Raw genomic sequence first — 72,089 nt, 5'->3', positions numbered from 1 at the left:
TGATGCTAAACAGAAAGTTGATTTAGTTAAAGTTGTTTCAGAATATGCTATCCTATTTCAAGAACCTAAAGGTCTGCCACCCAAAAGGGAAATAGTACATAATATTCATTTACAGCAAGATGCTCCATTGCCTAACATCGGAATGTACAGGTTATCCACTTTAGAGAGTGCGGAGATCAAGAAGCAGGTACATGAGCTGCTCAACAAAGGGTTCATAAGGCCAAGCACATCACCATGTGGATCTCCAATTGTCTTGGTGAGAAAGAAAGATGGCTCGTGGAGGATGTGCATTGATTACAAAGCACTGAATTAAATAACGATCAAGAATCGTTATCCTCTTCCTCGCATAGATGATCTATTGGATCATTTGAAAGAAGTTGTTTGCTTTTCCAAGTTGGACTTACATAGTGGCTACCATCAGGTCAAAGTAGTAGAACAAGACGCATGGAAGACTTCTTTCAAAACAATGCAAGGGTTGTATGAATGGCTAGTTATGCCTTTTGGCTTAACTAACGCTCCTGCCACTTTCATGAGAGTTATGAATGATCTACTCAGGCCTTTTATTGATGATTTTGTATTTGTATATTTAGATGACATTCTTGTTTTCAGTAAAATGTGGGAAGAACATTTAAAGCATATAAAGCAGACTCTAGATGTTTTGAAAAGAGAAAATCTCGATGTTAAGTTATTAAAATGTGAATTTGGCTAAACATCTTTGAATTATTTGGGTCATATTGTAGGGGGTGGTGAATTGAAGATAGATCCCTCTAAGGTTGAAGTCACTGTGAACTGGCCTAAACCCAAATCTGCTATAGAAGTTAGAAGATTCCTAGGAGCAGGACAATATTGGAGAAAGTTTATTGCTAACTTTTCCTTGATTGCAGCACCCTTACATGCTTTAACATGATTGAACAAGGTGTTTCAGTGGGGAGGAAAACAGTAGAAAGCCTTCGACATCTTGAAAGAAAAGATTAGTATAGCACCAGTACTAGCATTGTCAGATCTTCAAAGACCATTTGAGATTGAAACAAATTCCAGTGACTATGCCATGGGAGCAGTGTTGATGCAACATGGTAAACCCATATGTTATCATTTTGAGACATTTAATTCTGTAGTAGTTAATTATCCCACATATGATAAAGAACTGTATGCATTAGTACATAGTGTGAAAAAGTGGAAGCATTACCTAATGGGCAAAGAAACAGTTGTACATACTGATCATCAACCACTTCAATATTTACACTCACAAACTAAATTGCAGTAATCAAAACACTATAGATGGAAGGGTTTTCTACAACAGTTTCATCTTGTCATTAGATATAAGAAAGGCATACACAATAAGGTTGCAGATATGTTATCTAGACCAACCATAAATGCAACTACTATACTTAAGCATAACTCAGTATTGCATGAAAGCTACATTGAAAAATATGCTCAAGATGTAGATTTTAAAGACGTATATGCAACCTTATGTCATGGCAAACAAGTAGAAGAATTGGATTATCATGTTAAGGACCAACGCTTGTATCATTTGGGAAAGTTATGCATTCCTCAAACTAAAAGATTTAACGTAATCCGAGAAGCTCATAATTCTCTAATATCAGGTCATTTTGGTGTACGTAAAATAGTTTCACAACTGCAAAGATTCTGTTATTGGCCAATAATGCATGAAACAGTTTCTATATATATTAAAGGGTGTACCATGTGTGCTAGAAGCAAGCCCAACAATATTAAACTAGGCTTGTACACTCCACTTCTAGTTCCTTCTCATCCTTGGGAAAGTGTTTCCATGGACTTTGTTGGGGGATTGCCAAAGTTTAGAAAAGGCCATGACTATTTATATGTTATTGTGGACAGGTTCAACAAAATGTGTATTTTAATACCTTGTAACAAGTAGATTATAGCTAAACAAATAGCAAAGTTGTTATTTAGCATGTACGGGTTCATTTTGGGTTACCCACTTCTATTGTATCTAATTGAGATTCTCGATTTGTTGGGAAGTTTTGGTCAAGTCTATCGGAGTTGATGGACACCAGACTGAAGAAGAGCACAACCTTTCATCCACAAACAGATGGCCAAATAGAGGTGGTCAACGAGATAGTGCTCCAGTTGCTCAGAGGCTATTGCAGCAAGCATCCCAAACTTTGGGATGAAAATTTGTGTTATGTGCAACATGCTTACAACCGTGCTAAACATTCTTCTACACAAAGATCTCCTTTTGAGACTTGTTTTGGTTTTACACCAAGGTCTCCCTTGGATTTTGTCTTTAGTAAAGACATAGCAGTTGATGGACACAGTGATGTGGACAAAGCAACCAAGTTCATTGAACAAATCCAAGAAATTCACCAGGTAGTGCAGGAACAGCTGGAATAGAGCCAAGCCAAGTACAAGGCAAGGTATGATAAGCATCGAATTAAGCATAGCTTCCAAGTTGGTGATCAAGTCTGGCTGTACATCAACAAAGACAAAATGTAAGGTGAAGGTAAGAAGCTGAAGCCAATAAGGTATGGGCCTTTCAAGATACTTGAGAAAATTGGTGAGAATGCTTTTCACCTTGATTTGCCAGCTTACATGCACATCTATTCAGTATTTAATGCAGATAACTTGAGACTGTTTGAACCTTCATTGATTGGAGATCTCGAAGAGAAAAGTTAGTTGCCTTCTATTAATGATCTGTTGCATGGATATCTCAATGAGTTGCAGGAAGATACAGTTCTAGACAAGAAGGTGAGAACTACGCAGAGAGGGGATGTTGAGTACCTCAGAATCAGACTCAAAGGTTCAAAACCAAGCAATGCAAGATGGATAGAGATTGGACAAGTGAGGAAGTTGTATCCTCACTTGATTGATGCTTAAAAACCAACTTTTGGTGGTCCAAAATCCTTTTCAGTGGGAAGGCTTGATCCAAATGGATCCTAGAAAACCCTCTAAGTCTTCAAACACTCGAAACTATCGCATGAGAATAACTTTTCAAAAAGTTGGTATCAGGAGGAAAAAATTTGAAGAAACCTATGAAAACAGGCTTATCACTGGCTTAAAACAACTTTGTATTAGAGCCATCAGATTTGGCCAATCAATGGTCCAGATCCGATCTGAAAATCGCAATCGGTAGTGGAAAAGGGAGGCTATCGGTAGAGACCACATGGAATATGCGACAATGATCAGCGGGGTCAACGAGGACCGTCGATCAAGTGCGTAGATCGATGGCCCAAGTTGAATCATGATATTGCAATCAACGATTATAGAGGAGCGCTTACAAACACCTGGGGGGATGCACGATATGCGATTGCGATCAATCACATCACAACATCACATCGGAGCATTACAATGGAGCGAGGTCGATATAAACATAACTCATGATAGCCGAACCCGATAAAGTTATGAATGATATTTGATAATATTTCAAGTCCGGAAAAAGGCCTTTTTTAATGTAAATCACATTTTCGTTAAATAAACATAAAACAAAAGAAAATGCGCTGATGCTATGAAACTAGACCCAAAAGGGTTTGTTAATGCAAATATATATTGTTTCAAGTACGATATGAGTGGGATTTCATATTTTAATGTATTTTTAAATATAAAAGGGAAATCACGATACAAGCGGGATTTTGGGTGGGCCAAAGGCGGTAAGTGGTTTGGGTCGGGCTCCACCCGATCCCATACATTGGCTGCCACGTGTCCAGGCTGAGGAGAAAGAAGACCACCCTTATCGGGTGGCTAACCCCCGTACAAAAGAGCTTCCCAAAATGAACCACAACTGTTGGATCTAGATCTCCCAGATCAATGGTGGAGATGCGATAAGCAACATAAAGGTGGGCCCGATAGGAGTTATAAGGGGAATTTATAGTATTTCAAATATGATAAACGGAAGTTTGGTAATTTTTCACAGTTTTTAGTGTATTTCTCTGTGAACATAGAGAATACTATTTATGGGGATTTCAAAAGCCCGATGACGCATTCTATTATAGAACAGGTGGCCACCATGCCTGAAATCATTTAGCAATGGTTGCTAACGCTTAGAGGGGGCTCTCAGCGGACAGAGGTCGAGAAGCTAGAGAGCCCGAGAAGGAGAAATGAATAGACAATGCCGATTGGATTTAAAGCCACAAACTAACAGACACAGAGGTAGGAAGTGCTGAGATAGAGCAACAGAGACAGAGAGTCAGTGAGGAGAGTCTGTGTATTCAAAAGAGACTTGGGGGATCTAAGTAAAGCCTTATTGTTTTGTATATGTTGTGTGAGGCTCAATTTAAGCTCACTATTGTAAAGCCCTATTTTTGAAGACATAATAGAGAGGTCACCACTTAAGGCTGGACCAGGAGATGTAGCCCAGGAGTGTTGGGTGAACTACTTATTAAACTTGTTGAGTTTATATATGTTTTTTCTATTATGTTCTTTAACTGCTTCATTGTCTATGTATTTCGCAACCTTATCGATCCATTGTAGAAAGTTACATAGGCATATCCAAGCACATGAGTTTGTAATACCTTAATAATTGTCTAAGATCTCATTATCAGATCATCTGGACCCGAAATATATAAATTATGGTTTATAATGACGCTGGGTCCGGTGCCTCATGGTATGCATTGTGCGCCAATGTTGAATGCGATAAGTGAAAAGGAATGTTATGTGTATTTTGTGAAGTATTCCCATTATAAAGAGTTATAATGGGAATAAAGACACGATGGAAGATTTTGTGGGTTAAGCACACAAACAATTATAATAAGGGTGGGGGTGATTATATGTGCGGGCATAAATGTACCATGAATGCTTATGAAGATTGAAAAGTCTCGATGAAGGGAATGAATGAAGGGCTAGGCTGGGTCATGAATGAACCATGCAGCAAAGATTTATTCAAGGGGCTTAGCCATTAGGCATTGAAAATTTGACTCGGTAAAGAGTTAAAATCCCTGGGATAAAACAGATCATTCAGAAAGATGAAAGATCAAACTTCTAGGGGACCCATTCAAAATTTTCTATCAGAGCATGTTTTAATAGGGTGGTGGTTGTGGCCACAACACAGTGCAACATTCGCAAAGCTACCTAAAATTAGATAGTGGATTGTTATCACACAAATGTCTGCTCCAGTCAGTTCTAAAGCCACTATTTCTCAAGCGAAAGGCCTTGAAGTTGTATCTATGGAAGTTGTGCCCCCTGTGCCTACGACATCGTGTTCACCCAGGCCAAAGGAATCGACTGCTAAAGAGAAGTAGAAGATGCCTGTAGCGGTGACGTAGTCATTGAGGAAGAACCTAGAGGTTCAACAAAAGGAAAAGGAAGAGATAGAAGAATGAAGTCAGAGCCTCAAAGTATCAATTACATAGGCATGTAATTCCATCCCAGAGTTACATATTTCAGAAGATGCCACAGCTACAACGAAGATCAAGAAATTGGCTTCTGCAGTTCGCGAATCAAAAGATGAGATAGGAAGAGTCATATTTGACTTCTACATGAAGATATCATAATTATAGCTGAAGCTACAACTGACTACTCCGCTAGAGGTCAGGGAGCAGTGCGATGCATCCATTAAGGAGCATATGAATACTCTGGAGATTACAGTTAAAGGAAGTGATTTTCTTTTTAACCATGTCATGAAATTATGGGACACTTTACGGGAGGGCCCAAATCTGCAAAGGTTGAGTACGCAAATCGAAGAGGCCCAGTAGAAATATGATGAGATCAGGGTGAATGTGCGCACATTGGCGCTAGTCTAGTGCTTCAAGCGCCTACAAGAAGGGAAGATGATACAGACACAAGTACAAGAATTGAAGAAAAAATAATCAATGTTAAAGGCTCGACTTCAACCTTGGACAGAAGAGGCCAACTAGATTTCTCAAACCATTCAGGAGAAACTAAAAGCTCTACAACAGACTCATAGGACCATTTATCTTTCGGTAGAGGGACCAAATACAGAAAAGCTAGTCGAAGAGGTGAAGAAGGCTACACTACAAGGTACTGTGGAGCTGAACGCATTGAAGCAGCAGTTTAGTGAGCTCCACCACAAAGTCGAGAAGCCAATTGAGTGACGTGAGGGCAAGTCACCATATTTATGTTAGGGGCTTGTTGGGATAGGGTCCCTAGGGCCAATTTTGGGTTAGTTTAACAAATTTTTTAGTAGAATTTTGTAAAGAATGTAAAGTCTCCGCGAAATGTGGAAGTGGAGCATGCAACTAAGTATGAGTCAAAGGGGTTTTAGTCCCTTGTATGGGTAAGTGATAGGTCGGTTTTGAGACTCACCCATGGGCCGTGGGCCATGGTATTGTAATAGAAAGGCTATAAATATTTGAGTCATAGTGAGCAAAGAAGGATAAATTTTGAAGAAGAACAAGTGTAGGGGAAAGTGTTGAGGCAGGAAAGCTCTATTTTACTATACTTAGGTGAAAGGGGAAGGATTCGTCAGTTGTGCAGAGACCTTGGCAAGTCCGCAGTTGAGTGTGTGGGCCCCTGCAGTTGGGTGTGCAGGGTGGAAGAGTCTGTAAATTGAATGTTGAATCTAATCAAGACTGTTTTGGACCGAATATATTGCAGTTGTGCCTTACTCTTATTTCTGTTTCAATTTATGCATCGTCACTAATGATCTATTTTCTTTGAAATAAAGTGTATTCTCTGCATGAATCTGTTGAATCATTAATATTTATGCATGAAGTGGGTAATAAACTGTTTTCATGAAGATAGTAACTAGATTTGTTATTATAATTGTTTGGATGGGTAGATCTGCACGAAGGAAGATCTAAGGTTCTTATTATCTAAATGAAAGTTGTGAATCAGTCTCTTTTTGGTCTAATAAGCATGATCATATCCCTTCGAGAAGACCTGGAGGTCAGCTGAATAGAGTTACAGTAGTAGACTTTGGGAAGGTATAGATCTACGCGAAGGCAGATCTGAGATGCAAGGGAGTAGGAACACACATCACATGGTCTCTAGATGCAAAAACCTAGTTCTGGCATCCCCCAATACTACTTCGGGTGAGACTCCAGCCTACCTATGCAAGTTTTTCCCAAAAGGGCAAGCAGTTAGGATTTTGTTGGTTGGCATGAATAACTCTAAACTTGGGTTAGGCCTCCTTAAGCCAACATGTATATGTGGATTTTATGGCTGATATGTCTATGATATTTATGTTCTTATTATGTTGGTTATATGTATGTTTTATGACAACATGTATGGCTCTCAACATGTTTTTACTTGTATATGGATGGATAATGTGTCTATGGTCTAATAGATTATATTACAGAAAATGACACGAGGGAACAATGGTTCATAGCGATTCTTAGATAATTATGAGATCCCTACACTTAATTATGTTGTTTACACCTATAGGTTACATGTTGATGATATGTTTGATGGTATGCCTGTCATGGCTAGTAGGGGTCTAGTTAAGGTCTTGTTCAACTTATTACTTTTGCATCATTATTTCCTTGTAATTTTACTGATTTTAAGCTATCACTCCATTCTAGGCAATGACCTAGGCTTTGGGCCTGAAAAAGTGGCTTAAGTCCTGGATTCCCTGGCACAAAACTGGAAATTTTAGTCTCTGTTCACTGGCAAGCAAGCTTGTGAGAGAAAATTTAGGTTTCTGGATGCTCTCTTGCCTATAGCATGGGAAAAATGAGGCCTAAGGTGTCCAAAACATCAGTGGGACCTAAGAACAGGCTACCCAAGTGACTGACATGCCTCTTGAGGATTTTGAAGCTAATTTTCGATGAATGTGTGTGATGTTTTTGTTGATTCCACTTCCTTAAGGTCACATAGGAGGTTTAATCCAATCATAGTATCCTTTTGTATGATGTTTACCCCGGATGGTTAGTTACTTGGATAGATGTTGGAGGAGGGTGTTACATTGACAATGGTTTTATCCTTGCCTTTCCATTTCTTGGATAACCATGGTATGATGGGATTTATTTATTGAATGTCAGAAGGTTTTGGAAGTGGGTGAGGTAGTCTCAGTAAAATTCCCAAGTGTTGGGGGTGGGGGTGGTTTAATCTTCAAGAAGCCCTTAACAGGTGGGTGGAGATAGGAAAATTCCTTGAGGGATGATGAAGGAATTCTGAAGCATCCAATCTTGTTTTGGCTTTGTGATCTCTTGACTGGTTTTGATGAGATCACGATAGTTTGAGGGCGGAGGTGGTTAAACCTCTCCATTCCATTGTTTTTTTATGCCTTGATTTATCCCATGAGATCCCACATTCATGCTTGGAATATGACACGAGGGTAATTGGCTGAAAGAAATATTTGGTTCAACTGAATCTATGGGGTGGTGGTATATGGAAGTCCCTGACTTGGTTTGCTTTTGCATATGTTAATATGAATTATTTTTCTATGGTGATTTATGAGCACTTGTATTTGTTTTTATGTGGATTTAATGGTTGTTCTATCATGATTCTTATTATGGTTATATGCTGGTTATAATCATGGTTCTATAACATGTTCTAGCTATGGCTATTGTTATGTTTTGATTAGTTGATCAATGCATGGGATAACAAGTGTTATTGCAGCTATCAAGAGAGGGAATTAGACCTTCTTGATGATTCTTAGATGTGTTACTAACTCTTAAGATAAAATATGCATTCATGACCTATAACTCACATTTTCACTATATGTTTGACCAAACGAATGTCATGGTTAGGCTTGGTTAGGTCAAGTTATTATTCCAATTTTGTATGTTTAGCATTATCATTATGTCATTTATCACTCTCAGAAGTCTTAGGCAGTTCTAAGCAATGGTCTGGAAGATGGTCTAGAATTGTAGCTCAGATCTCAGGACCACATCCTCTGAACTAGACAAGTTGTGTCACAACTGCACTCAGGTAGTGTTGTGCATGCGATTAGAGGCCTTCAATTGCACCAAGGCCTTGTCATGCATGTGTTTGGGGGTTAAGTGTGGGATGAGTAGCCTAGCTCAGGGTTTGGTCACCTAGGGTGGTTTTTTAGCCTCTTAGTTACCTGTGGGTCGTGCAGGATGTTAATTTTTGGTAAGTAAGTGTCCGTTGTAGACCCCACCTCCTTAATTGGAGCTAGTAGGCTAGGTCAGGACATAGTGGAATTATGCCTCAAATTTACCCAGAGGGCTTTGGAAATAGTGTAAATGTGGGGAGGGGGTGTTACATATTGGTATTAGAGCATGGTTCAAATACTTGGAATGGCTGGGCTAGATGCATGTTGTTATGCATGCACTGTTGTGGTTATGGTTTTCGTGCATGAGGTCAATGTATGAAATTAGTTTTATCATGCATGATGTTGATATGTTTATATGAATATGTATATATATTTATCATGCTAATATGGACTGGTTGTGTAGATGAGATAGGCTTCCCTGAACTTCACTAAGGTACATTTGATTATGTTTATATTTGGTTTATCTTACATGGTATGTTTGTAGGAAGAAGAAGATCAAAGATGACTAGTAGAATGGTGGATTATAGTTCATGTGACTTTCCTTATAGATCAGATGAGAAAAATAGAGATGAGTACGCTTCATACATAGAAGATATCCTGAGAAGTTCAAAAGAAGAGATCAGAATTTGCAAGGTAGATAATGAAAGAATAATTCAATCATAGGAAAGGCTTTCCACGACATAGGAAAAGCAAGCAAAGTTCAATGTAGTGATCCTCTAGATTTTTTCATATTTGTAGAGACAGGGACAACCACAAATTAGTTATGGATAGGAGAGCAGAAGTAAGAGGGCATATAGAAACATGTCTCATGGTGGGAACATGTCAGACAGGGATGACATGGTCAGAGGTGGAAGATGAATGGATACATCTGATAAGATAGGTAGTGGCTATGGGTTCTATTCCAGTTCTAGCTCAAATAGACATCATGGTCATCATCGGTGTCATCCTTAAGGAGGAGTGAGAGGGGATACTTACTGAATGTTTTGAAGAAATCTAAGCCTCCTACATTCGATGGAGACATGAAGAAATCAAAATATGTAGAAGCATAGTTTCTTTGGATGAAAAAATTCTTTGAGTTGCATGACTATTGAGTATGATGAACCTCAGTCAGTGGAGGAAGTCATCAAAAAATTGAAGCACTATTATTGTTTGTGAAAAAGAAGGATGGTATTCTTAGGATGTGTATTAATTAGAGACAACTGAACAAGGTGACTACTAAGAAAAAGTATCATTTTTCATGTATTGATGACTAATTCAATCAGTTAAAGGGAGCAACAATGTTCTCAAAGATTGATTTGAGATAAGGATATCATCTGGTGTGCATCAAAGTAGAATATATTTACAAGGCCTCATGTTATGAAACTAGCTCACAAAAAGATAGAAAAGATAGATGAACGCCTTAGAAATAAGCCACTTCGAGGGGGAAACCTCCTTTACATTACACAAATGAACAATTCTTAGATTCTACAAATGACAAGACCTCCTTTATATATATAGGAGTCTAAGGGGTCATAATATAATCAAAGCTGACATAACAATAATAATGTACGGGCACAATAATAGCAATAATGGGCTTTTATGGGGCACAATAATAACAATATGGGGACTACATGGACACAACAATATAATAAGGGGGTTATATTAATAACAATAAGGGGTTACCCTAGTAGTATAGGGACCTAACATGCCCCTCTCCTTCAAAAAGTGTTGTCCTCAACGCTTGAGTAGTTCTTGATGCTTTTGTATAAAATTCTTGTTCTCCCATGGAATCTTCAGCGGGTAAGTTCTTCCACTTGATGAGATACTCTGAAATTTATTGATTTCATAGCTATCAGGTTCTTGTTTCTGTGACTGCTCCAGGCTCCAATATGATTTTCCCTTCCTCGTCAAGTTCTGGCAATATTGTTTGAACTGGGACCTTCTGCAACTTTTGAATGAGTGGCCACACTTCTTTATCCTTCTTCCATTCATCCCTTTCTTCGTTTATCCCATCTGGTTGGATAATAGAAATAACACAAAAAAATGTTTCCACATCCTTATCCTCTCTTGAGAGTGCATATCCGACAACATTTTGCTTCCCTTTTTGTAGATGATTTCAAAGTCATAACCCAACATGTTTATGACCCATTTCTTATGTTCTTCTAAAGATAATCTTTGTTCAAAAAAGTATTTAAGACTATCATGATCCATTATTACCTTGAAGTGTCTTCCCTTTAGGTAAGGTCTCCATTTCTTAAGTGCATGTAGTATTACCAACATTTCCTTCTCATAAATAGCTTTCTTGAGATGTAGTCATAAAAATACCCAATCACCTACATCAAAACTTCTTTCACTGCGATGTTGATCTGCCTGTTGTTTCATTTGATTCTGCACCAAAGTGGTGTTATCCTTTAAAAGTTGGAGAACTTGTTGTTGATGCTCGATGTGATCTTTCACTACTTGAATCTTTTTCTTATTGATATGTCCTTTTATCTTGAGAGTTTGAGGAGTCGTAATTTCTTCCAATTCATTACAAGATAAGGCTGGATTCATTTCTTGATGCTTGATGTGATCTTTCACTTCTTGAACATTTTTCGTCTTGATATGTCCTCCTATCTTGATAGTTTTAGGAGTGGTAATTCCTGCCAATGCATTACAAGATATGGTCAGATTCATTTCTTCTTTCTTGATGTGATCTTTCACTTCTTGAACCATTTTATTCTTGATATGTCCTTCTATCTTGCGAGTTTGAGTAGTAATTTTTTCCAACGCATTACAAGATATGGTCAGATTCATTTCTTGATGCTTGATGTGACCTTTCACTTCTTGAACAATTTTACTCTTGATATGTCCTTCTATCTTGATAGTTTGAGGAGTGGTAATTCCAGCCAATGCATTACAAGATATCCTAAGATTCATGTCTTCTTTCTTGATGTGATCTTTCACTTCTTGAACCTTTTTCTTCATGATATGTCCTTCTACCTTGAGAGTTTGAGGAGTGGTAATTATTTCCAATTCTTTACATCGGGTTGGTTCCTAGTGTATATCCTCTTCTTTTGATGTTTCTTGATCCTTTTCTTCCTCCTCTTCATAATCTATGTAAAATAATTTCTTCTCAGCACACTTATGACCTTTAGTGCATTTGCTATCAAAATTGTAACAAAGCCTTTTTTTCTCTTTTTTCTTCCAACTGTTGTGGTGTAAACCTTGTAGGTTGTGGAAGTCTAGGAGAAAAAACACTTCCATCATTATAGTTGTGAGTGGTGGGATTCCTTGTTTCCATAATTTCTCTTTTAATTTTTCTTGCCCACCTGAATGCCTTCTCTAATGAATCAGGTTCCCAAAGACGAACCTCATGTTGAATTTTATCCTTTAAAGTACCTATGAAGACATCAATCCTTTGCTTCTCTAGAATATCATTTACCGTTATATTCAATTTTTGAAAGTCCTCAATGTGCTCTGCCATTGAACACTTTTGTTTGAAATTTATCAATTAGCTAAAGAAGGTGTTTCTCCTTGTATCCTCATAATGTGATATCGTTTCCTCTGTGAAAATTGACCACGTAACAAGTGGTTTATGAAAACAAAGCCATTTATACCATAAAAATTGATCTGGCTCTAAATATGAAGATGCAATACATACCTTTTGTAATAGTGGTACACCATGTAGATCAAAATATTTCTCCATCTATAGTATCCAATTTATCGGATCCTTGCCATCAAACTTCCTCATATTGCCTTTTCTTGATTTTAGGAGCTCAATATTGAAACGACTGTAACTCTGTAGTTTCGTATCTTCCAGTTCTGAAATCACGACTTGCAGTAGTCCTTTGCGTCCTCTTTCCAATGCCACCATTCTGATCGAAATTTCATTCTCCAAGAAAGAGTTATGCACAATCTCCCAAGATGACCTGATTATATACCTTTTCAGAAGAGTGAACTTGTATGAAGTGCCACGTGTCATTGTTTTGACCTTCGGATATGAAAACTATACACGAGAAACTACAATACGTCCTCTTTTAGTAACTTCTTATGAAATTTCAATCTAATGCTCAAAGAGATAGTTATGATTATTTTCCCCAGGACACCTGTTTGGAATGTAATTCAGGAGTCTGCAAAAACCCTAACTTCCTCAAATCATATATCCACAAATATAGCGATACAAGCTTTGAAATTTGGACCCGAGGTTCAGTGCGATTTCATACCAAATCAGTTTTATTTTTAGCATATGAAATGGCACAAAAAAATAGTTATAGTGAAAATGCCACGATTACCTCTTTGGAGCAGCGAAAACCTAGAATCCAAAGCTTTGATACCAAATGTTATGAAACCAGCTCACAAAAAGATAGAAAAGATAGATGAACACCTTAGAAATAAGCCTCTTCGAGGGGGAAACCTCCTTTACATTACACAAATGAACAATTCTTAGATGCTACAAATGACAAGACCTCCTTTATACATATAGGAGTCTAAGGGGTCATAATATAATCAAAGCCGACATAACAATAATAATGTAAGGGAAAAATAATAGCAATAGTGGGCTTCTATGGGGAACAATAATAACAATATGGGGATTACATGGACACAACAATATAATAAGGGGGTTGTACTAATAACAATAAGGGGTTACCCTAGTAGTATAGGGACCTAACACCGCATTCCAAACTAGGTATGGGCATTGTGAGTTTGTTGTGGTTCCTTTTGGTTTGACTAATGCTCCAACTACTTTCATGTGTTTGATGGATATTGTATTGTGTCCTTATCTGTACAAGTTTTTGATAATATTCATTGATGATATATTGATATATTCTAAGAATGAGGAGGAGCATGCAAAGCACTTGGAAATAGTATTGAGATTATTGAGAGAGCACTAACTGTATGCCAAGATTAGTAAGTGTAGTTTATTTCGGAAATAGGTTAATTACTTGGGACATTCTTTTTCCAAGGAATGCATAACAGTGGATCCAGAAAATATCAGAGCTATCATGGAGTGGGAAACCACTAAGAATATGGACGAGATCATATCATTCATGGGACTAGCAGGTTACTATAGGAGGCTCATCAAGAACTTCTCACGAATTTCCTATCCTATTACGTCCTTACAGTGAAAAGGGAAGAAGTTTGAATGGACGGAGGAATGTGCAGCTAATTTTGAGCAGTTGAAGCCATTCCTTACAAATGATCCAATATTGAAGATTTTAGGTCTAGATAAATAGTTCATGGTATGTACAAATTCTTGTAAGAGAGGACTTGGTGGAGTCTTGATGTAGGAAGGATTGGTCTCCTATGAGTCACAAAAGTTGAATGAGAATGAGCATAACTATGTGATGCATGATCTTGAGTTGGAAACTATTATTCTTGCCTTGAAGATGTGGAGACATTATATTCATCACAAGATATTTATTTTGATGAGTGATCAAAGTGGACTGAGGTACTTGTTTGACCAAACTAATCTGAATGCAAAACAATCTAAATGGTTGGATACTCTTAGTGAGTTCAATTTCAAAATTAGGTACATTAAGGGTAAGGATAACAAGGTTGCATATGCTCTTAGAAGGAGAGTGTAGGTGAATCACATAACAACTATGAGTTCATATGAGATAGATTTTACATGAATGTATCTTGCAGGTAGGGCAACAGGATGATAGGTACCATCAACTTAAGCACATGTTACAATAGTAGGATATTGGTGAACATGTTGTGGATTATCATCTTACGATGTATAACTTAGTGATATTTAGGGATAGGATCTATGTGTTTGACAAAAGTGAGCTCAATAAGCTTATATTGAGGGAATTTCATGTTAATCCATATTCAAGTCACCCAGGATATCAAAAGATTCTAACAGTTGTGAAGAAGTTCTACTATTGGCCGAATTTGAAGAAAGAGGTGGCTGAGTTTGTTGCAAGTTGTTTGGAATATCAACAAGTGAAGGTAGAGTGTAAGAATCTAGCTGGTTTGTTGCAGCCTATTCTAATTTTGGAATGGAAATGGGAGGTCATTTCCATGGATTTCATCACAGGTTTTCCAAAGAGATCTAGACAACATGATTCCATCATGGTTGTGGTTGACATGTTGACCAAGGTAGCTCACTTCATTCCAGTGAAGTATACTAATTTAGCTAGTGAGATAGCTTATGCATTCATTAGGGAGATAGTGAGGTTGCATGGTGTTCCTAAGAAGATCATATAAAAAAAATATGCCAAGTTCACTTTTACGTTTTGGAATAATTTATTTATAGGTTTGGGGATAGGGTTTGCTTTCAGTACAACTTATCATTCATAGAAAAATGGACAGACAATGAGGGTAAACAAGATTCTTGAAGATATGTTGAGGATGTATGTCATGCATTAGCAGAGGAAGTGGGAATATTATCTTCCACTTGTATAATTTGTGTATAGCAATGGGTATCAGGATTCCTTGAAGATGAGTTCTTTACGGGCAGAGTTGTAACACTCCTATCAGTTGGAGAGATCCAATGAACAAGGTATTTATTGGAATAAACATGTTGGTGGAGATGGAACATGAAATTCAAGTTATTAAAAGGAATTTTGAAGGCAACACAAGATAGGAAAAATAGTTATGCAGATCAACATAGGGAAATTTAAGTAGTTTCAGGTTGGGGAGCATGTGTATTTGTGCATCAAGACCAAGAGGACCTCCTTGAGGAATAGGCCATGATCCAAGATGGAACCTTGGCATTGTGGGCCTTTTTAGATCCTTGAGAGGATTGAACAAGTGACCCATAGACTTGCACTTTCGCCAACAATGAAAGTCCATGACATTTTCCATGTTTCATTACCTAAAAGATATGCAAAGGATGTTGATCATGTGATTGACTAATTTGTATTGTAGGTGGAACCTGAAGGACAATTCGAGCTAGAACCTCAGTGCATATTGCAACAGAAATAACTCATGATCCGGAACAAAGCAATTGAGAAAGTTCAAGTAAAGTGGAAGCACTTGGGGTCCGATGAAGCTACATGAGAGATGGATATCAGATGTAGGCTATGTATCCTTCATTATTTTCTGGCTCAAGCACATGAGTTTTGGTATATATACATATCTATGTATGGCTGTTCTTGTAGATAATGTGAAGATATGTTATAAAGCTCCAATAAGAAGTATGTCTTTCATGTTGTCATGTTTGTCATATTGGTCATGGTTTTGAGTAATTGTTTATTGTAAATTCTGCATTGAGTTGTGTTATAAATCTCCATAGGTAGTATGTTTTGTTTTCAGTGGTTTTCTAGTAATAGGTTTCATAGAACACTGATGACAGTGTTCCCATAATGGGGAGGGGTTTGTAATAGCCCTGGGTTATAAGTTCATGTAATAAAGGATAATAAAGGAAAAATCAGACCAAGGTCATGGGACATGTACTCCAAGCTGAATTTCGGGAAAAGCACTATAGTGGGAATCACTTTCAGTTTATTTATGGCTAAGGAAATTGGAAAAGGCATTGGAAAAGGAAAAGAGGCATTAATTAGCATTTAATTATGAAAATAAAGGAAAATATTAGAAAAGGAGACCAAGATCATAGATTTGCATGAGAGGGAAAGTTAGGAAAAATAAAGGAAAATCAAGAAAATAGAGGCCTCAATGATAAAAAGGCTTCTAAGGATTAGTTCACAACTTTTGTTAGTTCTAGTTTTGGATCTCATTCACTATTCCACACTAAGGGAATTCTTGGAGAACTATAGCATTGGGAAAAGGAAAAAAAAGGGAGGACAAGGAAAGTAAAGGACAAGAAAGGAAGGTTGGATTAAGCAACTTCAAAACAAATTTTTGCAGGTAACAAGTTGCATGTGTGATTTCCTAGCTGAGGTGTGAATTCATGGTACATGAATTTTCTTTTCTGATTCATTTTTTGTCATGGGAATGGGGTTTTCTTGATTTTGACAAGGTTTCAACCTTTCCTTTCCATTTCCTAGATAGCCATGGTATGATGGGATTTATTTATTGGTTGAGCTTTGGAAGAAGGTTTTGGAACTGAGTGAGGTGGTCTTACAAAAATTCCCAAGGGTTGTGGGTGGAGGTGGTTTAATCTCTGGGAAGGCCTCAACGTGTGGGAGGAGATAGGAAAATTCCTCAAGGGATGGTGAAGGAATTCTGAGGCATCCAAGCTTGTTTTTTCTTTGTGATCTCTTGACCAGTTTTGGCTAGATCCCGATGGTTTGAGGGTGGAGGTGGTTAAACCTATCAATTCCCTTGGTTGTTTATGTCTTGTTTTATCCCATTAGATCCCATATTCATGCTTGGAATATGGCACTTGGGTGATTGGATGAGGGAAATATTTAGTTTTTCCCAATCTATGATCGGGTGGTACGTGGAATCCCTTAACTTGGTTGGAATTGTCATATGCTAATAATATATATTTTTCTATGGTGATTTATGAGAACTTGTACTTGTTTTTATGTGGTTTTAATGATTGTTCTATCATGATACTTATACTGGTTATATGTTGGTTATAAGCATGGTTGTATAACATGTTCTAGCTATGGCACTTGTTATGTTTTAATTAGTTGATGAATGATTTATGAATGCATGGGATAACAAGTGTTGTTGCAACTATCAAGAGAGGGCATTAGACCTTCTTGATGATTCTCAAATGAGGTCCTAACTCTTAAGATCAAATATGCATTCGTGACCTATAACTCACATGTTCACTATATGTTTGACCAAATGACTGCCATGGTTAGACTTGGTTAGAGTTGGTTAGGTCATGATCTTGTTCCATTTTTGTATGTTTAGCATTATCATTATGTCATTTATCACTCTAAGAAGTCTTAATTAGTTCTAGGAAGTGGTCGGGAGGCTTTCCTGGAATTGTGGCTAGGATCTCAAGACTTCACCCTATGAACTTGACAAGCTAGGTCACAACCACACTCATGCATTGTTGTGCATGTCGTTTGAGGTCTTCAACCACACCTAGGCCTTATCATGCATCTGACTGCGGGTTAAGTATTGGGAAGAGAAACCAAACTCAGGGTTTGGTCACTTGTGTTGGCATTATGGCACAGGTTTGGAGCTATGGCACAGGTGTTGTCCTTGATGGCAACTCTCTTTGGTAACAGATCTCAGTTCAGGCTTTCAGAATGAAAGAAAAGACATATACGCAGGTTCATCTAGACTAAGACGCGTATACACGCGGGTTAGACGTTACAAAGGCGCGTATGCGTATACACGCACTTTCACGCAAGGAAAAGCGCGTATATGTTGGAAAATTTACTTTTGGTCCGTGGTAGTTAGTCCTTGGTATTTGAACCTATGGTTTTGGACCATGGCATCTCGTCAGAAGTGTTGATCCCAAGTATTGGGTCCTTGGTATTGTTTATTATGGTTTTGGACCGTGGTATTGTGAAAGGCCTAAGACTATAAAAGGGGAAGGAGATCATTTGGCAAAGGATCATCTGAATTAATTGAATATCTAACAAGTGCTAGATCTGAAATATTGGTGATTGGGGTTATGGTGCAGATCTAGATCTGAATGAAGGAGGAACTTTAGCGCATAAAGAAGGATAAGTTCTATTGACGGGTCATAATATTAAGGCTTGAATGATTGTATCTTTGTATGATTTTGATCTGTTATATGTGGCGCAGGTTTGATCTATAAATCTGGGTTAATTATTGTCTGAATATTTGAAAGAGTCAATTATCCTTTATAGATCTGTAAGCAGGTTCAGTGAAGTGAAGGCGCATATACATGCTATTTTGGTAAGGGAAAGAAGTGTATACGTACGTCAGATTTGACACAGAAGCGTATACACGCAGGTTTCTGAATAGTGAAGTAGCGTACATCTCTTGATTTATATTCTAGCTACTTCTGTTTATTGCTGCAGTATTCTGGGTTCAGAATTTGGTTACAGTTACTGTGTTCTGGGTACAGGTGTCAGAGAAGTGTTTATTTTTATTCAGTTTTGATTGGTGAAAAGGTGAGTGTTTTAAGCATGAATTCTTGATTGATGTTCGTGGATCCAGTCTGAAAATTTATGAAACGTGGTCCTTGGAAGAAAGAGAAGGTTGTAGCCTTCTGTAGGCCAGCACCTACATACTAGTATCTTGGCTAGTGCAAGAGCTAAGGGGGTTGTAGCTCCCTTCCAGGAGAAGCTGGAGAACGAGAGAGGGTTTTATCTCTCTGCAGGTTGCAGCCTGCGTATTGGTAAGGGACTGCACCAGTACATTGTAAGAAGAAGTTTCTAATTAAAAGAAGATAGAGACGAATTGCAGCAGGTGGTTTTCACCCACATTGGGTTTCCACCTTATATCTTGTGTTCTTGTGTGTGATTGTCTTCTGCTCGATTTTACTACTGGTTATTTAATTCTGATACACAGATTAACAATCAACTTCTGAAAGATAAAGTAAATTATAAGTTTGCATTGTATACGCGGGTTTCCTTCTACATAGTTGCGTATATACGCAGGTTTAATTAACTGAAGTAGCGTATATTATCTGGATTTGGAAAAAGGAATATTTGACTTGATAATACTGATTCACCCCCCCTCTCAGTATTATTTCCAACAATTGGTATCAGAGCAGGTCCTTCTGAAGAAGCTTGATCGCTTGAAGGAAGATCCATCATCATGAGCAACTACGAGAGAGAAGCATCTATCAGGCCACCAATCTTTGACGAGACAAACTTCGTATATTGGAAGGTAAGAGTTACTGCCTATCTTCAATCTCTTGGTATAGAAGTCTGGGATATCATAGATACAGGGTACACTTTTCCATCAGCAACTCCTACAGATCCGGTTGAGAAGAAGAAATATGAAACAAATGCAAAGGCTGTCAAAACTCTATTAGGATGTCTATCTCAATCAAAATTCGTGAAGGTTATGCAGTATAAATCCGCAAAAGAAATATGGGACAAGATTTTTCTGAGCTATGAAGGAGATGATCAGGTAAAACGAGCAAAATTTCAAACCCTCAGAATTCAGAATGAAAATCTCAGAATGCACAATGATGAAAGTGTGGCTAACTATTTCCTTCGTGTAGATGAGATTGTTAATTGTATGAAAAATCTGGGTGAAGAAATAAAAGAGGTTGTTGTGGTTGAAAAGGTTCTAAGATCTTTGTCCCCTAGGTTTGAATCTAAAGTTTCTGTAATAGAAGAAAAGGAGAATCTACGAAACCTTACCATGTCACAGCTGCACGGAATTCTGACTACTTATGAAATGAGGAAAGGAGGACCATTAGACATGAGAGAAGCTGCCTTCAAGGCTTCAGGCAAAGGAGATTACTATGAGTCAGGACACGTGTCAGAAGAAGAAGAAGAATCAAATTTTGTCAAAAACCTTCAACGGGGTGCTGCATGATTCCGAGGTAAGTTACCTTTCAAATGCTTTGCTTGTGGAAGAATCGGTCACTATGCTGCCAATGTCCTCATAAGGATAAGATTGACAAGGGGAAGGAACCTATTAGATGGAACAAGAAACAGAATGCAAATAAGAAAAGCTATTACACTCATGAAGATAGTGATGGACTTTCAAATAGTGACGAAGATGAACGAGGTAATAATTATAAACTTTTAATGGCTTTTGAAGATGATGACTACATGGATGCTATAGATGAAGAAGGTCTTTATGAAGGGATTTCTAATATCAAAATTTGTTTAGAAGAGAAAAATGTGATTATTGATTCTCTGCAATGTCAACTGGCTGAAAGGGAAAAACATCATGAAAAATTGGAATGTGAAATTGTTGGTCTTAGAAAAGAGATTGAGAAAACAAAAGCTCTTAATCTTAAATTTGTTAAAGGATCTGAAACTCTGGATGAGATTATAAATATGCAGCATTCTCCACTAATCAAGACAGGTCTGGGATATAATGGAGAAGCATCTCAAGCATCCACCTCCAAAAGTTATCTTGATGTAGCAAGGAGGAGCGAGAAAAGGCCTAATAGAAGTCATCAGGTAAATTAGGGACAGCTTACCTCAAGAATGAACAAAGCCTATCAAGAAAATCAGGGGCAATCTACCTTAAGGACAAACACAAGCCACAACCAGCCACAGGAGTTTCTTTAATGGCCAATGTTTCTCTTGCCATAACTTTGGTCACAAAGCAGCTCAATGTGTTTCCTATAAGACAATCATGACTAGAGAAGCTCAAAAATAAAGAAGTATGACTGGAATCACGAAAAGGACCTATAACAACTTTTCCGCCCTTGAAAGTGAAATTGAATGTTCTATTTGTAATAACTTCGGTCATGAAGATTCTGAATGCAGGAGTAGGTTTCGGAAGACAACTCAAAAGGAAAAAACCTTAAATGCCAGAACATGGAGAATGAAGGAACCGCAACTAGAAATATGTGGGATAGCTTTATATGCAGAAGGACAGGAAAATCAATGGTACATCGACAGTGGATGTTCGAAGCATATGACAGGTGATAAAGAAAAACTTCAATCATATAGTGCTTTAGAAAAGGGAAAGAAATTTTCTTTTGGAAATGATACCCCTGCAGTCATAAAAGGAAAAGGCACTGTTCAGTTGAAAGAAAAAGTCAAGGCTGGAAATGTTTTGTATGTTGATGGCTTGAAGCATAATCTACTGAGTGTCAGTCAGATGTGCGATCAAGGAACTGAGCTAATATTTCGATCAAATGGATGTAGTGTTCGTGATCTTGATACAGGAAAAACAATGATCAAAGGCATAAGAACTCCAAATAAATTATACATATTTGAAGAAGGACAACAACAATGCTATTTGAGCAAGAATGATGAACACTGGTTATGGCACCGGAGGTTGGGGCATCTAAGCTTTTCATAGATAAGGAAAGCATGCAAATATCAAGCAGTTCGTGGTCTTCTAGACATCAGAATTCCAGACAATACAATATGAAAATCATGTCAGTTTGGTAAGCAAACCAGAACTAACTTCCCTGAGAAGGAAGGATCAGCTAGCAGGCCTCTTGAACTAGTCCATACAGATGTATGTGGTCCATCTAGGAAAAGATCACCTCGAGGAGAAGAATAATTCATATTATTCATTGACGACTTCTCCAGGATGGTTTGGATAGGACTTATGAAGCACAAAGATGAAGCCTTCGAAAAATTCAAATCTTTCAAAGCCTTGGTTGAAAACGAATCAGATCACAAAATTAAGTGCCTCAGGTCTGATAGAGGTGGGGAGTTTACCTCAAATGAATTTTTCGATTTTTGTGAAGAAACATGGAATAAGAAGGGAATTCTCTATAGCTAGGACTCCTCAGCAAAATGGAGTAGTGGAAAGGATGAATAGAACGGTTCAACAAATGGCTCGTGCTATGCTTGATGAGTTTGGAACTCCCGCAACCTTCTGGGGTGAAGCTGCATTTGCTGCAGTTGTTATTCTCAACAAAACAAATTTCCGGGTGAACAACACTCAAAATCCTCATGAGCTCTGGTATGGTGAGACTCCTTTGGTAAAACATTTCAAAATATTTGGAAGCAAATGCTATATTAAGAATAATGATGAACATCTTGGCAAGTTTGAACCTAGAGCAGATGAAGGCATTCTCCTTGGTTATTCTCCTCACAGCAAAGCATATAAGTGTTACAAGAAAAGACTTGGAAGAATAGTTGACAACATTGATGTAGTGGTTGATGAAGAAGGAAACATTCCTAGGCAAGTAAATTATGAAAATATCGAAGAGGATGAAGACCATCCTTCAAATCAGACTGATGATGAATAAGAACCTCAAGAGGTACTAGAGGAACAAATAAGGATAGAAGAAAAGACTCCATCTAGGTACGTTTAGAAGAATCATCCAGAATCTCAAATTTTGGGGCAGAAAGAGGCAGGTATACAAACAAGAAGAACAATTGCATAAGCCTCAAGCTATTTGGCATTGCTCTCCTCCACTGAACCACAAAATGTAAAAGAAGCATGCAAGGATGAATCTTGGGTCAAGGCAATGGATGAAGAACTTGAGCAGATCGAAAATAATAACACTTGGGAGCTGGTTCCTAGACCAAAAGATAAGAATGTCATAGGGACAAAATGGATCTTTAAAAGCAAGATGAATGAAAATGGGGAAGTGATTAGAAACAAGGCCAAACTTGTTTGTAAAGGGTATGCTCAACAAGAAGGAATAGACTTTGAAGAAACTTTTGCTCCTGTTGCAAGACTTGAGGCCATCCAAACGTTTCTTGCTCTCTCAAGCTTTCAGAAGTTCAAAGTATTTCAAATGGATGTGAAATTAGCCTTTCTAAATGGAGACTTGGAAGAAGAGGTGTACATTGAGCAACCATATGGTTTCATTCTTGGGAATGATCCAAATCTTGTATGGAAACTAAAAAAGGCTCTTTATGGTCTTAAACAAGCTCCAAGGGCTTGGTACTATCGTTTGGACAAATATCTTCATCAACAAGGCTTTTCAAAGGGATCAGCAAATACCAATCTTTATATAAAAATTGAAAATGACAAATTGCTAATACTTGTTGTGTATGTAGATGATATTATCTTTGGCAGCAATGAAGAAACTATGAGTCAAAACTTTGCCTTGGTGATGCAGAAAGAATTCGAAATGTCATTACTTGGAGAGCTAACATATTTTCTTGGTCTACAAATCCAACAAAATGAAGGCAGTATCTTATTGTCTCAAACCAAGTACCTCAAGAAGATTTTGAAGAAGTATGGCATGGAAGATTCAAAACCTGTATGTACCCCTATGGTTACAGGATGTAGCCTCAGTGCAAATGATGAATCAGCAGCAGTGCATCAACCAACTTATAGATCCATGATTGGAAGTCTACTTTATTTGACAGGTACCTGACCAGACATCATGCATGCAGTAGGAATAGTTGGAAGATTTCAGGCAAATCCTAAGGAAACCCATCTTCAGGCAGTGAAGAGAATTTTCAAGTATCTTCAAGGAACTCAAAACTATGGCTTATGGTATCCTAGAGATACAGATCTCACTCTTCATGCTTATACAGATGCATATTGGGCTAGAATCATGGATGACAGGAAGAGCACAAGTGGTGGTGCATTATTTATGGGATCCAAATTAGTATCTTGGTTCAGCAAGAAACAGAGTTCGATTGCTTTATCTACAGCTGAAGCGGAATATGTGGCCGCTGCATCTTGCTGCACTCAACTCCTTTGGATGATGCAGACCTTGCAGGATTTTCAAATCACTTGTACACCACCTATCTCCATCTTATGTGATAATACAAGTGAAATCAACATTTCAAAGAACCCAATCATGCATTCAAAGACCAAGCACATACCGATAAAGTATCACTTTCTTCGAGAACAAGTGTTGGAACAAAAGGTCAAATTGGAGTATGTTCCTTCTAAGGAACAAGTTGCTGATATTCTCACTAAACCACTTCCCAGGGAAACTTTTGAATACCTAAGACAGAAGCTGGGAGTAGTTGATGCATCATCTCGCTGTTAAATCTTGTTTGTTTCAGAGAAAAATGGGTGTACATGAGTTTCCTGAGGAGGATCCGCGTGCATACTCAGGTTTGTGAAGAGACAGTCGCGTATATGGAGGTTTGATGGATATCAGTAGGGACAGGATCTGGTTGAAGATATTATGATATGGATCTAGCAGAGACCATCCGGCACAGGTCCAGAGGGAGTAGATAAACTTCTAATGATGCATTGTTGGCATTATCTTTGAAGCTTTTTGGTTCTAGTACACAGCTGTTGTTGGTTTCAAGTGGAACAAATGCAGAGGGAGAATAGAAGAAAATCATGGTTGCTAATTTGAATGATGATTGACAGATGCTGCTAATATCAGTTATTGATGACATTCATAAGTCTTGCTCTAGATATTTCGTCCCTACATCATGTATCTTCGTTATGGTGTCAAGGTCATGTAACGGCCTATTTTGGTTTCCCCACTATGCTTGGGAAGAATATGTAATGCACTTGGTTGACATATGTAAATTTTTGATGTATCCGCACTTGATTGGGTGGATGATCCCCACTTGGTTGGGTGATGGATGTATGTATTGAGTCTTTTGGTGATAGGAAGGTCTTTTATGATGTATGAGTCATGGTTCTTCTTGAAGAACATATTTTTGCAGATCTTGCCTACAGTCAGGGGGAGCATGGTCAGCTCAGCATGGCAGAGATTTCAGCATGTACTCAGGGGGAGCACAACCCTTTGCCCTTGATGACAAAGGGGGAGAATGACTTTGAGGATCTTAGAGTTGCCATCAAGTCCAAAGGGGGAGATTGTTGGCATTATGGCACAGGTTTGGAGCTATGGCACAGGTGTTGTCCTTGATGGCAACTCTCTTTGGTAACAGATCTCAGTTCAGGCTTTCAAAATGAAAGAAAAGACATATACGCAGGTTCATCTAGACTAAGACGCGTATATATGCGGGTTAGACGTTACAAAGGCGCGTATGCGTATACACACACTTTCAGCAAGGAAAAGAGCGTATATGTTGGAAAATTTACTTTTGGTCCATGGTAGTTAGTCCTTGGTATTTGAACCTATGGTTTTGGACCATGGCATCTCGTCAGAAGTGTTGATCCCAAGTATTGGGTCCTTGGTATTGTTTATTATGGTTTTGGACCATGGTATTGTGAAAGGCCTAAGACTATAAAAGGGGAAGGAGATCATTTGGAAAAGGATCATCTGAATTAATTGAATATCTAACAAGTGCTAGATCTGAAATATTGGTGATTGGGGTTATGGTGCAGATCTGGATCTGAATGAAGGAGGAACCTTAGCGCATAAAGAAGGATAAGTTCTATTGATGGGTCATAATCTTAAGGCTTGAATGATAGTATCTTTGTATTATTTTGATCTGTTATATGTGGCGTAGGTTTGATCTATAAATCTGGGTTAATTACTGTCTGAATATTTGAAAGAGTGAATTATCCTTTATAGATCTGTACGCAAGTTCAGTGAAGCGAAGGCGCATATACACGCTGTTTTGGTAAGTGAAAGAAGCGTATACATAGGTCGGCTTTGACACAGAAGCGTATACATGCAGGTTTCGGAACAGTGAAGTAGCATACATCTCTTGATTTATATTCTAGCTGCTTCTGTTTATTGCTGCAGTATTCTGGGTTTAGAATTTGGTTACAGTTATTGTATTCTGGGTACAACTGTCAAAGAAGTGTTTATTTTTTATTTAGTTTTGATTGGTGAAAAGGTGATTGTTTGAAGCATGAATTCTTGATTGATGTTCATGGATCCAGTCTGAAAATTTATGAAACGTGGTCCCTGGAAGAAAGAGAAGGTTGTAGCCTTCTGTAGGCTAGCACCTACGTACTAGTATCTTGGCTAGTGCAAGAGCTAAGGGGGTTGTAGCTCCCTTCCAGGAGAAGCTGGAGAACGAGAGAGGGTTGTAGCTCTCTGCAGGTTACAGCCTGCATACTGGTAAAGGACTACACCAGTACATTGTAAGAAGAAGTTTCTAATTAAAAGAAGATATAGACGAATTGCAGCCGGTGGTTTTCACCCACATTGGGTTTCCACCTTATACCTTGTGTTCTTATGTGTGATTGTCTTCTGCTCGGTTTTACTACTGGTTATTTAATTCTGATACACATATTAACAATCAACTTCTGAAAGATAAAGTAAATTATAAGTTTGCATTGTATACGCGGGTTTCCTTCTACATAGTTGTGTATATACGCAGGTTTAATTAACTGAAGTAGCGTATATTATCTGGATTTGGAAAAAGGAATATTTGACTTGATAATACTGATTCACCCCCCCTCTCAGTATTATTTCCAACAACTTGGGGTGGTTGTTCAACCTCTGAGTGACTTGTATGCCTTGTAAGATGTTAATTTGTGGCTAGTAAGTGCCAGTTGTAGACCCCACTTCCTTAGCTACAGCTAGGAGGTTGGGTTAGGATATAGTGGCGCCCCACTTCACATTTACCCAAAGGACTTGTAAAAGAAGGTAAATGTGGGTAGGGGGTGTTACAATATGTGTGGGTTAACATCTAGGGATTAGAAGGAAATATTCCATTGACTTAAAAGCTCGTGTGGTCACCTAGTGAAGTTAGGGAAGAATATGAAATGACGATGAAGGAGAAATAAGAATATGTTATTTTTTTGTTGTAACTATCTATCTCACAAAGTGTTTCTCTTTCTACATGTCAAGAAAAGTAACCGTTTTCCTAATTTTTTTCAACATATTCCATAAAAATCTTGATAAATTACACAAGCTTCATCATTGATTTTTTGTTTTTACTTCTCGCTCTCACCTAAGCTAATTGCTCCATCTAGAATACTAACTCCTAACTACCACTAACACTTGGATGTAAATAACCTCTTAGCCCCTAATGCATTAAACCATAATCCCTTAGCTTTGAATCACTTATAAATTAAACCGTGATATCAAACTAGTTGTAATGGGGAAATTTGCCATCGACACCAAACTCATGGTCTCTAAGTGAAATCAAGAAAGAATATGACATAATGATGAAGGCGAAATAAGAATAGGTTGTTTTTGTTGGTTTTGAGTATATATCTCACAAAGTGTCTCTCTTTATAAATTTCAAGAAAACTAACCATTTTCCTATATTTTTCAACATATTCATAAACATATTTATAAATTTCACAAGCTTTATCATTGATTTGATGTATCTTTTTCTCACTCTAAGCTAACCTATCTTTGTTGTTGTCTTTGTTGTCTTTTTTTCCTATATGATATTTCAAAATTTTGTATCATTTAAATATTTGTTATATACACTACTATAAATTTATTGTTTATAATTATAAAGAAACAACACCCTAGGGAATTGACCATGGATGATGATGACATGGTCATTATACAAGTGTCTATTCAGGAACATGGAGTGAATATTGAAGATCAAGGTAAGGATCCTATGGAAGAAAATGATGATGCTAATAACACATTTAAAGAAGAGGGGACAAATATATTGAGCTAGGAGACATTTAATAATGTTGAAATAGATGACAATGACAACCAGGTAGATGGTTTTTTTGATAAACCTTTGATTGAGAAGGAAACAAAACCTCTTTATCAAGGCTCCAAAACAAGTCTTCTCTCTATAAAATTTGGATGCATTATGTATGATTAATATTGTTTTAAGCAATACTATTTTTTTAATTATGTTGTAGACTATTAGGTGATTTTGTTACAATCGTCAAATGTTTACCTCACACATACTGAGATTTACATGCCATTATGAAAGATATTGGAATGGAGTATCAAGTTATTCATGCATTTCCTAATGATCATATTTTTTTTATGGAGAACATGCATTGAAAGAAGAATGTCAAAAACGTCAAATTAGTAGATATCAAATTAATTAAACAACAAAAAATGTGCATTGCAAGGTCGAAATTATGCTTTAATTAATTGACCCTTTACAAAGGGGATTGTGTATGGGACTGACGTTGATTTTTTTTTAGTTTGTGCTTGTATGCACTGAAATTTAACATGGTTATAGTAGACGAACATGTTTATGGTATGTGAGGGTTTTGAGACTCAAATATGACTCACACAAATAATTCGACAAAATTATAACATAAATTGTTGAGGAGATGAAATTATGTGGGTAGAAAGATGTGATCATAGAAGAAACAATCCTAGCAACTACTTGAAGAAACAACATATCAATCATCATCACATGGCTGCCTCAAATCCTAAATTTATCTATTCTCGTAATAACAAAACACCAACACAAGATTCAAGTGGAATAAAGACTAGTGATTATTCTCGGAAATATGAATTTGGATGTGATTTTCACTGAAGACTCTTCTCATAAACCTATTATGGATCACAGAAGACTTAATTCAACAACAATAATTTTTGTTAGCCCTCTTATCCTAATCTTGTCTCCTCCTAAATTAAAATATGTCTTGGGCTTATGTTTTAATTGGTCAACCTAAATTTTGTGGGATAATCCTTAAACCAAATATCCACTCCATTTTTTAGCTTGTGATTCCTACTTCCCCTTGAACCCTTTAACCCTATAACATTAGTAACATATGGTCTCTAACACAAAATAATTCCCCATACCCCTAACTTACGTAATCCATATAACCCTAATAACTCCTGAACCCATAATTCCCAAACCCTTTATAACCTAATATAAATCTACAACCCTCAATATTGAAATTTTAACCCTTGAAGGCTTTATCTCATAATATAACATTTAATGCACCTATTACTTGATACTTATAATCACTCATCACAATAGTTCCTGACCATTAAACCATGTAACTTATGTCACATATAAAACTCAATTCCAATTTCCTAGTCCTTAAAATGTAAGCAAAATAATTTTTTTTAATTAATAATCAAAATCACATCCATATATATCTTTATTAGTAACCCATAACACTGATAATACATAAATTGTATCACTCTAATCCATATATAAATCTAGAAGCATAATCGGAAATCTATATATCATATTATCATTATAATCCATACTACATATAATGCTTCATATTGCTAACACTTATAATGAGTAATCCCTATGTCCCATATAATTATTATAAAATATTTTAATTTTAACCCTTAGACTTAACACCTTAAACTAAACATCATATCCCTTAACAATTCTATGTCTAATATAATTCCTAACTTGGACAACATATTCATAAGCATAAAAACTAACCAATATAAATCAAACCCTATTACCTACAACATGAGCAATTATCTAACAAGAAATATAAAGCCTAATCCTAATAACATATATCTTAGAATTTCCATAACTCATATAACCCCATCCTTACAATTTTTATAACCTTTAAACCATGTATACCATATCAATCTAACCACTATAAATAACCTCGGAGTATAATAATAAATACCTTATGAACCTTGTAATCTATATAAAATCTATAACCCCTTAACATTATAGTCTCTAATCCGCCTCCCTCCCCCCTCATTCCAAACCATTGTATCTCCTAATAATAACCGTTTAATGATAACTTCCAATTATAAAAATAATATGAAAAGTTATAATATTTATTTAAATTTCAAATATAATAGGCATGATGCACGGGTGAATTTGGGGTTTTTTAGGCATAACATAGAAATGAGTGAGTGAATTTGGGGTTTTCCGAGAACAATTTTGGGTTTTCCAGACATAGCATAAGAAGGAACAATTTATGTTTTCTAGGTATGAATAACACAAGAATGAACAACTACCAGGAAACCTTCTTAGAAAGCACAAGCTATGAGAAATCTAACATTTCATAAGGACCTAGGGTATCGCTCTCTCTTACGAGCTACAAACAGGAGCATGAGTAACATTGGTCTTAGCTACAAAATGTTATCATTTATGAAGACCTTTGGGTAGGTTGATTCCTTGAGCTATCCCTTGGGAATATGGCAAAGATGACAAAGGCACAAACATTTGGGTTTTTGTTCTCAATTAAGGCATTTTAATTTAAGGTTTTCTTCATGATGAAGGCATGAGCATTTGGGGTTTTTTTCAGGGAAGGAGGCATGAGAATTTGGGGCTTTGTTCGCAACAAAGGAATTGATACAAGCTTAAAAAACATCATGGTAGAGAGGCTATTTGGTAAATCAGCCTAACATTGCGTCAAGTGGTGGAAGTGGAATCGATCATGGTGGTGAGTTGTTCAATTTCTCTAGCTACAATTTGATTAATTTGAGGATTCGAACCCTCATAGCTCTGTAGCATTGATTACATTCACCATTTTAAATTACCCATAATATTTCATAGTAAGAATATTCATAGTAATTCGATAGAATCATAGACCATAGGCCCCAGGGATGGCTTCGAGCCATGGGCTATGAAAGAAGTTGTGAGCGACAGGTGGGGTGTAGAATGGTGGCCATGGACACAACACTATGAATCGTTAAGCATAAGAATCATCACGATGTGAGTTGGTTAATGATGGTTGAAAAATTCGATGGGAGGGGTTGGCCCCACTACTGGGTTAATGTGGCATTATTCTATTGGGTATCAGGCCAATAAGAATTCTCTAAAAACCACTCATCGATTAGTTTGACATTTCTTATTGAAATCAATGTATATCTCATTGGTTTGTCATCAACTTGGGTTCTATGTGTGTGGGTTCTTTTAGTTTTCTTTAGAGTAGTATAACGGGGCCACAATTTCGCCCTGAAAATAATGGAAAATTCGACATACTCATTGATGCCTTATAACTAGAAGAAATAGCCCGAATGTTCATTAAAGGAGCACATAAAATAAAAAGGACAAAATAGGTGGAAAGGAGAACATACACAATTAAATCTTAGATATGATTTAATATAGTGGCCACAACTTGCTACCAAATAAGAATTAAATTTGTTTCATGTCTAAATATTTTACCACAATACTATCAACGATTCTTGGGCTACAATGGGTTTCATAGTTTGTCATCCTTCTAAAATTATTCTATTAATGTATCTTGCCTATAGAAAAAATTATTGTAAACAATTTCTTTTCATATTTCATCTATATCTCCTTTTTGTATCTAGTGGACGTTGTTGGAATCTTGGACATTCTATTTATGTAATTGTCCTTATATTATAATTTTTTCTCTCTTGACAATACGTTTTGTCATATAAATCTGTAATAATCAATTATCTTAGCCATGTACTCCTTTTTTGTTTTCAATAGAAAAGGATGATATTTTCCTTCTAAAAAAGAAGTAAATTAATTTAAGATCTCAGTGGTTTTTCAATCACATGTTCAAATTTCACCAATATTGTTTTTTTCCAATGAAACGAGTAGGTTTTTTCTATATAATCAATCTAGTTTGAAGGGGAGAAACTTTTACATCTTATACAAAATCTTCATCCACTAAGTTCAAAAGGGACAAAAAAATCTTTGAAACTATAGAAATCTAATTACATACGACTATTATGATATAACTTCTCTTATATATACACAAAAAGACCCCTAATATTACTACCTACATAAAATAGATAAAAACTAAAAACTAATCTTCAACCATTTCACCAGGAGCTACTATGCTTGCATTTTCCTTTCCCTCCATTCATGGAAGGAGTAGAATGGAATTCAGATCCTCACACATCTCTTCAATTTTTGTCGCTTGCTACTCTCGAACCTCAAGCTAGAGTGCCTTGGTTTCTTCAAATGATTCTTTGTTCTCTTCAGAAGCTCTTTAGAAGCTGATGTTTTGTTTAGAGGCATCAATTTATCAATATTAAGGATCAAATTATCAAAACAAGCCTGTAGAAAATCCATTTTGGTCTGTAAAAGACCAATTTTCTGATGCAATAGCACTAGCTAAGCTTTTTGTCCTACCTTCCCCATTTCCCCTTATCTAGAAAGAAAAGAAATAATAAATTTCATAGTTTTCTTCATATGATCCAAGTGTCGATTGAATACATAATCTCTACTCATCGCCAGATCTCCATTAATAAACCAACACAACAATCCTTTTTTCCATCAATACTTATGAAAATCCATGCCTGATTTCCCAGGAAGACAATGACGTGCAAGTCCTCTTTATAGCCTTACATAGCCAGCCTTGCTGAACTCTTGAATCATGCATCAAATTCAAGGCGACCATGATCCCTATACATTCTCACATAAAAAATTCCCTTCCATAATTAATTCCTTTGCAACATAATTCCAAATCCATTAAAGCACCAAGCTCCAAACAAGATTGCAGAGACCTGGAAATACAATTAACAATTATCTACACCCATCCAAATTTATGGACACATGATCCCTTAATATGGGCACACAAACCCAATGATCAATATTGAATGTAGACTTCCATTTCAATATTAAGAGTATTGATAATCCGATTTGAGATATAATAGCTTGTCACTCCATCCAAAACATTATACCTTTAATGCTCTTTATTTTATTTAACCTCCCTATGATATGCATTAGATTTTGATTATTCATGGAATATATTGAATTAGCCGACTTGAGCCATGTTGTTACATGACCCCTTGCTGAAGGCCAACTCCATGATTTACTAATGAATTTGTCACCGAGTTAAGATGTCTTTTGTTGTGGTAAAATTCAACAACCTCAAACTTAAGAATTTGTAAGCTTATTCTATGAAGAATAGGAGATTGAATTAATGTAGGATCCTCTTCAATCTTGGACACTTGTTGAATAAATAACATTGAATCACCAAAAAAAATCAAATTCTAAATTTTCCTTGCTATATGATCCAAAATGGATCCTAAAAATATCTAAGTCTTCATATACAAAACTATCAAAAACACTATCGCATGAGAAAAGCATGAAGAAATGGTGAAAACAAAGTTAAGTGGAGCCTAAAGCAACATTGCACAGGAGTCGTCAGATCAAACCGATCAACGGTCTAGATCTAATTGGCATATCACAATCGGAGGTGGCAAGCAGAATCTATCGGAGGCGGCCTTATGAAAATCATGATAGCAATCAGCGCGATTAAATGAGAGTCATTGATTAAGCACGCAGATCAATGGTCCAGATCTACTCGCAATATCGCATCGCTAATACACACACAAAAGGACTTAACCTGCGGCCCAAAGGTTAGGTGATATGTGATTGCGATATATCGCATCGCAACGATACAAAGGAGCGGGGTCGATACAAATGCGACTTTCGATAGCCAGACCTGACGAGTTTTATGGATACAATTTAATATATTTGAGTTCCGATAAAAAGGGTTTTCTATGTATTTTCGCATTTTCGTTAAATAAATGAAATACAAAGAAAATGCACCTGGAGTGATAAAACGGACCCGAAAGGTTAATACATGTAGCTTTATATTATTTGAGTTCCGTAATGAGTGGGATTTCGGGCAGGCCTCAGGCGGTAAGTGGTATTGGACGGGCTCCGCCTAATCCCATACACTGGTCGACATGTCGCTTACCGTCGGAGAGAGAAAACCGCCTTTTCGGGCAGGTAATCTCCGTACGCATAAGTTGCCTGAAATGAATATCAACCATTGCATCAGAGATCACCCAGATCAACGGTGGGCTTGTGATAGCGACCAAAGGTGGATCCAAAAGGATTATAGGGCGGATTCAATGATTTTTGAAGTCTGATAGAAAGAGTTTTGCGGGTTTTTTAGTGTTTTTAGTGTATTTCTCTGTGTAAACAGAGAAACGTGTTCCCGGGGATTTCAACTGCACCAATGGTCCTTTCTGTTTAAAAACAGGTGGCCACCATACCTGAAGGCGTTTCATAATGATTGTTTAATGCTCAGAGGGAATTTGAATAAATAGAGGCCGGAAGCTAGAGAGCTTGAAAGGGGAGATGAACAAACAAGCACCGATAGGCTTAAAATCTAGTCAGTGGCAATGATAGGGGAGGTAGTTGCTGAGACAGAGAGAGAACAGAAGACAAAGAGTGAGAGGGAGAGTCTGTGTACTCAGAAAGACTTGAGGGATTCAAGTAAAACCCTGTTGTTTGTCCTTGTTGTGTCGAGACTCGATTTAAGGTCACACTTGTAAAAATATTCTCTTGAAGACATAATAGAGAGGTCACCACTGAAAGCTGGACTAGGAGACGTAGCCCAAGAGTTTTGGGTGAACTCCTTGATTATTTGCTGTGTTGATGTGTGTGTGTCTATTATGTTTCTCTAACTGCTCATTGTCTATATTATTCGTAATCTTTTCCATCCATTGCACTAATTAATATAGGCATTCCTGCACATGAGTCTGTAATACCTTAATATTATTTTAAGATTTCATTTTCAGATCAAGTGGTATCAGAGCTTTTGGTTTTGGTTTTGTTAAGGTTAGACAAGCTTGTGCTAGCTTTTGAATGCTAACTAGGTCAAAGCTCAAACTAGGAGAAGGAGAACTTGTTGAGGCTAATCTAGAGATTGGAAGAGTCTATCCTCATAGGATAATGGCAGAAGAAGCTCCATTGGAATCAGAATCTTAGTTCATGGACAATTGTATGGCCATGCGAGCCATGGTGGAAGAGATGTATCGGGAATTTAAGAAGGGTTGAGGTGAAAGCACTTCAACACCCAAACAAGACAAAGGAGCAGAGGAACCTTCTCTAGTTGCCCCTCCAAAGGGTAAAGGGAAAGGGGAAATTCCTCCTCCATTATTTCCTCCACCATAACCTTCATCATCCTCATCTCCTAGCCCTGATAAGAAAAAGAAGAAAACTTCTTTGATTAAATTAGATGTGAAATTTGATTTGCCAATTTATGATGGAGAACTAAATGTAGAAAAGCTAGATAACTGGATAAGATAGATTGATGTATATTGCAGGGTGTTAAACATTGATTCAGAAAGGAGAAAGATTTAGCTGGCTAGCCTTTGACTTGGAGGAACTACCCTAGTGTGGTGGGAAGGCAAGACACAAGTTGATCTGAAGAGACATGGTAAAATTCTTTCTACCTGGAATGAATTTGTTTCTGCCATCAAAAAACAATTCTATCCTCTAGCTTATATGCAGCAAGCAATGATGATTTGGCAAACTCTTCGCCAATTAAAAGGTCAAAGTGCACAAAGTTATACCTAGGAATTTAGAAAAAGAGCTTTAACTCTAGGCATATCTCTAGACTCACCTGAAACTTTGTTGAAGTATATAGGTGGTCTGCATAGTTATTTGAAGCACACCATTTGTTGTGGGGGAAAGTATCCAACTCGGAATGACCTTAACCCACTCTACGGGTGACAGTTCCTTAGCAACAGCTGAAAGCAAAGCTATCTAAAGTTTCTTCTTTATAACATGCAAGAGATAGAAGGAAGAGATCCACTTACCGATGTCTTGCGCAAATGGTCGATCCAATCTCCTTTGTTTGCCGCTTGCTCCCAGATCCAAGTCTTTTCACGGGCCCAGCTACATGAGATCCTGCAAATAAGACAAGAAAAGGAAACTACAAGAGGCATGCATTCATAATCGATTCAAGGATTAGCATAAATCAAAGACGCAAGTAAGACAATACACCATTGAAACACATGCGAATAGAAGAACCTCAAATGCTTTATTAATATATGGAAGTAAGGTTCAGGCGGTGATACAACCATGAGAGGTCCAATCCAGCATCACCTTCCCGACGGAGAGAAATCTCTTCTTCACCTCCCTCAAGCAATCACCCAATGCTCACAACTGTAAACCAACAGCAATCCTTTGCACTAAATTCCGGCCTCCAGATCCCATGGGATGAGATCCTTATATAGAGTTTTGGAGTGAAGATAAGTCAGCTTGATGTGTGACTTGTTGTCCTCTTCAACTCCAGTTGTTCTTCAGTTCTTCACTCGGAGTTTCTACCTTCCACTAGGAGTTTTAGAAGCTCTTAACTCATCATTAGGCGAATCTTATGATCAAGTGTCTTTTTGGAAGCTTCCTGGGCACTGGCACATTGAGAAAAAGATTCCTCCACATGTCAAAGTACGCCCAGCGCAGGTAGCCTTTGTTGCACTTGCTATGCAGCGCAGGTACACCATAGAGCTTTTGACATTCAGCGCAGATGCTTAGTGGAGCAGCTGCTTTGATCCAAAACTGACCTGTTTTTGAGTGTTTTTCAGTGGAGAACTGATTTGCAGTGCTGTGGTTTGCTGACCTTGTTCCTCTAAGGGTAATAACAACATGTTTAGGGACTTTGGATCCCTTAGATTATTGACATTTCATGCTCTATGCTGTAAGGCACAAAAATGTCTATAACAGTTGCCCCCTAAAGTATGAGGTCGTTTATCGGGTGAAATGCTTTATTAGGAGGATCCGAAGTTCATTCAATCGTCGGGAGGTGACCTGTAACAAAATACAATACAATACATTATCTTTTCATACTTTCTTTTCATGATCTAGCTGATGCGGGCATTTCCCATGCTCAGCTTTATAAATACATTTGCTGTACATAAACAGACGATCGTCTGATAATAGACTGATAATTTTCTGCTTTTAATTATCATCCTTTTAGTAGGATGATCATCTGCTGCACATGCCTATGTTTTTATCTCCTGAATATATATCGCAGCCCGGATGGATGAAACTAGATCCGGGGTCTTCAAACTTGTCCAATCTTCACTCTAGTACAAGTCGATCCATGTGAGAATTTCTTGAAGTCGAACACGGAAAGACGTCGCCTGATTACCAGTCAATAATGTAAACTGTTAACAAGCGCGAGAGGAATCACCGATAATGATGATGACCCTCAAGGTACTGCAGCACAATTCACGTGGTGTGAATATAGGATCTGACGTCGAACACCATGCAAAGTCTCCTGGTCGAAGGTCATTAATGTATACCTATCACCGGGAGTGAGAAACTTGCCATTGAGGCATGCAAGTTTCAAAGTACTGAGGGGGTGTTCCTAGATCAACTTCTTGGATAATGAGCTGATGTCAACAAGAAGTGATCCGTCAAAGGAGGGCCTTAATGAATCCCACATCAGTGACACGGAACGGAGCTAGTGATGATGGTGAAAACGATCTGTGAAATATGATTCAGGGTGGCGGTCATGGAAGGATGAAAGATGATGTACGGTAGTGGATGGGACCCGGTTGACACTTTCTGAATGACATCTCTTGAACATATAATGACATTGTTGTGATGGATCGGTAGCATTACCCAATGTATGGATGGTATGGCGAGACCATGGTGAAGGGACCGGTGAATGATAATAACCCAACCCGATATTTACGGAGGCAAAAGTGTCATGTTCAAGAGCGACTTGCTACCATTAAGTTTTGAGGTTCTCCCAATTTTTCCCCAGTCATTTCTGACCAGTACCTCTTTATTTTTGTCAAGCTTGAGGAGGATAACATATGCTTGTTCTATAACCTGCCCTTTGGGCAAGCCCATCGCTATGTTTTAACGAGCCTAGCGATAGGGAAACTCGTTCTCGTCTAAAGACAAGTTTGTCGCTATCTAACATTTTTAACGAGCCCAGCGACAAAGACAACTCGGTCCTTTTCATTTTTAGAGAGTCTGAAAAGGGTACATAAAGTGGACTCCAGGGGTCCTTTTTCGTCATTTAATCCCTTAAGTCCGAAAAAGTATAAAACAATACAGAAGGGATGAATGTTCGATATCTTTATCGAGCCGAACTAGACAAGCGCTCGATCTTTTTGTGCAACAATCCCTCAGGTCCAAAAAGATTAAAATCTAGAGGAGGGATAGCTCTTCCGGTCCTTTTAACGAGCTAGAAGGCCAAAACTCAGCAAACTTTTCCTTTTTTACGAGTCAGTGAAAAGAGCTCAAAGAAGACTCGTATTTTGAGGAACGAGTGATAAACAGGGATAGCAGCAGATTCCAGGTACAGGTTGGAATTTTCCAATCACGGCAGTATTACAAGGATGGCTAGGTGGGATCACTCTTCGCAGCTGTTCCTCAAAATAGGTAAACAATCAAGTGGATGTGAATGATCGGCCAAATGAAAAGTGGAGGTGACGGTGCACAAACACGACCAAGGCTTTTATGGCTAATGAATTTACGGTCTCAAATGGTCATTTACCAGTTCATTTTTTCTGGATGAGCTTGAACTCTGGGGAAAGCCTGCTCACAAGCTTATGTTTATTTTTTAACGAGCATGAATTTCCGCATTAAAACTGCTCGGATCTTGCGTTTATTTTTTAACGAGCATGAACTTTGCCAAAATTGCTCGTTCTTTTGCATGCCCCCAGCATCATAATAACGCATGTCAAAGGAGGGTGCCCCCCAAGCTTCATTGCATTCAACTTGGTGGTTGGAATGAAGGTTTACCTTTGAATTTTGAAAAGGGGATTTGTTTCATTTTTTAATGAGGTTGACACAATAAAAGAACTATCCTCATGATTCCTTGTTTCATTTTTTAACGAGGTTGACACGAGATAAGAACCGTCCTCGGGGCCCACTGTATTTACAGTATTTCCATTAGGGCGATGATCCATGCTGACAAAATATTTAGGAATCTTCCGAATCCATTGGATATAGAAGATTTCATATTGTAGGTTTCCACTGTGGCTACTTCCGCCAGATTACTCGCCGGCGGTAGGGCAAAAGTACCCATTAAGGCAGGGTCTTTTAGGAGACCTACTCCAATATTTTGAAGCGAATGATTGCTTCCATGGATCATTGGAGTGCCTCTCGTAACTTGTGAACTGTCGGGCAAGAAAGTTTGTTGGTCGATGACTGTAATTCCTCCTTGAAAGGGAAATGCAATCTTCCTGAAGTAGGTCGACACAACTGCGGCCATGGCATATATCCAGGGTCTTCCCAGTAGGATGTTGTAATCGAGGTTTCCGTCGATTACTTCAACATCAACTTCTACTGTTTTGCCCCCCAGTTCAACTTGCAAGTTACTTAAAATCCCGTATGGAGTGTATGATCGTCCATCAAATGCTTTTAAGGTCGTTGACGATTTCGACAAGGGTGGTGAGCCTAAATTTTTCCAGCAACTCATCGACATAAGACATGTAGATGCCCCCTCATCAATAATTGTTCGATGAACAGTTTTGTTGAGGGCTTTCACTTGAATAAGGAAAGCTAGTTGAGCTGGTATCTGAGGGTCATATCCTTTATGATCAAAGGCCACAAGATTGGAATCCATTGGGCCAATCCCACCTATGGATGATAATAAAGCTTGCTCTTGGGAGGTGCAATTTTGCGCTACCTCAAGTGTCGACATAGCGGACGGCGATTGGGCCAGGTCCTCTACTATATTATAATTCTGTGCTATTTTTGCACGAGGATCAAATGTCGATTTGTGTACTACTCCCTTTGGCGACTTTATCATTGGTTTAGCAACGGTGGGTGGCACAACTTTGGTCAAAGTTGTTTTTGAACTACTAGGTTGTTTATTTGCCTTGTTGTTCAACTGCTTTGGATTCCTGTAATCTGTATTCCTTGTCAAAGCATTATTCTGCTGCTTTGAGGTGGACAACATAAGCACTTGGGATCGGGAAGCATTTCGATTAGCGACCAGATTTTGGCCTGGGTTAGGAAACGGATCAGTCAATATTGCTGGGGTTTTCGAACTCTTAAAGAGCTTCTTAACTTCAGCTATATGTGGACAATCTTTCGTCCAATGATCCTCATCGCATATATGACACCCTGTCGGGGGTTTCCCTTTCCTTTTCTTTTTCTTCTTGCCCCCTGGTTGCTTCAGTTGTTTGCCCTTGTTGGTCGACATGGCATTTACTTCTGAGGCAAGAAGTTCCTCATTTTCATTTTGACTAGAAATTTTGCGTTTGCCAGTCACGCCATTACTGGCGTGAGAGTCAGTATTCGATTTAGGAGGGGGAGGAATTGAAAATTCAGGTCTAGGGGCGTCAGGTATTTTGTCGTAGAGCGTGCCAGACTGAGTATATACTAAGTCTAAATATTGAGCGCGAGCAATGACTTGCTCCTCTGTTACGACTCCTCCCTTGGCCACATCTTCCGTTATAGCCGGAAGTAACGACTTTATAAACCATTCAGCTAACAGCTGATCGGGAACGTAAGTTTTCACCATCCTACGACGACGACGCCACTCATGTATATGATCAGATATGTGAGTAGCTGTCGTTTGTTTGAATTTGGTCAGTATTTCAGTTCCTGTTTCATACCTGATTGGTAATTGAAAATGGGTTAAGAAAGTCGTGGCTAAGGAGCTGAAATTGTCGAAAGAGGCTCTTGGCAATTCAATGTACCATTTAGCCGCTGGACCTGTCAATGTCCTCTGGAAGAGGCGAAGTCTTATCGAATCATCGTTTAGAGTGTTCGATGAACACCACATATGAAATGTCATGACGTGATTCGACGGGTCTTCACCTGGATTTCCATTGAATTTAGGAATGTCCGATGGAAGTTTATGCGGAATTGCTGGCCACCAAGGGGCATAAGCAATTGGATCATTCGTCAGCCGGTTTAGATCTGGTAATTCTAGAGTTGCTACAAAGGGCAGCTGTTGGTTCAGGTTAGGCGAAGCATATCCAGGATAAGATGGTATCGCCTGAGCAATGGGTCTTTGCAGACCAGCATAATGCTGACAACTTTGACAAAGTTGATGGGCATAACCATTATAGCATGGTTGCCAATTACTTACAAAGACTTGTTGCTCAGGTCCTTGATATGATTGCTGGAATGGCGGTTGTTGAGATTGAACCAGCTCTGGTTGTTGGACCATTTGCTGTTGACCAATACTGGATGATTGACCAAGATGAGGAGTCACAGTACTTGTTTGAGCCTGAGTCGCTCGAGATAAGGAGGCACTACCCTGAGATTGTGATTGAGCCACTGAGACAAGAGGTTGTTGTATTACAACAGGTAGCGCTTGTACTTGCGACGCATTCGCCATAGCAGGTGTGGTGGTAATATTCGACGCAGGGTGTACTGGTTGCATTGAATATACAACTCCTGGTTGTTGGGGCAGTATTGGTACCCAACCGCTGGATGTAATTCCAGTTTGACCTGAACCTTGTTGTAAACTCCCATATGGTTGTTCTCCGGGAGGGAACAATGAAAGAGCATACTGCCCTCCATATGGTGGAAATCCAGTACTTAAAGGGTAAATTGGCCTTTGAAGACACATTGGATCAATTTGTTGAGTTTCAACATTAGAAATACCAGATGATGATCTGGATGAAGAAATAGGAACTAACCACATCGTTGTCCCTGATGGGACTCCGGCTTGTTGTTGACAATTTGCCGGGACAGATGGTATACCAGCGAACATCGTTGGAGTAGCAGCAGGAGGTTCTGCTGCTGCTGTGTCAGACGACACAGTCCTAGATGTCGACGGTTGTTCAGACATATCTAGTCTATCCAAAAGATTTCTTAGCGATTCTACAAGAACTTACGATGCCAAAAGACTAACTTCGAAGATCAACGCAGGAATAGGAGGTGATTATGTTCCGTTTAAAATGAATTTTATATGACGACGCTTTAGACACAACTTGCTTTTTCACTTTTTAAGAGTCGAGAAAAAGCTAAAGATGACTCTAGTCTCCTTCGATGTATTAACGAGCCCGAAGTGACAAATGCTCGGATGGACTTTTTCAGTTATAGAGTTTGAAAAAGGCCAAAAGAAACTACACTGGAGTTCTAGGCAGAGGGTGTGCCAAACCTTTCGTGAAACCACAGAATACGTTTTACGGTACGAGTGGTCGATCTTCGTGAATGCTGTGTTCACTGCATCGCGATCAGTAGGGCGGCCGACACGGCTTCCTATGGATAAAGGCTTTGTTCCTATAGGGGTCTCCCAATATACGCGATGGTACGCAGGAGCACAAGTCCGTATTAGTGCTATCGTCCCTCAGGAGGAATCACCCACCTTCGTAGAGATCGATAGTCACTATGTTTAACGACGCCGGAACACGTCTCTACCTAGACCTCTACTATGTTTCGTTATGTTTCAAAGCGTTGTTATGTAAATTTAGTTCGTTTTAGGTTGATCTTGCTTAGCAGTTTGCCTTTATGGATCACCACGTGATGTATGATACAACTCCTAAATGCAGTCTAAGAATGATAAGCAAGCTTTTTCAATTCCTTCAACTTATGAAAATCTTAACTACTGAGGGAAAAGAAAGACATCGTCTTTTCAAACAGATCATAGAGCACACACTGATGCACTTTCCTAAATCGACATGCAAACTGTCAAAATGCACATGCAAAATGCAAGTATTTCTTTTCTTCTTCCTTAATGTTGATGTATTACAAAAAGAAAGCTGTTGTATGATTTCGAATTCAATTTCAAGCGAAAGCAAACAAGCTTTTGTCCAATAATCAAAAGAACACCTTAAGATTCACTCGTTTCAACACAAGAAATACTAAAATCCGAACCATATAACGAAAGCAAATGCTCAAGCAGCTATGAACAGCAATAAACTAGCTCTTAGAATCACAACGACACTTTATCATAGGTCTAGATCCAAGAGGCCACAGCAAGACTAGTTCACTTTCGCTACGGGAAACTGTGAATGAAAGTAAGAAATACAATAAGAACAATCACGGTTTCTTCACACAACTGAGGAGGAATGATGGCAAAGAAAGATAGTTTCAGATGGGTATACAGGTTGACAACAGGCTGCAAAAACAATACTGAAAACTAGGCAACAGAAAGCAGGGAACCCCAGTTGCACAATGCAAAACTAGATCAGCGCAGGTAGAACACTGCCAATCTGACATTCAGCGCAGGTAGCCCCTTCGGGACCTGCGTTGCAGCGCAAGTAGCCTTCACTGCAGCTGCACTGAAGAGAAAACTCTCGTCTCTCTTTGGTTCCGGGTCACAGATTGCTCAAAAATCAACTGTTTTTGGCCAAATCAGAGGCTATCAATCAAGTATACTCTAGAGGATGATTAAAGGAAGATGAACACTATCACAAAGAGCTAATAAGAGTCCTTGTGGATCAGCTCTTCAAATCATAAACATGCCTAGCACTGAGCTAGAGTAGCTGCCCTCTACTTTGCCTTCGAAGGATTCGAATGCAGTTCGATTCGGTACTCCCTTTGTTTAGGAAATGAATAGCAAGAAACACAAGCTACCAACAAGACACGCTCCCCAACGGAGTCGCCAGTCTGTTGAGGGGGAAAGTATCCAACTCGGAATGACCCTAACCCACTCTAAGGGTGACAGTTCCTTAGCAACAGCTGAAAGCAAAGCTATCTAAAGTTTCTTCTTTATAACATGCAAGAGATAGAAGGAAGAGATCCACTTACCGATGTCTCGCGCAAATGGTCGATCCAATCTCCTTTGTTTGCCGCTTGCTCCCAGATCCAAGTCTTTTCACGGGCCCAGCTACACGAGATCCTGCAAATAAGACAAGAAAAGGAAACTACAAGAGGCATGCATTCATAATCGATTCAAGGATTAGCATAAATCAAAGACGCAAGTAAGACAATACACCATTGAAACACATGCGAATAGAAGAACCTCAAATGCTTTATTAATATATGGAAGTAAGGTTCAGGCGGTGATACAACCATGAGAGGTCCAATCCAGCATCACCTTCCCGACGGAGAGAAATCTCTTCTTCACCTCCCTCAAGCAATCACCCAATGCTCACAACTGTAAACCAACAGCAATCCTTTGCACTAAATTTCGGCCTCCAGATCCCATGGGATGAGATCCTTATATAGAGTTTTGGAGTGAAGATAAGTCAGCTTGATGTGTGACTTGTTGTCCTCTTCAACTCCAGTTGTTCTTCAGTTCTTCACTCAGAGTTTCTACCTTCCACTGGGAGTTTTATAAGCTCTTAACTCATCATTAGGCGAATCTTATGATCAAGTGTCTTTTTGGAAGCTTCCTGGGCACTGGCACATTGAGAAAAAGATTCCTCCACATGTCAAAGTACGCCCAGCGCAGGTAGCCTTTGTTGCACTTGCTATGCAGCGCAGGTACACCATAGAGCTTTTGACATTCAGCGCAGATGCTTAGTGGAGCAGCTGCTTTGATCCAAAACTGACCTGTTTTTGAGTGTTTTTCAGTGGAGAACTGATTTACAGTGCTGTGGTTTGCTGACCTTGTTCCTCTAAGGGTAATAACAACATGTTTAGGGACTTTGGATCCCTTAGATTATTGACATTTCATGCTCTATGCTGTAAGGCACAAAAATGTCTATAACACCATTCTCATGTTTAATCCCACTAGCCTAGATGATGTATTAGTTCAGACTACACATCTAGAAGCTAGAGGCAATAATGTGAACCCAGAGGCTGGGGGATCATCTAAACACTTTGCAAGCAAGAACAAGGAAAAGAAGAAGCTGAAATGGAAGGAGAGGATGAAAAACGTTGTACAGAAGGATAAAACTTCATGCACTCATTGCAAGAAGGATGGACACAATGATGCACACTACTGGTATTTGCATCTGGAGTTGAAACCTAAGAAGTTCGGTGGTAAGAAGAAAAGGATTGGTACTGCTATTCAGAAAGACTTGGGGTCAGACTCAGGTGATGAAACAACAGTCGCAGCCATAGATATAAAAGGTAAAAATTCTGAAGCATCCACAAGTAATTCTGCACAATCTATTGATAATGAAAATAATGAGAGGAAAAGACATGAGCTTTTTCATATTAGAGTCATTTCCAAGCACCAAAAGATTGATACTTTATTTGATAGTGGATCACAGGTAAACTTGATTTCTGAAACAATTGTAAAGAAGTTGGGATTACTAACAACACCTCACAATAAGCCATATCCATTAGGTTAGGTATGTGATAAAGCAAAGATACAAGTAACAAGACAATGTAAACTTAGGTTTGCTATTGGGTCAACATTTGTAGATGAGGTTGAGTTAGATATAGTTCCCTTGGATATGTGTGGTATTGTTTTGGGAAGTCCTTACTTGTATGATAGGAAATCCATTTTCTATAGAGCTGAAAATAAGTATCAACTCACTAAACATGGAATAGAATATATTGTGAGAGCTCATAAACTCAAAAATAACTATTCTCTCATAAACTCAAGGCAGATGAAAAGAATTGTGAATTCATGTAAGCAATTTTTACCAATGGTGGTAAAGGAAAAGAACCTTGGTAAAACCAATGTTTTTGAAGGCTGTGATGCTAAACAAAAATCTGATTTAGTTAAAGTTGCTTTAGAATATGATATCCTATTTCAAGAACCTAAAGGTCTGCCACCCAAAAGGGAAATAGTACATGATATTCATTTGCAGTAAGATGCTCCATTACCTAACATCAGAATGTATAGGTTATCTGCTTTAGAGAATGTAGAGATAAAGAAGCAGGTACATGAGCTGCTCGATAGAGGGTTCATAAGACCAAGCACATCACCATGTGGATCTCCAATTGTGCTGGTGAGAAAGAAAGATGGTTCGTGGAGAATGTGCATTAATTATAGAGAACTGAATAAAATAATGATGAAAAATCGTTATCCTCTTCCTCGTATTGATGATCTATTAGATCAATTGAAAGAAGAAATTTACTTTTCCAAGTTAGACTTGTGTAGTGGCTATCATCAGGTCAGAGTCGCAGAACAAGATGCATGGAAGACTGCTTTCAAGAAAAAGCAAGGGCTGTATATAATCGTTGGTTATGCCTTTTGGCTTAACTAATTTTCCTGCCACTTTCATGACAATTATGAATGATGTACTCGGACCTTTTATTGATGATTTTGTAATTGTATATTTAGATGAAATTATTGTTTCTAGTAAGACATGGGAAGACCATGTAAAGCATGTAAAGCAAACTTTAGATGTTTTGAAAAGAGAAAATATCTACGTAAAACTATCAAAATGTGAATTTGGCAAAACATCTTTAAGTTTTTTGGGTCATATTGTAGGGGGTGGTGAATTCAAGATAGATCACTCTAAGGTTGAAGTCATTGTGAACTAGCCTAAACCCAAATTTGCTACAGAGGTTAGGAGTTTCCTAGGAGCAGCACAATACTGGAGAAAGTTTATTGCTAACTTTTCTTTGATTACAGCTCCATTACATTCTTTAACAGGATTGAACAAGGTGTTTCGGTGGGGAGGCAAACAGTAGAAAGCCTTAGACACCTTAAAAGAAAAAATTAGTACATCACTAGTACTAACACTACCAGATCTTCAATGTCCATTTGAGATTGAAACAAATGCCAGTGACTATGCCATGGGAGCAGTGTTGATGCAACACGGTAAACCCATATGCTATCATTCTAAGACATTTAAGTCTACAGTAGTTAATTATTCCACATATGATAAAGAATTGTGTGCATTAGTACAGAGTGTGAAAAATTGGAAACATTACCTAATGGGCAAAGAAACAATCATACATAGCGATCATCAACCACTTCAATATTTTCACTCACAAACTAAATTTCAGCAATCAAGACATTATAGGTGGATAGGTTTCCTACAACAATTTCATCTTGTCATCGGATATAAGAAGGGCATACACAATAAGGTTATGCGGCTGATCTCTTCTGCGGCATCACCATCGATCTCTTCTGCGGCTGATCTCTTCTGTGGCCAACACTTTTTAATGTATTCATAGGCTGCGGCTGCGGCTGATCTTGCGGCTCCCTCATTTGTTCTGCGGCTCGCTGATATTTTTAAGAACTGATCTGGGGCTGCGGTTGATCTGCCGCTGATCTACGGCTCCCTTGTTTATTTTGCGGCTCTTCTGCCGCTGATCTGCGGCGGCAGGGTTTTGATGGTCAGTTTGTAAAAACGAAGACCTATGCAAAGTTAAATTGAAATTGAAATGCATAGATCTGTCTACGGGTCATGCAATCAAAATATGTTAAGGGTTCTTTTGCAGATTAAAAAGCTTATAGAGATTCTGCTGCTGGGTTCTAGATCTAATCTTCTGCAGCTAGATCTAGATCTTCTTTGCGGCTAGGTTCTAGATCTAATCTTCTGCAGTGAGATCTAGATCTAGATCTAATCTTCTTTGCGGCTAGGTTCTAGATCTAATCTTCTGCAATTAGATCTAGATCTAATCTTATCTTCTACTTTATTTCTCTGCGGCTGGGTTCTAAGGGCAAGTAAAATATGGCTCCCAGCTTCGCGAAAATAGCTACTGGCTCATCTCCGTCCGCTTCTGGAGGGCAAGCTCCTGCCCATATCGTTAGTGAAGCCCCAGCTCCCACTGTCTAGGTGGTCCAGGCCTCACTTGATGAGGCTTTGAAGTTTTCTGAAAGTGCCCTAATCTACCGGTTCAATGGTTTTTGGTCGCGGCTGACAGCTCTCCACAATTGGATCTCAGAGGTATGGAAGCCTGTCATTTCTGATGAAATTAATATCTACCCCTGTGTTAGGGGTTTCTTTATAGTAGATTTTGAAAATCCTAAAAGCAGACAATGTATTCTAGATTCCGGCCCTTGGTTTTGGGAAAAATCAGGCCTATTCATGAAGCCATGGAACCCATCATTCGATCCATCAACAACAGTCATAACTTCAGCACCAGTTTGGGTGAGATTGCCAAGTCTACCCTTGCATCTCTGGAATCTCTCCTCGCTAAAAGCCATTGGAAATGCAATTGGGGAATTTTACTGCAGGTCCCCAGAAACAGAGGAATATGCCAGAACCACCTATGCATGCATCTGTGTGGAAATGGACTTTAGTGCTGGATTCCTAGCTGAAATAAACCTAACAACTAAAGACTATGTGTGGAACCAGAAACTAGATTATGAAAGTGTCCTCTTCAGATGTCGATCCTGCTTTGAGACAGGCCACCTAGCCAAAAATTGCCCAAAAGCCTCCGAGAAAAACTCTGCTAGAAAAAACCACCACAGATCTACATGGTGGGAAGGAGCACAAAAAGAACATTACACTGTCATCAAAGAAGAATACTTTAGAGAAAACTCTGAATCACAAGAAATCGGGCAAGAAATAAACAACTCTCAAGACAAGCAGGGAGAAAGCCCCGCCCAACAACCAAAAAGTGAACTCGACAACCCCTCAAGCATCAACAGTTATGAGGATTCGAATACTGCACAAAATAAATCTTCATTTAACAACGAAGCAAATCTCCTAGACCAAACTTCTTCTCCGACTACCTTCAAAAGGACGAACACAATGGATCGCGAAGCTAAGACACCAATGTCCCAAGAACCAGAAGAGATGAAGGAGATGCAAGATAAAGGAAGTTGGAAGACCGTAGAGAAAACAAAGAAAGCTACAGCGTTAATCTCGCCAAGAAAGACAAGGAGCCGGATAATCAAAAACTAAATTATAGGTCTGATAGACCAATTTGGTCTCAGTGGACATTAACCACCACCATCATCATCATCATCAGATATGCTATCAAGACCAATCATAAATGCATCTACTATACTTAAGCATAACTTAGTAATGCATGAAAGTTACATTGAACAATATACTCAAGAGGTAGATTTTAAAGATGTATATGCAACTTTAAGTCATGGCAAGCAAGTAGAAGAATTGGATTGTTATGTTAAGGAACAACTCTTATATCATTTGGGAAAGTTATGCATTCCACAAATTGAAAGAGTTAACATAATTCGAGAAGCACATACTTCTCTCATATCAGGTCATTTTGGTGTAAGTAAAATAGTTTCACAGTTTCAAAGGTACTGTTATTGGCCAAGAATGCATGAAACAGTTTCTAGATATATTAAAGGGTGTCCTATGTGTGCTACAAGCAAGCCTAGTAATAGAAAATTAGGCTTGTACACTCCACTTCCAGTTCCTTCTCGTCCTTGGGAAAGTGTTTCCATGGACTTTGTTGGGGGATTGCCAAAATTTAGAAAAGGTCATGATTATTTGTATGTTGTTGTGGATAGGTTCAACAAAATGTGTATTTTGATACCTTGTAACAAGTAGGTCACAACTAAAAAATAGCAAATATGTTCTTTCAACATGTATGGGTTCATTTTGGGTTACCCACTTCTATTATATCTGATCGAGATTCCCAATTTGTTGGGCAATTTTGGTCAAGTCTATGGGAGTCTATGGACACCAGATTGAAGAAGAGCACAACATTTCGTTCACAAACAGATGGTCATACATAGGTGGTCAACAGGATAGTGATCCATTTGCTCAGAGGCTATTGCAACAAGCATCCCAAACTTTGGGATGAGCATTTGTGTTATGTGCAACATGCTTACAACCGTGCCAAGCACTCTTCTACTCAGAGATCTCCTTTTGAGACTTGTTTTATTTTTATACCAAAGTATCCCTTGGATTTTGTCTTTGGTAAAGACATAGCAGTTGATGGACACAGTGATGTGGACAAAGCAACCATGTTCATTGAATAGATCCAAGAAATTCACTAGGCAGTGCAGGAACAGCTGGAAAGAAGTTAGGCCAAGTACAAGGCAAGCCATGACAAGCATTAAATTGAGCATAGTTTCCAAGTTGGTGATCAAGTCTGGCTGTACATCAGCAAAGACAGAATGCAAGGTGAAGGTAAGAAGCTAAAACCAATAAGGTATGGGCCTTTCAAGATACTTGAGAAAATTGGTGAAAACGCTTTTTGCCTTGATTTTCCAGCTTATATGCATATCTATTCAGTCGTTAATGCAGAAAACTTGAGACTATATGAACCTTCATTGATTGAAGATCCCGAAGAGCAAAGTCAGTTGCCTTCTATTGATGATCTATTGCCTAAATATCTCAATGAATTGCAGGAAGACACAGTTTTGGACAGGAAGGTGAGAACTATGTGCAGAGGGGATGTTGAGTACCTGAGAATCAGACTCAAAGGTTCAAAACCAAGCAGTGCATGATGGATAGAAATTAGGCAAGTGAGGAAGTTGTATCCTCACTTGATCGATGCCTAAAAACCAACTTTTGGTGGTCCAAAAGCTTTTCAGTGGGAAGGCATGATCCAAAATGGATCCTAAAAACCTCTAAGTCTTCATATACACAACTATCAGAAACACTATTGCATGAGAAAAACATGAAGAAATGGTGAAAAAAGAGTTAAGTGGAGGCTAAAGAAACATTGCATAGGAGCCATTGGATCGGACCAATCAACGGTCCAGATCTAATCAGTATATCGCAATCGGAGGTGGCAAGTGGATTCTATCAGAGGTAGCCTTATGGAAATCGCGATAGTGATCAACGTGATTAAATGAGGACTGTTGATAAAGAGAGCAGATCAATGGTCCAGATCTACTCGCAATATCGCATCGCTAATACACACACTAAAGGACTTAACCCACGGCCTGAAGGTTAGGCGATATGCGATATATCGCATTGCAATATCACATCGCAACGATACAAAGGAGCAAAGCTGATACAAATACGATTTGTGATAGTCAGACCCGATGGGTTTTATGGATACAATTTAATATATTTTGAGTTCTGGTAAAAAGTGTTTTTCTATGTATTTTCACATTTTCGTTAAATAAACGAAATACAAAGAAAATGTGCTTGGAGTAATAAAACAGACTCGAAAGGTTAATACATGCACCTTTATATTATTTGAGCTCCATAATAACCGGGATTTCAGGCGGGCCTCAGGTAGTAAGTGGTATTGGATGGGCTTTGCTCGATCCCATACATTGGCTAACATGTGGCTTGGCACCGAAGAGAGAAAACCGCCTTTTCGGGGAGGGAATCTTCGTACGCATAAGCCGCCCAAAATGAATATCAACCGTTGGGTCAAATATCACCTAGATCAATAGTGGGCTTGCTATAGCGACCAAAGACAGATCCGAAAGGATTATAGGGTAGATTCGATGATTTTTTAAGTCTGATAGAAAGAGTTTTGCGGGTTTTTCATTGTTTTTAGTGTATTTCTCTATGTAAACAGAGAAATGTGTTCCTAGGGATTTGAACTGCACCAATGGTCCTTTCTATTTAAAAACAGGTGGCCACCATACCTGAAGGAATTTCATAATTATTGTTTAATGCTCGGAGGGGATTTGAATAGACAGAGGCTGGAAGCCAGAGAGCTCAAAAGGGGAGATGAACAGACAAGCGCCGATAGGCTTAAAAGCCAGTCAGTGGCAGATAGGGGAGGAGAGAAAACAAAAGACAGAGAGCGAGAGGGAGAGTTTTTGTACTCAGAAAGACTTGATTCAAGTAAAACCCTGTTGTTTGTCCCTGTTGTGTTGAGACTCGATTTGAGCTCACACTTGTAAAAATATGCTCTTGAAGACATAATAGAGAGGTCACCACTAAAAGTTGGACCAGGAGACGTAGCCCAAGAGTTTTGTGTGAACTCCTTGATTATTTACTGTGTTGATGTGTGTGTGTCTGTTATGTTTCTCTAACTGCTCATTGTCTATATTATTCACAATCTTTTCGATCCGTTGCACTAAGTAATATAGGCATTCCTTCACATGAGTTTGTAATACCTTAATATTGTTTTAAGATCTCATTTTCAGATCACTATGTCCAATTCTAATCACTATCATAGATCTAGAAATTCAACCTGGTTATTGGTTGAGATCCCTAGACCCCATGCATATTTAATATTTGATTCTTCGTTGGGCTGAAAATAACTTCTTTTGCTCCTTCCTCCCCACAAATTTCATCACTATTAATTGTCAATTCCTTCTGTAACACCCTCCTCCCACATTTACCCAAGTTAACTGATTCGCTGGGGTAAACATGTGACAAGAGGCTACTACAATCTAATTTAACCCCCCATGTACAAATGGGGAAGTGGAACCAACACAACACAACTAATCTGACGTTCTGCACATGTCACAAAACCTATAGGATCCAACCAACCCTTCCAGGTGATCAACCCTTAAGACAAATTGACACTTCACTGCCCTAGAGCCTCATTCACTCCCATGATATGGGCATGCATGTGCCTAGGGCCGTCCAATTTCTCTCACAACATAGGAATGCAAGCGACTATGGGCCTTTTTAAGCTCATTTTGAGCCTATGACCCATCCATTCAGAAATCAAGCTCAACCAAAAGCATGAGAGCCCATCACACCATGGCTATACGGAAATGGTGAGACAAGGTTGAAGAACATTATCGCACCTAGAAAAACCCATTCCCATGAAAACAAGATAACCAAGAAAAATCATGCATAACCATGCATTCCAAAACTATCAAGGAAATCACACATGCAAATCGATACCTAGAAATAATCCAACTATAGCTGCTTGATCCTGCTCTTCCTTGCTTGATCTTTTCTTCCTCTTACATTCTTTTCTTTCCTTGATCCAATGTTGAAGTGTTCCAAGAAAAATGTAAGTGTCTAAGGGTGTAAGAGAGAGAGAATAGAGGGAGAGAGCTCCAAAATTGAACTAACAAAAGGTACCAACTGATCCTCAGAATCCTTTTTATTAATGGGGCCTCTATTTTCTTCAATTTTCCATTATTTTCCTTCATTTTCATCTTCACATGTAACTTGTGACCTTTCACCTTCCTTTTCTCCTAATTTCCTTTATTTTCATAAATAAAATGCTAACTAATGCCTCATGCCTTTCCAAATCCTTTTCCATTGCCTTTGCCATTTTCCTTAGCCATAATAAACCAAATGAACACTCACACTAGGATGTTTTTGCCCAAAACTCAGGTTGGAATAAGTGTCCCATAACCGTGGTTATTATTTTTCCTTTATTAAATTTTATTACATGGAATTTTCACTAGGGCTAATACAGAATCCTACCCCTTGGGGGAACATCGTCATTGGTGTTCAATGACACCTACAACCAACAAAATGGCTACAATAAAAACATACTAGCCATGGAGCTTTATAACTTAGCTCGATGCAGTATTTACAATGTTCAACCTATTGAAAAGAAAACCAACATGACAACATAACAACATGACAACCATAATGAAATGACACCCATATGCCAAAACATCACACCAAAGCATATACCAAAAGCATTTGATCAACCAGTGAATAGAGAAGGATACATGGCTTGCATCTAATCCGCCATCTCCCATTTAGCTTCATTGGGCCCAAAGTGATTCCACTACACTTTAAACTACTTGATTGCTCAATTTTAGAGCATGAGAATTTTTCTTTGCATTATACACTAAAGTTATGGATGGAATTATCCATCTGGCTCCACCTACAATACAAACTAGTCAATCACATGATCAACATCTTTAACATACTTCTTAAGAAATGACACATGTAAAAGAGCATGGACTTTCACTGTTGGAGGTAGTGCAAGTCGATAGGCTACTCATCCAATCCTTTCAATAATCTTGAATGGTCCACAAAACCAAGGTTCCATCTTGGCACATGATTTAATCCGCAATGAGCTCTTCTTCGGCTTAACGTGCAAGTACATGTTCCCCAACATGAAACTCCTTAAACAAACTATTCTGGCTTACATAAATTTTCTGCTTGTCTAGTGCTGTCTTTAGATTATTATTTATTACCTACATTTCATGTTCCATTTCTTCCAACATGTCCGGTCCAATCAACACCTTGTTAACTATATCAATCCAACTGATGGGAGTATTACAACTCTGCCCACACAATGCCTCAAAAAGACTCATCCTCAGATATTCCTGATACCCATTGTTGTAAGTTAAATCAACCAATGGAAGATACTCTTCCCACATCCACCACTGATGCATCACATACATCCTCAACATATTTTCTAATATCCTGTTGACCCTCTATGTCTGTCCATTTGTCTACGGATGATAAGTTGTATTGAATTCCAACTCTGTCCCTAAACCTGCCAACAACTCCTTCCAAAACTTGGAAGTGAACTTAACATCCCTGTCTAACACAATCTTCATCAGAACACCATGCAATCTGACCACATCTTTGACAAATACCTATGCTACATCACTAGTTGAATACATAGAATTCAATGGAATGAAGTTTTCTATCTTTGTCAACCTTTCTACCACAACCATGACGGAATAATTCTCTCTATATTTCCTCAAAAAACCTGTGATAAAATCCATGGAAATGACCTCCCATTTCCACTCTGTAATAAAAATCAGCTTTAATAATCAACATGAATGCTTACATTCTTCCTTTACCTGCTAACAATCCAAGAATCTAACCAAAAACTTTGCCACGTCCTACTTCAGATTCAGCCAATAATAAAAATTATTCACTTCTGTCAATGTCTTTTGATATCTTGGGTGACCTGAATACGACTTAGCATGAAATTCACTCAAGATGATATTCTTGAGTCTGGCACATATATCCTATCCTTAAATATGACCAAGCCATTTGCTATAAGATGATAGTCAAGATCCTGATCACCTGTACCCACACCTGTACTTTGTTGTAACCTATGCATAAGCTCCATGTACCTGTCATCCCGCTGACTTGCCTATAAGATATGAACCTGTAACTTCGTCCCATAAGAACTCATATTTTCTATATGATTCACTTGTATCCACCTCCTAAGAGAATTTTCAACCTTTTTCTCCTTACTCTTGATGTACTTGATCTCAAAGTCAAAGTCACTAATCATGGCCAACCATCTAGCTTGCTTGAAATTTAAGTTCGGTAATCGAATAAGTATCTCAACACATTGTTTAGATTTCTCAACAAACCTCCTGCCAAGAAGATAATGCCTCCACATTTTCAATGCATGAATGATCACTACCAGCTCAAGACCACATGTCAGATATTTTTTCTCGTGCTCATTTAGTCTTCATGATTCACAACATACCACCTTTCCTTCCTCCATAAGAAATCCACCAAGTCCTCTCTTGCAGGCATCTGTACATACAACAAACTCTTTGTCTAGATTTGGAATCTTTACACTGGAGAATTTGTCAACAATTGCTTTAACTGCTCAAAAATTGCTTCACATTCCTCTCTCCATTCAAATTTCTTACCTTACCTTTGCAATGACATAATAGGATATGCAATCTAATAGAAGTTCCTAATGAACCTCCTATAGTAATCTGCTAGCCCCATAAATGATCTTACCTATTCCACATTTCTGGGAGATGCCCACTCCATCATAGCCCTTATCTTCTCTAGATCCACCACTATACCTTCCTTGGAGACCACATGCCCCAAGTAATGTACCTCTGTCTGAAGAAAAAATCATTTGCTAAGCTTGGCTTACAACTACTCCTCTCTCAAAAATTTCAACACTAATGCTAATTTCTCGATATGTTCTTCCTCATTTTTAGAGTATATCAAGATGTCATCAATGAACACAATAACAAAGTTTTCTAGATAAGGATGTAACACACTATTCATCAAGCACATAAAGGTAGTTGAAACATTAGTCAAACCAAATGGAACTACAACAAACACACAATGCCCATACGTGGTATGGAAAGTTATATTGTATATGTCCTTTTCCTTAATACGTACCTAATGATATTCGGATCTCAAATAAATATTTGAGAACACTGCTGGTCCCTTTAACTGATCAAACAAGTCATCAATCCTCAACAATAAATACATGCTCTTAATGGTCACCTTGTTCAACTACATGTAATCAATGCATAACCTGAGAGTATTTTCCTTCTTCTTCATAAACAATATCGGTGCAACCCAAGGTGATACAATTGGCCTAATGTATCCCTTGTCAAGCATCTCCTTCAACTCCACAAACTTTGGAGTGCTCATCCTATATGGTTCCTTTCATGTCAGTGTTTCCTACCAACTCAATAGAAAAGTCTACTTCCTTATGAGGTGACAACTCTAAAATTTCTAATGGAAACACATCCTGAAACTGTAGCAAGATCGAGTACCTGCTCAATAACTTTGCATCCTCAAATTCCTTACCTTTGTCACTAGAAATATGAAGTGAAAATAACACACACCCTTTTCTGTGACTGCACTTTTCTTGCATAGCTGTACCCATTTTGACTGATCTTTCCCTCTTCTTACCCTGTAAGATTCTATGTTCTCCATTGTCATCCAAGCATTCAATGGCCTTGTCATAACAATCCACTTTGGTCCTATGAAGATACAACTAGTCCATACCCAAAATAATATTATATGACCCCAATGACAATACATTCCAATGTGTTGATGTAGGTATACCATTCAACTCGAATGCACAAGGTCTTACCCAATGATATACTCTCTTCTTTGTACATGTGGCCAGATGCACTAACTAGGATTCTGCATGAACTTATTTATTCAAAACACACTTATCCACTAGTTCTGGACTAACGTAACTGTAATTAGATCCAAGGTCAATCAAAATGGAAATGAATTGATCACAAATATTACCATCCATCTCGATAATAGTTTCCTGGTGAACTGACTGCTTGTTATCTATCATTGAATAGATACGAGGAATTCTCTACCCAACATCCCCAACAATCTGTGTCTCTTATGCACTATAGATCTTAGGCATACCACCCTGATTTTTCATACAATCTCTCTTAAGATGTTCCTTACCACATGTCAAACACTCCAACCATCCCGTACCGTCACCTTTATTCTGCTGCTCTGACCCACGCCCTTTTCTAGCTATGTTGAACTTCTTGCATGGTGCAACATTTTCTTTCTCTTTTGCATTCTGAGGCCTTGTTCTTTTTAGCTGCCATTTACCTTTACCTTTATCTTTCCCTTTCCATCCCTGTTGAGATTCATTCTTACACTTTTACTGCTTATAGAAATGCTTCAATTTCCCAATAACTTCCTCAAGTGATCGAGGTTCATCATACTCAATCCAATCTCTAAAAGTTAATGAAAATCAGCTAGCAAATTTTTTAACTTTAGCCTTCTCTTCATTAAGATACATTAAATACCTCAATAGTTGCAAGAACTTAGTTGGATACTCCTCATCTATCATCAATCTCATATTTAGCTTGTAAAATTATTTGGCCTTACTGTTGTGGTACCTTTCTCACAAGTACTTTTTCTTGAAAAGTATTTTGAATTTATGCCAACTCAACTCCTCCGTACTTAGTTCTCTAACCTGCCTTACGTCTTCCCATTAGATATACACTTTACCTTTAAGACTTAATGTTTTTATTATGAACTTCATGTTTTCTGAGTTATCATGCAGTTCAAAGAACTTCTTCATCCCAAGTAACCAAGCCTCTACATCCTTTGGCTTCTTCAAATCTCCATCAAAAGTAGGTGGCTTATATTTGTTAAACTCATCTGGAAAATATCCCCTGTTGCTCTTTTTGTAAGGATGATAATGATGACGATCATAGTGCTTGTCAGAACCAGAACTATAATAGTACCTGTGTTTATCACCTCTTCGATCCAGAGTATCCAAGAACCTACCGTCTCTAATCATGTCATAGCTATCCAAAATTTTCCCACCATGAGATCTATTGTCATATGCTTGATTATTTCTGTCCTGTTATCTATCGCCGAAATGGTCCCTGTCTCTACAATTCTGACAAACACTGAAGAATTACTGCATTGACTTTTGCTTTCTTCTCTTGTGAGTGCATGATTATGTCATTATTTGATTTTCAACTCCTTATTGCTTCCTTCAAACTTTTCAATGTGTCTGTTAGTCAGAAGAGTTCCCAACACCAGGCTGCTCATATGATCCATAGGGAGAGTCTCACGAATTGTAGTCTAACATCTTGCTAGTCATCTTGATCTCGTTCCTGCCAAACATACCATGTTAGCTAAACCAAAATATGAACATAATCAACATACCTTAGTGTAGCTCGAGGAGGATATATCGTCTGCAAGATCAACCAGATTAGAAAAATACATGTATAAACATAATCATAATATCATATAGATATAACCCCAACCATAGTCTAGTCATCATTGCAAGACCCTATCAACCACACATCATGACCTCATGCATGAAAACTATAACCATGTCAATGTATGCATAATCAACATACATACAACATACATGCACAACAAGTACATAGACCATATGTATAAGGAACACATATGCAACTGACATGAATGCATGACTAACACACTGCCCATCCAGTCTAAAGGGTGAACCATGCTCTTTTACCACTCTGTAACACCCTCCTCCCACATTTACCCAAGTTAACTAGTCTGCTAAGGTAAAAATGTGACAAGAAGCTACTAAAATATGATTCAACCGCCCATGTACAGTTAGGGAAGTGGAACCAGCACAATACAACCAATTTGACCTAATCTGCACATGTCATAGAACCTACAGGAGGCAACCAACCCTTCCAGGTGATCAACCCTTGAGAAAACTTGACACTTAACTACCCTAGAGCCTTAGTCACTCCCATGACATGGGCATGCATGTGACTCAAGCCCTCCAGTCGCTCTCACATCGTGGGTATGCAAGTGACTAGGGGGTTTTTCAACTAGTTCTAAGCCTTCCACCCTAGATTCTGTGACACCTTTTTAGACCCAGGACTCAAGCCACTACCCAGAACTCCATGAAACCTTTAGGAATGAAAATTAACATCGATAAAAAGATACAAATGCAAATATTTTAACAAATACTTAACTATACCCCTAATAGCCATGACAAGAATTTTGTCAAACATGTCACAAATATGAAATATACAGGTCATAACAACATATATGAGCATAAGGGTCTCATACTTATATAAGAATCACTAAGAAGCATTGATGCCTTACCACATTAGTTGCATTAACATCTATTAGGTCATATATTGATTGTTTGTTCAGTTACAAATCAAAACATAATGAAATCCATGCATCATTAATGTCATAAAACATACTCATAACTAACATATAAACAACAAAAATAATTGATCCGAGCTTAAATAGAAACGCAACAACTTACAGATATAACCATAAACCCAGAGATGCAGCATAAAACCACTTCATTACTGAACTATGCTTACAAACATAATGGAAATAAGATAGCTCAGGCGATGGTAGCTTATCTCTGGGAAGAGATGTGGCAGCTACATGCCTCTGAACTATGTTACAATGAGGTTCAAGGGCCTTTTTATTATTGGAGAATATGAGAAAACCCTAAACAACCAAAACCTTAATCCCAGGAAATGTAACACCAGGAGTTTGTGGGCCCCGTTGGGGTTAGTTGGGAAGCCAACTTCCTCAGGTTGTAACTTGGTCATATTATCTTTGTTTGGTGCATACGATACCTTGTTGGAATAGTCTCACTTAGTACTACAGTTTTCACCGTAGGCCCTTTCCCATGGCCATGGGCCTGCTGCAGACCCAAGAAAACATCGTTTAGGGGTCAAAACTGCTCCGGAAGTTCAATACCCGAAAAGATGCTGAAAATAGTAAATGTTGAAACGAACAAGGAAACATATGAAATTAACTAGGGGGTCTAGGTGGAATAGGTGGGTGGCCACCAATATACACCTAGATCATTCCTCCCCCCTTATGAATTAATGGTCCCCATTGTGTGCAAAGCCTCCATGAGGTGAGGAAATTTCTGTTGAACCTGGTCCCTAGTGAACGACTTTCCCTGTTGAAGGAGTTGGCCTACTTTAACAACTTGATATAATCATATCCTTTGTTGGCGAGTGTTATTGATATGTGTGTCCATGATTTGATCATTTGTGGCCTATTCCATGTAGTCAGGGTTGATCTATGTTGGTGTGAGTTGTTCTACAATGTGAGATGTTTCCAACAATGGTGGAAAGTATGGCCGAAGGAGATCTACATTGAACACTAGGTGTAGACCAAGGAATGGTGGGATGCTGAGCTCGAAGGCATTATCACCGACGGCCTTGGTGATGGTGTATGACCCATATCAGAGTGGGAAAAGCTTGTGGTGGGGTCCAAAAAGGCGCTCCTTCTGCAAATGTAGCCAAACTTTGTTGCCCACCTAGAACTTGTGTGACACTAGATGCTGATCATGGCACTGCTTATACTTAGCATTGGATTTGTCCAATATATCATGGACCTATTGGTGGATGTTTTGAATGCACTCGATGAAGATATTATCCCTTTTAGCTTCGGACTAAATGTGAGACGAATCTACTTGAGTGGCTGCAAATGGTATGGGCACATCAATGGGGCATAATGGCTGTAATCCGAGCCCTACATGAAAGGGGTTATGGCCTATTGAGATGTGGAGAGCTCTGTTATAATTGTGTTGGACATAGGGTAGAATTTCATCCCATGTGCGTGGATGCTTCGAGTTGTACATGCGCATAATGTGTACGATCATCCTGTTGACAACCTCTATTTGGTCATCAGTTTGGGGATGGAAAGTCGTGGACTTAGTAAGTTTTGTATCTAGCATTGGCCAAAGACTTGATCAAAATTCACTTAGGAATCTTCTATCCCAATCTGAGACAATGGACAGTGGGATCCCAAAGTGTACCCCCACTTGCTCAAAGAAGATCTTAGTAGTGGCCTCTACCGTGATACTCTTCGTGCAGGCTGCCATGATGGCCATCTTAGAGAATTTATCAACAACCACACAAGCGTAATCATTCCCATGCTTAGTAGAAGGAAGGCCCGACATTTAATCCATGGAAATAGGTTCCCAAGGCGGGCTAGGAGTATATAGAGGAGTATGCATTCCTTGCTTCTTAATGGTTGGTTTGGCAATGGTGTAGACAATGCAGGATCTAATGTACTTCCCAACATCGTAAAGAAGTTTCAGCCAATAAAAATAATTCTCCAATACTGCCACTATTTTCTCTACTCCGAAATGTCCTGCGGACCAACTGTAGCGTGCCTCCCAAATCATCTTGGCACGCTCACTTGAAGGAACAGAGATGTGTCCTAGGTCACATAACTGTGCATCCTGAAGGTGAAAAGTTGGAACTTGCTTCCCTTCTAAGAGTGTCTCATATATGCTACTGAATTCTGGATTGCTCTTGTTAAGATGTGACCACCTCGATGTCTCGTGCCCATAGGAGTCGAGCACAATGATCAGCACCATGACCGGTGGTCGGCTAAGGAAATCAACAATGTTATTGGTGCTACCCTTCTTATATTTAATGTTCAAATTCAACTGCTGCAAATAAGTGGACCATTTCTGACGGTAATCATTTTGCAACTTCCCTTATGTTTGTATGAAATGTAGACGTCGGTGGTCTGTGTGGATGTTTGTTTCCTTCCCCAGAATGTAATGCTTCCATTGATGATCAGATTACACAATGGAATGCATTTCTTTTTCATAAGTGGGGTACTTTCAGACTATGTCTGAAAGTGTCTCACTATGGTAAGCCACTGGATGACGATGCTGAGTAAGAACCACAACAATAGCATAGTCAGAGGCATCTGTCTCAATCTTAAATGGTTGTTGCAGGTCTGGTAATGTGAGCACTGCTATAAAATAGAGGCGATTCTTCAACTCAGAGAATGCTTTTGGTTGGGTTTCTGACCAATTTTTTTTTTCTTTTGCTCTGCCCTTGGTGACTTGACTTAAAGGCCAAGTGTTATGAGAGAACACCAACATGAACCTATGGTAGAAATTGGCAAGACCTAGAAAGTTGCAGAGCTCTGTTAGAGTGGTTTGGGCTGGCTAATCCTGAATAACTTGTATCTTGGATGGGTCCACATGTACATCCTCCTAATCAATGATGTATCCAAGATATTGAACCTGGGTCAGTCCAAAGGTGCATTTCTCCAAGTTAGTACACAACTTGTGTTGTCGCAGGGTTTGAAGGACCTATCGAATCTGGTGGAGGTGCTCTTCCTAACTCTGGTTGAAGGTCAAGATGTTATCTAAATACACCACCACGAATGCATTGGTGAAGGGTCACAAGATGTCATCCATTAGTCTCATTAAGGGTGCAGGGGCATTCGTCAATCCAAACAACATGACCATCCATTCAAAAAGGCCATCCTTGGATTTGAAGGCAATCTTCCACACATCAAAGGGTTCGATAGAAACTTGGCGATAACCTGACTTCAAGTCAATCTTGCTGAAATATTTGGCCCCTTTGAGCTGGTCTAGAAGGTCATCGATCCATAAGATTGGGTACCTATTCCAAATGGTGATCTTGTTCAATGCCTGATAGTTAATACAGAGACTCTAGGTCCCATCCTTCTTCTGTACCAATACAATCGGGCTCCCACAAGGTGATGAGATTGGCCTGATGTGCCCTTTCTGCAACAGTTCCTGAATCTACCTCTTGATCTCATCATTCTCTAGAACATAGCACCGATAGACCGGTCCATTGGGCAGCGACACACCTAGATTCAGATCAATGGAGTGCTTGAACTGAGATTGCAGAGGTACCCCTGTGGGTGAGGTGAAAATATCTCTGTACTCCTCCATGACCTTGTCCTTCTTTTGTTGCTGTGCAGAGAAGCCCTGCTTGGAAGCCATGGCCACAACCTTCTTCTTTCCCTAGGGGCGAATCATAAGGAAAACGAATTTCTTGGTCTAAGAAATAATCTTACTACATTGCTTTGTAGTGATCAAAGAGATAGTGGTAGGCGAGAATACCTCCAGTATCCTGTATAACTTATTAGCCAAACTAATAATCACAGAGCGAGGTCTAGACTCATATATAACATGTCTCTTCCACAAGTATGGTTGTCCTAACAATACATCACAAACTTCAAGAGGAGCAACGTCACATAGTACCTCATTTGTGGACTTGATGCTATAGGGAAGGTGAAACTGCTGGTTGACGTGAAGATCTCGTCCTTGATGAAGCCACCCGATGGTGTACGAATGTGGATGTGTTGTAGTATTTAGGCCCAACTACTTCATGACCTCTATCGAAACGAGGTTCTTTTGGCTCCCGCTATTGACAATGAAATGCAGCGGAGAATCCTTCACCCACATTTGTGAGTGGAAGAGGTGTTCCCCCTCACCTGGATCTTCAGGCTCAATCTTCTAGATCTTGGTGGTGGCCACGGTGGAAATGGGCTCTGCATCAATGATCTACTTTCCTTTGTCAGTTCCCTCATTGTGTTTTGGTTTAAAGTTAGAACCTGCATCTGATTCGGAAGCCTTCAACTCGGCCACCAGTGACTGCCTGGCCTGAAACTGTTGGGCATGGAATCCCCCCAAGGCATGTTTTGGGGCTCAAAGCCCAAGTTTTGACCGAATTTTGTTGTAAAGCTCTACAAATTGTGGGCGCAAGGCGCAAAAATATGATAGATTCACAATGTTGTCCGCCCTATTTTTGTAATGTAATGTTGGCTAGATAGACCTATCCATGGTCCGCAGACCATGGGATTGTATAAATAGAGCGAGGCTCTAAGTGTAAAATAAGATATAAAAAGAAGGAAGTCCAAGTGATTGAGTCAAAGTGTAAAGTATTTCTTTGGGTCATAGAGTAGGAGAAGGCTCTGCAGCTGAGTACATAGTGGCCTATTAGTCCGCAGCTGAGTGCGTGGACCCACGCAGCTAAGTGTGCAGGGTGAGTCGAGTCTGTAACCATGGAAAGAATCAATAAAGAGAAGTTTGGTTATAATTCTATGTATCTAATCTTGGGTTAATGTATGATTGATATAACTTGCAAATATATTATTTATTTACTGCGCACACTTGTATGAATGTTTTATGTTGTTGAGTATAACTCAAAGCACTCAAGTAGGCAAAGATAATTAACTAACATTGGAATAAAAGCAAGGTCTTGGGTAATAGTGAAAAATGCGGCACAACCCCTGGATAGGGTTGCGCGAAGGTAGTGTATCAGGTCGCGAGGAATGGGAAGGTGCACGAAGCAACTGGCATGCAACGAGAAACCATGGACCAGTTAAACTCATCAAATATCACCAGGGTGCAGAAACCTAGTTTTAGCACCCTCCCATATTACTTCGGGTGAGACCTCAGTCCGTGCTCCTTGGACTGTTGTCGAAAGGGACATTAGTACTGGCATTTGTTTGGCTAACTAACTTTGAACCTGGGTCAGACTCCAACAAGCCAACAAATAGTTTCATTGCCAGGATCTGGATCTGCATAGAGATGTCTAATGTCGTATCATTGGAATCTGACAAAGAAAGGAATTGAAGAGTGGTTGGATAGAAAAATTCACGAGTTCGCGGCACAAGAAAGCAAGAATCCACGATTATCAAAGGAAGAGTGGTTATATTTCTACTTGTATATGGAGATCCATGAAATTTTCTTTGCATCCTTCCCCACTGAGTTGTATGAGTGGATAGGAAGCTAGCATATAGCCAAGGAAGGTGTAAACTCGACAAACCTATTGTGTGGACTCCAAAGTTGGTAAGTAGACTGGAAGCATCGGAAGATAGGATCGCATGTGCTATTGATCACTGGATGGATCGAATCATCAGAGGATTCATCACTGAATTCGCGATAGATACTCTTGTCAGCTAAAGTGAGGTAGAATGATGCTTCCTCAAGGGACCGCAAGGTAAGTACGTTAAATCTTTGAACATCTGGATAAAAATGCTATTCTATGAAAAGCAGGTTATGCAAGTAGATTGATATTTGGGGCTACAAGGAGTGGGCAGATCTATAGAAATGAAGGTAGCGCAAAACTAGAAACTATCCCCTTGATTTCACCTCCGCATGGAGGCAAAGAAGAACTCGTGAAGGTTTCACCAAGAAGTGTGATCAATCTAATAAAGCAGAGGATTCCGCACATACTACCCCCACCCACACCGCCACCAGTTTCACTGTCTTCACCCTTGACTTCGCCCATACCACCTCCGCCAACACCACGAAGTAGTATGGCTAGCGCGATAAAGCTACCAGTGTTCAAGGGAGTAGGGAATGAAGATCTGGACCAATTTTGGTTTGTGGTAAAAGCGGTATGGGAAGCACAGGGTGTCACGGATGAAAATATAAAGAAGGTAACATTGGTCAGCGCTCTGCGGGATCGCGCTCTGACCTGGTACATTAAGCATTCCAATGAAAATCCGAATGCAGTGATAATGGATATCCAAGCTGCACTAAACAAGGAATTTAACATAAGAAAATTGGAGGCACAATCGATCATTGGATTCAAGGAAATCACCATGCTACCAGGCGAAACCCCGTGGGAGCTGGATCAAATATTGAAGTGCACAATTCGTGGAGCGAACATGACACTAATAGATGGGCAACATCGTGAATGGTTTGTAGCATCATTAACACTGCATTTACGAAACATGTTGTCAGAACAAAGGCTAACTACTCAAGCTGAAGCTTTGGAGGTTATGATGAGATTGCATGAGACTCCAATACAAGATCCAAACCTGGGAGTCCAATAGATTCATGCGCAGTTGAAAAACTTGTGCCTTGAGATGCATATTTTGAAAGAAGACACGATGACTCGTCCAGAAGTGTGCAATGAGGTATGGTGCGTAAAGTGCAAGGGCCAAGGGCACGAAAAGGACCACTGTGCGGTGTTCGCAAATTACCTCGCAGGAGGAGGACCAATGCCATTGAGACTGGAGGCACAAGTAGGGCCATGTGTGGCGCCTGTATTGTGGTGCACGATTTTTTGGATAGGAGGGAAGCATGCTATAGATAACCTCCATCTATTAGAGAAGTATACAGAGACTTACCAACAATTTTTCTGTAATTTTTGTAGATTGATGGGACATGAGGAGCGCACCTGTAGAAGTTATGAACTGATGATGGATCAGACTCCTACCTACAGAGTTCAACTCGAAACATGGGCCCTTGATCAAAACATAGGAATGGCATGCACTGGATTTCAGGGGCGCGGACAAGGCCTAGGAGGAATGGGGCCAGGAAGAGGTTGCAGCCAACTGATATGTTACAATTGCAGAGGGCCGGGACATTATGCCTGCGATTGTATGAATCCAACATGACCATTGTGCTTGTATTGTACATTGTTTTATCATGAGACAAAGGACTGTCCAACACTGATAGCAAGGCTATGTGATAAAGGATCACTCCAACTTCCCTCGACTCCGAACCTACAAATGATGAGATCTGAGCAGCACGAGGAAGAACATAATGTAAATATCGTGCTCCAAAGAGGTATTATGATGGGGGATAACAAGGGTAAGCAGCTCGAAGAAAGTACTTGGGTTCGCAGGTTCCAATGAAGGAACCTGAATTTGTTCTGGAGCGTGCTAAAGAGACAATCATGGAAGCTAAGAGGAGCTTCGTGGATGCCTCCACTTCAGGAATTAAAGACAGACTAGAATCGGAAATGGACCCATCAATGCTCACTACATTCTCAGAGACATGCATGAAGCTACTGTGTGACAGCAAGGCTGTGAAAGGGTTGCAAGAACTCATAACCATATGTGCTGGGACCATGCCAGGAGAACCTCGTGTAGTGCGGAAGCTCGGGAAGCACACGACGCAAACAGGAAGGGAGATGAGATTGACCATGCAGAGAAGGGAATATGAGATGGATAAAATGATTTTGGATCTAGGATAGGACGCGAACATCCTGCCAAAGCAGACATGGGAGTGCATGGGCAGGCCTACGCTGCAATGGTCTCCTATCCAACTGCGAATGGCAAACCAGCAAAAGATCTGCCTATGGGGAGATTGCAAGGAATCATAGTAGACATCGAAGGAGCGAGCATGCTAGTAGATTTCGAAGTGATAGAGATTGTTGATGACAACAATCCCTACCCTGAGTTACTAGGAATAGATTACACCAATGATATGAATGGAGTGATAAATCTAAAGAAGCACAAGATGATTTTTGAGAAAAAGTCACTGCACGTAGTGGTACCTTTAGACCCTATAGAAGGATCACGCTACATAGAACCAGTGTGTGACAATGACAGCAACGACGATTTGGACTGCATCTACATGATAACTACGCAAGAGAAAGAATGGGTAAATGCCACTGCGGATGGTAGAGTCTCGTGCGAGTGCGAAAGCTCCTGCACATAAGATTCTGATGAAGAGATAGAATGATGGCGAAACTGGTTACACGAGGTAACCACGCTCAACTGTAACATGATGATAAGGTCACTGCGTTGCGTAACAACAGAGACAAGAGACCTAGCTACGTATGATGGGTTAAGCAAGGTAGAGGAGTTCCCGAACAAATTTGAAAAAGAAGTGTCGGAACAACAGTGGTTCGATGCTCTGAAATGGGTACTGTGCGCTATGCCCACAAGGTATTGGGGTACGCACCAGTAGAATTTTGAGGACTGGAATGAATGCAGAAGGATGATGCGCTTATGATTTGGGAAGCCTCAGATGCAAACAAAAAGCCTAGGATACTAGACAAAACGGCCCACACGCCCACCTTTCTAGATGGATACAGGCATATGGTGTGCAACCTGCACAAAGGCACACCGTCCGCATGGTAGGAAACACGATCGGTAAGCAAGAGTGGGAGGGGAAATGGAATGAACAACCCCTCCGTTTGGGACCAGGAGGTATGATAAGACCAAGTGCACAGAAGGTTATCCGTGTGGAAGCTTTTGAGAAAGTGTGTGAAATACTGAACAAGGTCCACAATGCGAAACGGATTGACTAGGACCTATGTGTACCAACAGTTCTATGGGCGTATAGGACCACGTGCAAGAACTTGACCGCGCAGACACCACCATGGTTGGAATACGAGATGAATGTTGTAAGCCCTCTAGTACTTGAAAAGCCTAATCCAGCATTGGTAGGGATGACGGTTCATGGAACCTTGGAAGTAGAAATCCAACAGGGAAACCTTAGACTCCAAGAACTTGAAGAAGAAAGGGTATGGTTAAGGAAGAAAAGCACTCTGTTGGACGCAGAAGTCAAGAAGCTAGAGGATGAGATAAAGGAAGATTTTCTCCCCGAAAAAAACTAGGATGGTAAGGTAGGGTGCGTACGATCATGCTGATAAGTTTGAGCACTATCGCCGCAAATTGATTAGTCTGATGCCTTAGCTTGGACTACGTATTATTGAGCATAGTGACCAGGGTAGCACGTTGCAAATGGTGAAGTGCGCGATGGCAACCGTAACAATAAAAGGTGGGGATTCTCCAGGAACCATGATGGAGGACAGGATGGAACTTTACACGAGTGGTGTGGCCACCTGAACAGCTGAAGGAAATACAGTCTTAGTGCTCCGAGCAGTTAAAAGGAAGCACGGGACTATAAACTACTCTACCCAGAAGCTGCGCAAGGTTGGAGTTGCATGCAGAAACAAAAGGCCACAAGGTCCGCGACCACACACAGGGGTTGCACTGTCACGTAGGTTGGTCAGAAAGTGACCGTTGAAGTCACTATTCACGATGGGATGCTCAACTTGAGACCAAATGGAGTGGGTTGCACGCATTTAAGACACAATTTATGGGCAACATTTGGGAAAATCTGCCGCCAAGAAAGCATTAATGAACCAGAATTTGGGGGAACAGTCGAATTCGAATTCAAAAAGCGTTATAAAATATAAAGGGCTACCCAACAATCAACACTTGGTCATTTGCAAATTAAGCGATTGAGTAGAGCCCTGAGTGTTGTGAGCCGAGCGTTGATTGAGCCCCTAAGTTCGCAAGACTGTGCTAGATTTCCAGACGAGTATGATGGTAAATGCTCAAGATGTTATGGACATAACAGAAATGATCGTCGAGGAGGCCACGTAGGCCCTATCAATGGGGGATGTTCCAGAAGGCACCAGGATTGTGGCAGAAATCTCGAAATCACTGTGCATGCCAAGACCTAAGAAGGACAAACAAACAATGGTCCCCGTATGTGTGTCCCTGTGGAACCCACTAAACTGACAATGGAGGAGAAGGGGAAATATGTCACCATAGAAAGAGATGAAGAAGAAGAAGATATGGAGGATATTATCATCGCGGAGGAAGAGGATGAAGGCACGTAGGAGGACACTTAGCCTATGCACCACGTGAAAAAATTTCCCGCCTATGTTCCCCCACAAAAAGGGAAGGCGAAAGTGCCCAAGGACCTGGACAAGACCAAGAGCTCACTCCAAACCCTGCTCCTCCCAGATAATATTATCTTTGAAGGCACACACCTGGGATGCATGCCAAGCCTGAAATTTGAATATTGGGACCTTGCTAGCCATGAGAAGTTCCCTCACCTATAGACAAGGAACCTCATGAAACCCAAGCAGAACACTGCGATGGGGGTTATAGAGCTAGAGTTGTGGAAGTGGTTGCGTAGAGTGGAGAAGGCTGGACTACTGAATTTTCTTTGGGTGTTGCACTTCCACTACACACCAATAACCATTTTCCTCATCAGGCAGCTACTCTGCCTAGTGCATGATGGGTGTTTGTGGCTGGAGGAGCCCATCCCCATCACGACAGACCTGATTCACCGCGTCTCCTAGCTTCCATGAAAAGGAGAGGACCCCGCAGACATATCGTAAGGGAAAGGCAGTGACTTGGCCATCACCGAGGCCATGTAGAAAAAGTACAAGCTAGAAGATAAGAAAAGGGGCTAGGCCATCTCCAACATCAAGAAGAAAGCAGTGTGCATGGTGACACAAATCTTGGCAGAAAAGGTCATGTGCAAATGCCACGCGGACGAAGTACCCGGGCTGGTGGTAGCACTAGCCGAGCAGTGCACAGAGGGGGTCCAATTTAACTAGGTTGAATTCCTCTACTAGGAGTTCTTAGAAAATTTCCGCGAAGCCCAAGAACAAGGAAAAACGTTCCACTATGCATGGTTGTTGTTGTCCATAGTGCTCGTGGTTGGGGAATTGCCAGAGGACAGTTAATTCCCCATAATTGATAGGAATTTACCGGAGGCCACGAAGTACTCTTCGATCTGGGCCACCAAGGATGCTAAAAGGATACGCGACAATAAAATCTTGGGTGTTCATGGAGATGAAGCTGAGAATGGGGATCAAGCGTAAGCTGCAGTTGCCACCCACTGTTTACAAAAATATGAAGAGTTTTGCAGAATTTAAAGCAAACATGCATAACATCTATATCAGGGTGTACAAGGACCCGACTAAATAGTGGAAAAAGCTACCCTTCGTAGCCACTTACGACGTTATTTTCAATGTACTGGAGGCATGGCCACCGAGTGGTGCGCACCAGACATTGTAGAGATCGAGAAGTCGGCGGTGTAAAAGAAGAAAGATGAGGCCAGAACATGCATCGCATAGTTTGCCAAAAAAGCGAAGGAAGGAAGCAGCGATAGCAGAAGTACGGGCAACATGGGACGCGGCACAGAAAGCCGCTGAGCAGGAAAAGGCTACAACAGCAGCAACAACACAGGAGGAGGCCGCGAAGGTAGGCAAGGGCCACATGACACAGGGATAGGAATTAGAGGGAGCATAGACAGAAGAAGGAGGCACAGACCCACGAATCGCGTCAACCTAGCTAAAGTGCCAGCACCCAACAGAGCGTGCAGGGTCGCGTAAGAAGGTCAAGGCATCAAAGTTGTCCATTGACCCGATCTGCATGACATTGGTGAAACTGTGTGCGATGTCACCTCTGAGGCTCTCCAATATTTCATACAGGAGAACCAGATTGTGTTGGGAGCCATTAGATCATAGTTGCAGGAATTATAGGCACGCCCCCCTCAGGTTGGTACGCTTTCGACCAACTTCACAATCGAATACATGACAGCAGAGCAGATGTTGTGCACGTGGATGACAGACACCATAGTGCTATCAGAAGGGGCACTAGTGACATCAAATAAGGTTGATAGGCCTTTGGTTAGTGCATTGAAAGGTCTTGGTATTAATCTAGTTACAATCCCGCGCGAGACCTTATATGTGTTGCAGGTTGGGATAACTGCATAGCTGCAAGTTAGGGAGAGTCGCGTGCTCCAAGTCCTCAGTGAGCAGAAAATGAATATGGAACAACTAAATTTGTAGTGTGATGAATTGGTGTCACAAAATCAACAACTGGTACAGGTGATAGACGATGCTTGCCAAAGCATCCTAGAACTGGCTATCCCAATATACATACCAGCGTAGGTGCGGATCCACTGATTAGCAGTAGGGGTCTGCGAGGCGAGGGAAGAAATGAAAAAGGTTCAGCTGGAACTGAACCTTTAGATCGTCGAGCTGCGGTTAAAGACGTTGCCATCCACTCCCCCAGACGTCAGAGAACAGTGCACTAGCGCTATCATAGCGGGATTGGAGGAAATTGGAGGTGCAGTGCGAGACTGCACCATTATGTTGGAAGAATCACTTGAGGTCCTCTCAAATCTGTAGGAGGACCCCAACATTCAGTACTTAGAGACATAGGCACAAGAACTCCAATAGTAGTATGATAGTGTCCAAGGAACTACACAGATGGTGGTCCTCACTCAGAGGCTTGCACAGATGCAGCAGGCTAAAGCACTAAAGGAGCAGGTGGATGTAGCATGACATAAGGAAGCAGTACTGAAGGCGTGCGTTCAGCATTGGATCAATGAAGCCTTCACCATCACAGCAGAAATCAAAGGTAAGTTCACACATATGCAAGGGATGCACATATTTATGCAGAGAAACACTCCTGACACGGAAGTCTCGAAATAGCGTATGCAACAGATCCAACAAGCAGTAGCTCAGTGTGCTTCTAACCTTCGTGCAGTTTGAAAACAGTTGGAGGGGCTCTGCGCAAATATCGCCGCACCGACAGAGTGACTCGCGGGCAAGTCATGATGTTTATGTTGGGGGCTTGTTGGGCATGGAATCCCCCCAAGGCATGTTTTGGGGCTCAAAGCCTAAATTTTAACCAAATTTTGTTGTAAAGCTCCGCAAATTGCGAGCACAGGGCGTGAAAGTATGATAGAGTCACAAGGTTGTCCACCCTAGTTTTGTAATGTAAGGTCAAATGGATAGACCTACCCATGGTTCGCGGACCATGGGATCGTATAAATGAAGCGAGGCTCTAAGTGTAAAAGAAGATAAAAAAAGAAGGAAGTCCATTTGATTGAGTCAAAGTGTAGAGTGTGTCTTTAGGTCATAGAGTAGGAGAAGGCAATGCAGCTGAGTGCGCAGAGGCCTAGTAGTCTGCAGCTGAGTGCACGGACCCCTGTAGCTAAGTACGTAGGGCGAGTCGAGTCTGTAACCGTGGAAAGCATCAATAAAGAGAAGTTTGGTTATAATTCTATGTGTCTGTTCTTGGGTTAATGTATGATTGATATAACTTGCAAATATACTATTTATTTACTGCGTGCACCTGTATGAATGTTTTATGTTGTTGAGTATAACTCAAAGCACTCAAGTAGGAAAAGATAATTAACTAACGTTGGAATATAAGCAAGGTCTTGGGTAATAGTGCAAAACGTGGCACAGCCCCTAGATAGGGTTGCACGAAGGTAGTGTATCAGGTCGCGAGGAATGGGAAGGTGCGCGAAGCAACTGGCACACAAGGAGAAACCGCGGATTAGTCGAACTCATTAGACATCACCAGGGTGCGGAAACCTGGTTCTAACACCCTCCCATACTACTTCAGGTGAGA

This window comes from Pinus tabuliformis, chromosome 7, assembly GCF_031772625.1.
Source record: "Pinus tabuliformis cultivar Carrire ecotype Pingquan chromosome 7, CPIR1, whole genome shotgun sequence".
NCBI lineage: Eukaryota > Viridiplantae > Streptophyta > Pinopsida > Pinales > Pinaceae > Pinus > Pinus tabuliformis.
Note: the sequence above shows the minus strand (reverse complement) of the source record.